At 50.3% G+C, this 60238-nt stretch overlaps 1 protein-coding gene across 2 annotated transcripts; it reads right to left on the bottom strand.

The window, feature by feature from the left end:
- Window positions 1–19621: 19621 nt before the first annotated feature.
- Window positions 19622–56412, bottom strand: TMEM229B (transmembrane protein 229B). Of its 2 annotated transcripts, XM_073800332.1 has the most exons (3): window positions 56202–56412; window positions 31237–31418; window positions 19622–20139 (listed from the first exon to the last, which is right to left on the bottom strand). In XM_073800332.1, the coding sequence occupies exons 2-3, from the start codon at window positions 31361–31363 to the stop codon at window positions 19622–19624; spliced, it is 645 nt and encodes a 214-aa protein (XP_073656433.1). In that variant the 5' UTR covers window positions 31364–31418; window positions 56202–56412. The 2 variants fall into 2 exon arrangements, with proteins under 2 accessions (XP_073656433.1, XP_019777837.1); XM_019922278.3 differs by lacking the exon at window positions 56202–56412 and having other exon boundaries at window positions 19622–20143; window positions 31237–31372.
- Window positions 56413–60238: the final 3826 nt, after the last annotated feature.

Genomic DNA, 60238 nt, shown 5'->3' with positions numbered 1-60238 from the left:
AAAGACCAAACGTGGTAAGAGGGTGGGAATTTTCAGCCCCACCTCCCAACCTCTGAGGAGGGGAGGGGGGCTGGAGATTGAGTTATAAAAACTCTGGAACAGCAAGATTTGGAGAACGTCCGGGCTGGTGAACACATCGAGGTGCTTGGTGGGTGGTGTGCCCTGAGAGGGCATGGAAGCTTCACCCCTGCATACTTGGCCCTGTGTATCTCCTCCATTCAGCTCTTCCTGAGTTGTATCTTTTACAATAACGTGGTCATTGTAAGTAGAGCCCTTTCCTGAGTTCTGAGTCATTCCAGTGAATTATAGAACTTGAGGGGAATCGTGGAAACCCCCAGATTTGTGGTTGGTCAGGTAGAAGTGAGGGTCATCTGGGGATTCTACTTGCAGCTAGCATCTAAAGCGAGGGAAATCTTGTGGGACTGAGTTCTTTAACTGGTGGGATCTGATACTAACTCTAGGTAGGTAGTATCAGAATTGAATTGAATTATTGGAAACCTAGTTGGTGATAGGGAATTGGAGAATTGATATGGAAAAACAACATGTATTTGGTGTTGGAAATACGTGGAATATACGGAAAAAAACCCATGTGGCGTCAGAAAGATAACCCATGCATACAGAAATGGTCATTCACAAGGAAACATCATCAATCTTGTTTAAAGGAGACAATTTGCAAAGCCGCTCATGCGGTTCACAGTTTGCTTATAGCTAACGCAAATTCCTTTTGGCTTTAGAGCCAAGCTTGTGAGAGACGTTCACAAAAAACAGGGCTTCTCAGGGAAAAACTAGATATTCTGTTCAATTTAATGGCAAAGTGGGAGGCCCAGATAGAAGAACTGGAATGCACAAGTTCCCGGGTCCATGTCCTCTCTGTCACTGGACTGGTACAAGAGGAGGGCTGCTGGGCCTTCATGACCTGGAAGCTCACCTGAGGCAGTTCCTTCTGGAAGGATATGGAAAGAAGCAGAGGGACCTAGGGTTCCAGTCTGGCTCTTCCACAGATGCCCTGCATGCCTTGGGCAAGTTGCTCCCATCTCGGGCTTCAGATTTTTCATCCGTAAAATGAGGGATACTGGGCTTGATGAATGCCTAGGTTTATCCAGCCTGAAGAGTGGGATTCCAGGGAGGGTGCCCCAGAGATTGCTGGAGGACACAGCAAAAGAGCGGGCATGGGGATTTTATCACATTGAATAACAATGAGTGTTGAGTAAAGGAATTTTTCAGAGAAGCAAACAGCCTCCAGATGACTCCTGGCCCGTCCCTGAGCCAGAAAATCAGAGAAACAGAGAGAGACTGGGTGCCGGTCAGCAGAGGCTGTGTGATTAGAAGGCCGTCCGGTTAATCACCCTACCCTCGGCGGTCCTGACTTCTCCCTCGTGTGTCCTTTCCCAGGATGGGCAGCACGGCACCACCTACTGCATTTTCAAGGGCCTGCTGCTCTGATGAACCATGAAGACCCCGAAAGCTCATTCAATATGCACGTGACATAGAGCAGGGAGGGAGAGCTGCTGTGCTGGAAGGTAGAAACAGGATTTAAAACTATGCCCCCGGGGCTTCCCTGGTGGCGCAGTGGTTGAGAGTCCGCCTGCCGATGCAGGGAACGCGGATTCGTGTCCCGGTCCAGGAGGATCCCACGTGCCGCGGAACGGCTGGGCCCGTGAGCCATGGCCGCTGAGCCTGCGCGCCCGGAGCCTGTGCTCCGCAACGGGAGACACCACAACAGTGAGAGGCCCGCGTACCGCAAAAAAAAAAAAAAAAAAAAAAAAAAACTATGCCCCTGGACTTGAAAGATGGGTTGAAGCTAATGAGATTATGTTTAATAAGGAGAAATGAGAAGACCAGGCTCGGATCCAAAAAAACCAACTAGATCAAGGGTTGGCAAACTACAGCCTGTGTGTGAAGTCCAGCCTGCAGCAGTTTTTGTAAAATTAGGTTGTATTGGAACACAGTCACATTCATTTGTTCACATGCTTTCACACTACAATGGCAGAGTTGAGGAGTTGCTCCGGGATCTTATGGTCCACAAAGTCTAAACCATTTGCTATCTATCTGTCTGATTCCTGAACCAGACAAGAAAGTTGAGAGGGGGAGATTCGAATTTATAGCAGCTCAAATGAAAAAGAGAAAGAGAGAGAGAAAATTAGTGTGTGATTATTTAGTCTGCATTAATAGTGTTGTAATGTTAAGACAAGGAACGTATTAGACAGATAGGTCTCCTTTAGCTGTAAGCGACCAAAAGTAATACAAAATTAGCTCAGCACAGGAGGACTGTATTGGAGGGAAGCTGTCAGAGGACCCTGACAGGTCTGAGCTATCAACTTGGCCCTGGGCCTCTATGTCAAGGAGGCTGGGTTGGGTCCAGTTGCCCCTTTCCCTGGTTTCAGGTGTGTATGAGCCTGTCAGCCATTGCACCAACGGAGCCCCTGATGGATGGACCAGGAGAGCAGGGAGGGGCAGCACCAGGGAAAACATCCTGGCATCCAAGTGAGATGGGGCATCTGCCAGAGGCTCCAAGCCCTGCGTGGGATGTTGCACAGGGACCACGCAGGTCCCCGGGATGCTGACTAGTTGAGTCCTTAACCACCTTCTCCTAGATTGAGCTGTTGCCTTCCTGCCCATCAGGGATGTATAAATAGATTTTACTTTTTCCCCCAAAAGTTACTTATGGATTTAGCTGCTCCTAATTTCGTGCCAGGTCGAGATGGTGTTCCTGTCTCTGTAGTGGTGGGTTAGAGGCTCAGAGCTGGGATGGGAAACTGCGGAGTAGAGAAGGTGCTGCTGAGTCAGATACGTACACGGGGCACTGCATCTGCCAGGCCTTGGCTGGGGCTCCCACGCTGCAGAGGGAGTGGCCTATGACCCAGGTTAAGAGATCAGTTGAGAGCATCAGGGGGACATGGGAGACAGCAAGAGTGGCTGTAATCATAGATCCTGGCTCTGCCACTTACCAGCTGACTGGCCTTCTGCAAATTAACCTCTCTGAGCCTCAGTTTTCTGATCTGCAAAATGGGGAAGAATCATACCTCCCTCTCAGGAGGATCTTTAAAAAGATTCCAGGGCTTCCCTGGTGGTGCAGTTGTTGAGAATCCGCCTGCCAGTGCAGGGGACGTGGGTTTGATCCCTGGTCCGGGAAGATCCTGCATGCCGCAGAGCAACTGAGCCCGCGAGCCACAGCTACTGAGCCCACGTGCCACAACTACTGAAGCCCGTGGGCCTAGAGCCCGTGCTCCGCAACAAGAGAAGCCACCACAATGAGAAGCCCGCACACTGCAACGAAGAGTAGCCCCCGCTCGCCGCAACCAGAGAAAAGCCCGCGCGCAGCAAGGAAGACCCAATGCAGCCAGAAACAATAAATAAATAAAACAAAATAATAGAATAAATAAATTTATTTTTTTTTAAAAAGCCAATTCCTCAGTTATACCAGCAAAGAGCAAGGGTTGGCTTGAGGGCAGCACGGGGTGGGGATAAGAGCCTGGCTTCCGGGCCAAAGTGCTTGCGTTCAGAGCCTGGCTGCTTGGCCCTGAGAGATGTATTTAACATCTCTGCTCTTCAGGTACCGAATCTGTAAAATAGACCTAGTCACGGTTAAATGCTTCATGCAATTGTTATGAGGATTTAAATGTTAAATGCCTGCAAAGAACTTAGAACAGTGCTCGGCATGTAATACTTGAGAGTCTGCTAAATACCCAGCGGCCGTTCTTGCTCATCCGTTTAAACCCATGCAACTTTACCTGGCGAAATTCCTTTCGCATCTCATAAGAAAATCCTCCTTGACACTGTCATCCCTCCTTCCTTTTAAGGATGGCACTGTATATCCTTTTTTCCTTCATGTGGTACTAACTGCACAGTTATCTTCTGACCTTTCTTTTTTCCAGCCTTCTGGCTCCCTTCCCATCCAGCACTAGGCAGAGACACCCCCATCCACACTCTTCTGTTAGCAACACAGGGCTTAGCTGGGGCTTCCTGAGTGTATAGAAATCCAAACACCTGTCCAGCACCACCATGACCTGAGGGCCCTCCATCCATTCATTTATCAAACGCTAAGGGGTCATCTATCACGTCCCTGGCACTGTACTAGGCACTGGTGGCACAGGATGAATAGCCAAGGTCTCTGCCCTCAAGGACCTCACAAATCGAGAGGCCAAAAATAAGAAAACAGATCATTAAAGTAGACTTTCGTAAGTTAAATGATGAGAGGAAGCCCTGGTCTCTTGGGAACACAAAGGAGGGGACTAACCTAGGCTGGCAGGTCAGGACCAGTGTCCTGGAGGAGGTGACGTCTCCTACAAAGGGCGCCTGCCCTGGCCCAGGGCCCCTATTGAGCACATCTGGATGCTGCTGGCCATCTGCTCTGCTCAGGCCTCGCCAAGGGGGTGACCCAGTTCCATCCTGACCTCCTCACTCCCTGGCTGTCCTCAGTTTCTCCTTCTTGCATGCTCCCACCCACCCCCAGCCCTTTCACGTGGCCTCCACTCTTCCTGGAGCATCCTCTGTCCCCACTCTGACTCCCAGTCAACGACTTTCTTCTTTTAGCTCGTGACTTACATGCAACTTTCTCCAGCAATCTTCCCCTGACCTCCCCGACTAGGTTAAACCCCCCACCCCTGGCCCATCATAGATGCTTGTAGAAGTTGGTACCCGTATTTTGTACCCCGAAATACACATTGTGTGACTGGGTAATTCCAATTTCTCCTACAGATCAAATATTGGGTTGGCCAAAAAGTTCGTTCAGGTTTTTGTAAGCTGGTATGAACACCCGAACGAACTTTTTGGCCAAGCCAATATAAGGTTGAATGAATAACTGAATGAATTAAAATGAATAAGGCAGGACAATGTGTATGTTAATTTTGAGAGACTGAAAATTACTGCTTCCTTTAAAGTAATTTATTTTTTATTTTATTTATTTATTTATTTATTTATTTTTTGTGGTACGTGGGCCTCTCACTGTTGTGGCCTCTCCGGTTGTGGAGCACAGGCTCCGGACGCGCAGGCTCAACGGCCACGGCTCACGGGCCCAGCCGCTCCGCGGCATGTGGGATCTTCTTGGACCGGGGCATGAACCCGTGTCCCCTGCATCGGCAGGTGGACTCTCAACAACTGCGCCACCAGGGAAGCCCTATTTTTTATTTTTTTTTATTTTTGGCTGCGTTGGGTCTTGGTTGCTGTGCGCGGGCTTTCTCTAGTTGTGGCGAGCGGGGGCTACTCTTCGTTGCAGTGTGCAGGCTTCTCATTGTCATGGCTTCTCTTTTTGCGTGCAGGCTTCAGTAGTTGTGGCACGTGGGCTCAGTAGTTGTGGCTCACAGGCTTAGTTGCTCTGCGACATGTGGGACCTTCCTGGACCAGGGCTCGAACCCCTGTACCTTGCATTGGCAGGCAGATTCTCAACCACTGCGCCACCAGAGAAGCCCTAAAGTAATTTATAATAATTACTTATTTATATTAGTTATCACTTATCACATATAACAAACATTGCAAAAGAGTTCATTTGTTTGTTCATTCATTCACAAATATTAATTCAGCACCTGCTTTGGGTCAGGCACGGTTCTCACACTGGGACGAGAAAGCAGTGAAAGGGTTAAACATGCGCCCTGCCCTCTGGACCCTACATTTGGATGGAGAAGACAGAGAATAAAGAGACAAACACACAAAGAAACCAGACTTCGGAAAGTGACTGGTTGTCACAACCCCACAGCTGCAGACCTTCACAGCTTGTCCTGTCCTTGAGGATATCACAATGAGAAAGATGACATTGACTCAAGAAATACAGGAAACCTTGGGAAGGTCAACCAGTTGTCCGGACTCGAGCCTCTTTGAACTCCTTAGCACAGGCCAGCCAGGAGTTGTGGGTACCAAATGTCCCAGGAGCAGCAGGCAGGCTGGGCTAGGAGATGATGGAACATCTGAGGCCCTGGCTGGTGGTGCATCAGGCATGGCTGCTCTCTGGTGGTGTCCTTCTCAGCTGGCCAGAGAGCCACTGTTGGCTGCTGACTCCTGTGGCCCGACATTCCCTTGCCTCAGCAGACAGGAGCGGGAAATGAGGGCGAAGCTGGCCAGTCCCTTGTGACAGAGTGCTGCAGCCTGAAACCCGAGGAGATGGGCTGAGGTCAGTGCTGGCCTCTGCTCCCCAACCACAGGTGAACTTCAGGCTTTGAATCTTTGCTGCCCTGAATGAGGGACTCCTTATAGTGGATACAGGGTGACAGAATCAGGATGGGAACTGCTCTGGGGAGGATGGATGTGGGGTTGAAGGTGGAGTGGCGTGAGTCTCCTCCACAGGCTCAGAGTTGATGGAATGACGTGCGGTTCTCTGCCCTTTATGGACTCATGATTACACCTGCCAATTCCCTCATTCACTCAACAAATGTTTATTGAGCTCCTACTATGTTCCAGACCCACACTGTATAGGTGCTTGGGATGCGGCAGTGAGCGAGATGTGGTCCCCAGCCTCCCCCAGATCATTTGGGCAACATTTTGTTCTTTTTGACACATTTGTCAGGACCTCAAGTTGTCCTCGTTACAATCCTGAGTCCCATGAGAACATTATTGTCATTCCCATTTGATGGATGGGCAAACAGAGGCAGAGAGAGGTTAAGTAATTTGCTTAAGGAGAAGGTAGGTAGAACCAGCAACCAGATCTTGCTTAATCCTTTTGCTGACCCCCCACCAAGGGGATTCAGGGAGGTGGTACTTTCTATTGATTTTTAATGATTTGTCCTGACCGTTAGAGTCTGAAAGTAAAACCTGATAAATTAGGGAAGGTTTCATGGCATACCTGACCTTGTTTTCCTCATTCACTGTTTCATTTTTAGCACCTTCCTCCTGAATGGAACCAAAGCCCTTGACAGGCAAGGGAATACATCAGAGACCTATTTAAAGTTCTTGCTTTCATCACTCACATCACACCCTGGTGCCCATCTTTACCAGGCCTGCTTAAAAGGCCTCACTGGCTGGACTCAAACCCATCTCGGTTTGAAGTTGAAAGGCCTCCTGGGTTACACATCAGCCTCTTAAGGGTCAGAGACACAGCTTATGCTTCTGTGCCCCCTCCCAGCACCAAAGAGCTCCCTGTTCCCCATGTAGGCGTTCAATAAACCCTAATTGATTAGTTGATTGGGAACAACAAATATATGGTGGAAGTGCCTGGAAATACAATCTCCCAAAGGCTACCAGCCAGCCAGGGGCTCAAGGCACAGGTGTTTTCAGATCAATGTGCTTGCTCATCCCCAAGGCAAAGTTTAAAGTGAGTGACTGAGCATTATTTTAGAACAGTGCAAAACTGGAAACATGCAAATACCCTGTTATAGGGGAATAGCTAAGCTAACTGAGTTATATTAAGATTCTGGAAGACTGTATAGTTTTAACAATGACACTACAACACAATACCATACAGAGAAATGTGTACCAAGCACCAAAATGGGAAAAGCGGAATATGTGAAGAGTGTAGAAATAGACACACATCCACTTAGAAAGACGAGAAGAAAACTTGACTATTTAGTAGCTTTTTTTTTTAAGTTCACTAAGCAAAGGGGATGATTGTAGCAGGGTGGTGTCTCTCACAGTGTGTGGTGTGATGGGAAGAGTCCCTGGGCCAGGTGACCAGATGACCCAGGGATCCTGGTGCTGCCAATTATAGACCACGTGCTCTTGTACAGCCCACTATCCTGAACCTTAGTTTGTAATCTGTCAAGTGAGAATGTTAATACTTGCCCTGCCTGTCTCACAAGGTAAGAATTTATTTACCCCACTTAGTATGATATTCATAGGTTTCCTATAGAAATAATAATGTGTTTGACTATGGGGTGCTGACTCATACCTGGTTCAGGAGTCACAAAATATACATCATATGAATGTTATTTTCTGAAATCCAGAAAGTCTTGCAAAATCCCATGGGTTTGGGGTAAGGAATCATGGACCTAGACATAATTTTATTTAACTTAACCTTCACAATAATCCTATAGAGTAGGTTTGATCATTCTCGCTTTACAAATGAGAAAACTAGTGTGTACAGAAGTTAATTTGCTTTCCTATTGATAATAAGTGGCCCAGTTCAGATTGGGAGCATTCAAAGCCCATGATTTTGGCCACCATGACCACATCAGCAGGAGTCCAGAGATGCTTGCTGGAGTGACATCTGCTTGCATTTTGACTTATGAGACTAACAAAGGAGAATATTTCTCCTAATACCTGATACTGATTGCATGCCAAGCACTTGACAAGCATTGTCTCATCTGATCTCCTCAACTCTGGGAGGTGTGGACTAATATTAACCCCGTGTCCAGATGGGAGACTGAAGCTTAGACAGTTTCCATAACACGCCCAAGTGAGTCAGGGACCTGGGATTCAAACTCAAGTCTAATGACTCCAAAGCCTGGAATGTTGCATCTTCTGTTGAACAATCAAGAATTTGCCAGGGGAACACAGAGTGTAGATGGCCACATTCTGGAAAGACTGAGAAAGGGGCTGGTTACAAATAGCGTTATAAATGTGGAACAATCTGGTCCTTCCATTTCCTGGTTCTATGCCTTCACTTCCCCCTCCCTTACCCTCATCCTGCCTCCTCGTGTACAACAAGGTTAGCTGGCATCTCAAGGACGTGAAATATAAGCTAGAATTGGGTCCCGAGTGCCTTTAGCAGACTCACAGAAAGGAAAATATATGGATAACTAGAAGGAATGCACGGATATGTGAGTCAGAAGGAGAAGGTGAGTCGTTTCTTAGGATGTTCAAGGCCTACACACAGGCCGAAATGATGAGATATTCCCACAAAAGGTGCCACCTGGTCCTGCTGGTCAGCAGGCCTGAGGCCCTGGGGGAACAGATAGAGTGAAAGTCAGCAAAATAACACCTAACATCATTTTGTTCTCATTTCTAAAGTGATTCAAGGAAGACACTTGTTCTTTAGTGTTGAAGAGGTCTAGACAAGGTTCTGCCTCCTGCTTTGACCCTTGGCTTTGGTTCAGCAGGACAGGTTGTCCCAGGGAGCAGCCCGTGGGCAAGCCAGGTAGGCAGTGGGCATTAGCTGTCCTTCACTGTCCACCCAGAGGTGGTTAGCAGACTGCCTGCTTCTAAAGGATTTAGAGAGCTTCAGTTTCCCCATCTGAAAATGGAGCTAATATTTGTTCAGAGCTCTATAGTTTTCCTGGAGACCCTACTGCAGAAAAGGACAGCTCCTAAATCAGATTACTTGGGAACTTCCCTGGTGACACAGTGGTTAAGGATCTGCCTGCCAATGAAGGGTACATGGGTTCGATCCCTGGTCCGGGAAGATCCCACATGCCACGGAGCAACTAAGCCAGTGCACCACAACTACTGAGGCAGTGCTCTAGAGCCCATGTGCTGCAACTACTGAGCCAGTGCTCTAGAGTTCGTGCGCCACAACTACTGGGCCAGTGATCTAGAGCCCGTGTGCTGCAACTACTGAGCCCACATGCTGCAACTACTGAAGCCCACGTGCCTAGAGCCCGTGCTCCGCAACAAGAAAAGCCACTGCAATGAGAAGCCCACGCACCGCAATGAAGAGTAGCCCCCGCCTGCCACAACTAGAGAAAGCCCGCACACAGCAAGGAAGACCAAATGCAGCACACACACACACACACACACAAAATCAGATTACTCCCAATTGGATCAGGTCTGAATCCTGGAATATACACAAATTTTTTTAAAATAGTACCACATACACATTTACATATGCATGCATTTTTAAAAAAAATATTTATGGGCTTCCCTGGTGGCACAGTGGCTGAGAATTCGCCTGCCGATGCAGGGGATGCGTGTTCGTGCCCCGATCTGGGAAGATCCCACATGCTGCGGAGCGGCTGGGCCTGTGAGCCATGGCCGCTGGGCCTGCGCGTCCGGAGCCTGTGCTCCGCAGCAGGAGAGGCCACAGCAGTGAGAGGCCTGCGAACTGCAAAAAAAAAAACAAAAAAAAAACCTTGCCAATCTTAAAATGTCACACAATTTTCCTTTACCATAAGAAACGTTCCAAAATTGTTGGTTTTCTGTGATGACAAGTGGTTATTGGCAAAGAAAAAAAAAATGTACTTATTTATTTGGCTGTGCCAGGTCTTAGTTACACCATGAGAGATCTTTTAGTTGTGGCCTGCATGCGGGATCTAGTTCCCTGATGAGGGATCAAACCCAGGCCCCCTGCATTGGGAGCACGGAGTCTTAACCACTGGACCACCAGGGAAGTCCCTATACACAAATTTTGAAAGGTCATGATTCGCACTTCTGGGTGCTTTACAGTTTATAAAGGAAGGGCCTAGTTTGGGGCATTCCCATGTTGGAGCTTCCTCAGCTTTCAACAGTCAACCTAAGGCTCCGCACAGGTGCAGGTGTGGCAAGCATAGACTGTAATGGGTGAGGTCTCCTAGAGGTGGGGTGCAGACTGGGTAGAGGGATTAGCTCAAGGCATGAGCAACATCTCATGAATTAGGAAGGAGGAGCATGAGGGCTAAAGATACGATCACAAGTGATGGCTGGATGCTTAAAAGAAGTCAGATATGTAGCAGGGATCTGGAGTGTCAACACACAGAAGTGAAAACACTGCTGCGCGGAGAGTGGGAGAAGGGTCGGTTAGGTTACAAGCAACGGAATCAACTGACTAACACAAACTAAGAAGGAATTCATCGGAAAATTGTGAGGGGCACCTCAGGGTGTCTAAGGAAAGGCCAAAGAACACTCTGAGAAAACAACAGGAACCCAAAGTCCTGTGGGGATCCACGTGGCAGGAATGATTTATTGGACAGTCCCTTTCGGCTTCGTTTTGATACTCAAATGAAAGAAAAAAGGGTTGATTGTCCTTCCTTGTCCTTCCTTGTCCTGGGAGAGGAGGACCCGCCAAGATCATGTCGAGGGGGAGAGGGGTCATTCTGCAAAGCAGGAACTGCATTGTATTGTATTTGGTAAGGATACTGTAAACGCCCACCAGCTAGGGTCACCAGTTTGCTCTGGTTTGCTAAGACTTTTCCCGTTTTGGCACAGGAAACCCCTGAGTCCCAGGCAAGCTGGGAGGGCTGGTCTCCCTACAACCGGTGATGGGCCAGAGCTGGCCAGTTAAAACTCCCTGAGGGCAAGGCCCACAGACTTTTAATAATAGGGGTGGCAAATAGTCCACTGTAAGATGTTTGCTGTGCTGAACTGGACTGTAATGCCCCCTCTGGTTGCTCCAGACCTTCAGCGTGGTTACTTTTACACTCAGCTTTGCCAGGAAGGCTAGGATATGCTCCCAGTGAATCAAACTAAACTAAGTGTGAACTAAATCCACTGAGCTAAATCTCAAAGGGGCTCAGTGTCTTATCAGAAGTCATACAGAGAGTAAGTGGCAGAGCCAGAGTTAGGCCTAAAGTCTGTCTGATTCAGTACTTATGCTGTTCCCCACCCTTGCCCTGCTCTGGGCTGCCCCAATCTGCCAGGGCCCTGAGACCCCAAAGGTCTGTGGGTGGGATGGGGGTTGGCTCACAGGTAGCTTCAGGACAGCTCTGCAGGCCCATCTCACAAAGGTTGAAGCGTAAGAGGTGGGGTGAGATGAGGTGAGATGGGTTGGATGTGTGGTGGAGTAGACACCCCTGGCCTGTGCATCCTGAGAGAAGGCTTGAGTCAGGGTGAGTGAGTCAAAGGATGGGTCCTCAGAGGCTGCTCAGAATGAGGAGAATGTGTGTGTTGTGTATGTGGTGTGTGTGTGTGTGTGTGTGTGAGAGAGAGAGAGAGAGAAGTTTAGTTTGTTAAGCCCTGCAGGACCCAGCCTGGAATAATCTACCCCAGGGCAGGAGTGCTTATATAACAGGTAGAGAGAAGGGTTTGCAGAAACCAAACACACCCACGTCTCAGTTATGCTGACCCCAATCCATGACCCCACGTCTAGGAGGGCAGGACAGATGCTAGGGCATGCGGGACCCCAGGCTCTACCTGCAGTCTCCCCTGCCGGGCCCCACCCCCAGAAAGGGATCCCTGGCCGGGGTTGGGCCAGGCCCCACGAGTCTCCTTCCTTGAGATCTCTCGCCTCCGTTTCTCTTCCCCCCGACCCAGGCCTCCAGAGCCCCACACACTGTGACGCTCGCCTGCCTCTCTCACCTCCACACTGTCCTCCTCACCCCCTTTCTCAACAAGCTCCAGCTGCACCAGCCTTTCATCTGTTCCTCAAGCTATCCAAACTCATTCTCACTTTTTGGCCTTTGCACCAGCTGTTTCTTCTGCTTGAAATACTCTTTCCCCATCTTCGCGTGGCTGGTCCTCCTCATTATCCGGATTCAACCTAAATATCACCTCTTCCCAAAGGCCTTTTAGGGCCACCCGATCTAAAGGTGCTCCCTATTCATTTGCACACCACTCTGTTAATGTATTACAGCCTGTTGTTTTCTTGTTTGTTTATATCTGTCTCTCCCTGACTTGGTTTACAAGACATTTCCTGATCTAGCCTGCCTTCCTGTGGACTCCATCCTTCACCCTGGGAGCTACTGCAGAACCACAGGGGCCCCTGCTCTTTCTCTGAGTTCCCAGTCTCTGCGTGTGCTGTCTTTTCTACCTGGAGTCCAGCACTTCACCCCCTCCTGGCTATCTGACACAGACATATTTCCTGACCCCTAAGTCTAGTTAATTCCTTTTCCCTAAATCAGCCCATCAGCGTTCTCTGCACCCCACAATTCAGGTGAAGCCATCAGGCAGGGAGGGCAAAGAGGAGTCTGCCTTGTTCACTGCTGTACACAGGCCCAGCACAGGACCTGGCGCTTAGTAGGATGAATGAACGAACGAAGGTCGGCTGCATGGACAGCACTGGAAGAACTTAGCTACTGCTGCTGGAAGCTGTCACGCTGAGAGTTTCCAGGGAGACAGCTTCCATCCTGAGTTTGCCTGAACTAAATCGAGAGCTGGGTCCAGAGAGAGCTCGAAGTAAACAGAGACCAACGATGCTGGCTATAATTGAGCTCATCCGTCTCTAGTTGGGCTAAGAGAAGGAGTAAGAGTGTTTCAGGAAGAGGAAAGGCCCAGAGGCAGTGAGCAGGGAGCTGCCAGGGAAACCACAAGTCATTCTCCCTGGATTGTGCAGGACTGAGGGGGAGGTGAAAAATGAAGCCAAACCACAAAGGGCTGTGTAAAGCCTTGCCGAGGTGGTGAACTTGATCTTAAAGTTAGTGGGAAATCACTAAAGAGTCTGGAGTAGGGAGTGAAGTAATCAGATCTGCATCTAAACAGAGAAACCATTGCAGCTACAGGACGTGTCTTGGGATGGAGAGCTCCAACCCCGACCTAAATCCTTGAGTTCTCTCCCAGGTTACCCCACACTGTACTTCTAGCTCTCCCTCTTAATGGAATCCCTAAATGGGTATAGGATGCAGGGCTTCAGAAGACATCTCCCTCCTTAACACCTGAGTGGCTCCCCAAAAGAGACAGCCACATCCAAATCCCTGGAACATGTGAATGTGACCTTATTTGGAAAAAGGGTCTTTGTAGATGTGATTAAGTCAAGGATCTTGAGATGAGATCAGCCTGGATTATCTAGATGGGCCCTAAATCCAATGATAAATGTCCTTAGAAGAGGCAAAAGAGGAGAAGACACAGACAGAAGGGGAAGAGGCCATGTGACCATCGAGGCAAAAACTGGAGTGATGCCACCACAGGCCTAGGAAGCCAAGACATGCCAACAGCCACCAGAATCTGGAAGAAGCGAAGAATGATGGTCCCCTAGAACCGCCAGAAGAAAGCCCTGCTGTCACCTTGATTTCAGACTTATGACTTCCAGCACCGTGAGAGAATAAATTTCTGTTGTCTTAAGCCAGCTAGCTTGTGGTAATTTGTTACAGCAGCCACAGGAAACTAATACATCCCCATGCTATAACTAGGAAGATTCAGCCTCAGGACCCTTCACCATCAGTGGACCCTTATGAACCAGAACACTTCCTTTCTGTTTAGAAGGTGTGACTGTAACAGAGGCAAGAAGCCAGGCTAGACCATCAGTGGATCCTTCTTCTTTGTACCGCTTGGCGTTGAAAGGACACCTTTGCCCACACCTAGAAAGCATATCACCAGAATGAAGCATTGGACAAATCAATGGAGCTGGGTCTTTGGCCAAGGTCCAAGGACTCTGAGAGTGAAGCTAGAATGCTGGCAGGGCTGTGTGGGGACTAATGGTTTGGGAAGAGCAGGGAGGGCGGTGAGTTGTTCTATGGTGGTGGGCACAGATATGGCAGGGAGGATTGTTGTTCAAACAGGATTCCCAACTCCAGTTTCCCAAAGGGGACTGTGGTGCTCTGGAACATTCAGCTTGGCTTTTAGGGTGGGCTTACTAGGGCTGACATACTGTGAGACTTCATTCACCAAGAGTTCCTTAAAGCACCCACTGTATGCTGGCTTTGTTCTGCACTCTACCCATCTAGGTATCTCCCAGAGCACAGTCAATGTCTACATTTCCAGACAGTGAGAAGCCAGCCCACCCCTGAAAGCATCAGTACTTGACCTTCAGGTTTGCACTACGTGTCTCTTCCCTGGGGAAGCCTTACGTATATCTGTGGATGAGTCAGTTTCCTCTGTTAGACTGAGGCTTCTCTTTTGGAGGCCTGATCAACATTGTACTGTACTGATATAACTATCTTCATGAAAGAACAGTCCACGCCTTTCTCCTGACTAGCTGTGAGCACCCCAGTAACCAGCCTGGTCCCTGGCTCACTGTAGGTGTCCAATAAGTAGTTGAAGAACTAACCAGATCAATTCTGAGGCCCATCTGAGTTTTCAAAAGGAGAACGATTTCACCTGGTAGTTTCAAACCCTCTGACAGCACGAACAGCTAGGGGCCCAGGCTTAATCTCAAGAGAAGGAAATAGGATCAAAGGTGAAAGGCCCGGGGAATAAATAAAGCTGCATGTGGGAGGTAGAGAAGATATCACCTCCAAACCCAGGGTTGCCAGAGGCCAAAATTTCACAACCCTCCCTCCGTGAGGAGGGATCCTTGTGCCAACTGGTTTAAGTCTTGGCCAAGATGGCATCCCATACTTCCTTTTTTATAACCCCGTCTCTCCTCCCAAAAACCTCCCCCTCCTGAACATTAATTTCACGTTGTGAATAGCATTTGGAGGGACTGGACTCTGACAACATCCAGAGTCTCATCAAAGTACAAAAGGACACGTGACTCATCACAAGTTCTCCCCAAAGGGTCTTTGGCTTACGTTTTAACAAAAGAGTGACATGGTAAATCGGGATTGTAGACTGGTTGCCACCAGACCTCCTCTGTAAAATAGGGAAATAACGGTGCTCACCACGGATGGGAGAAAAGTTGCGAATGAGGGCGAGCAATCAGTGCAGTGCCTGGCCGCAGTCGCAGGACTAGCAGCAGCAGGGACCACAGTTGTTCTTCTAACCTGTGGTGTGATGAGTCAGAAGGTCTCTTTGAATCGGGTGAGGGTGGGGCAGAGGAGGTGAGGAAGGAAAGTATCAAGAAAGAAAGGTACCCATTTAGTAGAGTACAGAAGGAGCTGGCCAATGAAGAAGGGTCTCAAGTCCCCCCCAAGGTCTCAAGCCTCCTTGTTTTGGGTCCTACCTCTTGCCTCTTGTCTGAAGCTCCATCAGGTAGACCCTGTTCCATTATGCTTGCCTCTTTCTTTTTATAAACACCTGCTCTAATGGACTAGCCTGATAGATTTGTTTATACTAACATGTAAATGACTGTTGGGGCTTTGCTCATTTGCATAAGGGGAAGGGCTTTCAGTTGAAATGAACACCATCGAGTGAGTGGGGGAGGCAGAGGGCTTTCTCAATGATTCAGAAAGCACAATGCCTATTCCATCTGGAAAACCAGCAGGTATTCTACAGTCTGGCTATGCCAGGGGGGCCAGGCCATTTTGGTTTTGGTTAAACTGGCTGAGCAAATTCTGAACCCTCCATCCTCTTCCTGGAAGCAGGAAAGTAGGCAGGACCATGGTGGGGGGAGAGGCGGACAAGGGATGCTAGACAGAACAGAGGTACACAGAGCAGGAAGGGATGACTCCCTCCAAATGTGCTTCTCGGGGAAAGCAGCACTGCCAGGGGGAGAGCAGAACTCTAAAAAGCATGACTTTCAAGGTAATGACAAGTAAGGGGTTCTAGCCTTCCAGCTCTTTGGGGTACCCTCAGACTCCTTCCATGGGCCCTCCCACCCCATGAGACATTGCAGGTCATGGCTGGCATTTTCAAGAGAAGCCCATATCATGGGAAGATGCAGTAACCCACAGTCAACCTGGATACTGCCTGGGCCTCCCCATCTGCCCTGCAGCCTGGTCCCCAAGTTAGGACTGGACCAGATTATGATGGGGAGTCGGGGGTCGGCTGGAGAATTCAGGTTACCAGAGGTGGTCAGCACAGAGATCGTGGAAAGGACTGGTGGAGAATGCCACCTGCCCTCCCCACAGCATGGCCCCATCCAGCATGCTTCAGGACAGTGTGATGCCAGAGTGTGAAGGGCCTGGCCTCCAGCAGCTCCTAGGAAAGGGGCTCCAAAACAGAAGAAACAGAGATGGGTCAGAGCCAGTCCTGGAACACAAACACCGGTATATTTTGTGTGCATGAACGTGAAAAGAAAGAGACAAAGAGACCGATGGAGACAGAGCAGGCAGTGGGTGCACAAACCAGGCATGTATCCTTCCGAAGAGGTGTCATAGCTGGGAGACAGTCCCACCCGCCTCAAAGCCCCTTTTGTAGAGCAGGGACCTGCCGCTCCTCCAGGCCTGGGGTGGCCTCAGAGTGGAAGGTGCTTTCCCTGCCTTAGCCGTAAGCCCTCCAGGCCTGAGCCTCCCAATTTTCTGCATCCCCTGTGGTGGTGTCTGCATAGCCCAGAGCTCTATAAATCCAGGTTCTCCTAACTGACCCACTCAGTGGCTGCCTCCCCAGGAGACCCATGCAGAAAGTGAGGGACCAGGACAAAAGGACTTCATGGGCACTCCCTAGGTATTATTGCTGTGAATAAGCATAGACCATTGTGACTCACTGGCATGGTGGGGGGGGGGGGGACACGGCACAAGGGACAGGATGCCTAGCAGATGTCAGAAGCGATTCAACCATGCAGGGCAGCACATGGCGATCTGTGACTCAGAGATGCTGCCATGTCCTGTGGAGAGAGGCCCAGGACACCAGAGGTTCATAAAAAGTGAGCAGATTCTCTGCTTTGCAGGGCTGGGATTACTCCAAACTTTGAGTCCTTGGGCACTATGGGATTGGGGCCCTGAAGACACACGGATCCTGTGGTCAAGCTCCAGGTCATCACCTCCCTTTGCTAGGGGCTCTGTCCCCTACGAGGGAGAATAGGAGCCTCAGGGCACCTGGATGAAGCAGAAGTACAGTGCTCTGCACATTGCCAGGCAGGCAGGTTTACTCGGGGACCTCTCGCACTTGGGAGTTTTTGTAGGGCCCAGAGAGATAGTGCCAGGGAACAGACAGGGCAACCTCTGGAGCGGCCAGACCCAGTGGGCCACCCAAGGGCTTGCCCTGGCAGAGAATCATGGAGGCCTTGGGCTGGGAGACATCAACAAGCTGACCACCAGATTCTGTCGTGGAGGGGAGAGCAAAGGTGAGTAGTGTGGTCTAAGGGGCTTAGAGGGGTAGTGGGGTCCAGGAGACCGAGATAATGTGGATCAAGGGGAAAAGACCGAGGAAACAATTACTGACAGAACCGGCAACCAGACACTATTCTTCCTCTGGAATCCCCTCCACCTGTAGATGGAAAGCAATTGACCCCCACTGGAAGGCTGAACCCCTAGAAGCCCCAAAGCCCTGGAATTGGGGCCACAGTAAAATCAAAGGTAGGGTTAACCCCTGCAGAATGTAGGTTGTGCCTAGACTGGAGGAGCCTGCCCAGGACATAGGGGCTGGGGATCGCCCTTCAAACTGTCCTGGACAGGGTCACTGCAGAACACAACCCTGCCAAAGGCAGAGTCTCCCAGCCTTTCTCCCAATCCAGGACACCGCCCCTGCCCACCCCCCGCATCCCCACCCTGGCCTGTGCCCTAGCTGGTGCTGTCTGCACAGTCTAGGTGGAGCAGTACAGCAAGAAGAGGAGATTCTCTCCACAGGTGGTATTATCACTTTTAATGTTCTATAAAAAGGGAAAGGCTGATTTCTACCTAAGGGTCATAGTGTGGTCAAGAAGAGACCATGTACCGTGGGAAAGGCTGTGTTCTGATGGACCCCTCCACTCAGGGAGGGGGCAGAGCTGGAAGTGGGCTGGAGTTAGGATTTCACCTGTCTACTTCCAGCAATGGACCTGTCACTGAGGAAGGCGGGGCAACCGAGAGGACAATGCCCATGAGCACGGCAGGGTTAATACTGTTTAAGGAGCAAGCTCAGTGGGTCAGCCTTTCTGGGAGGGCTGAGGACAGGGTAGCCCTGAGGAGGTTTTGCTGCAGGGCTGGGGCTATGGCAGAACCAGTACTGACCCATTCCCACTAAGGATGCTTCGAAGACCCTCCCAAAGCTGAAAGGCTCTCTCTTTCTCCCTCCCTCAGTCTCCATGACTCTCCACCACTGCATACATGCTCCTCTACCACCTAGAAAGCTAGACTGCCCCGGCTGGTTTGAAAATAAACCAGTCAGGTACCTTTACTGCCCAACTTCCCCCCTTCACACTGATTTGTCTCTAGGTCCCCACTGTGGATCCATGGGGCCCATGATGGCCTGACTCTGCGTTGGGGGTATCATTCGTTTTTAGCCACTGCAAGGAGGTGAGCACCAGGGGCCCTGCCACAATCCCCCAGACTGGGGCAGGTGGGGAGGCATAAGGGGGGACTTCTCAGGAATCGGGCCATTGACAATAGTGGAGGGAAGGCTGCAAGAGGGTGGGAGGGGTCTGCTCAGGGCTCTATCTCTGGCAGCTGCTGTGTTGCCTAGGGAGTTGTGGGTGGGGCAGGTGGGGTGCTTACATGGATAAAGGGGCTGCTAGTGGTAAAGGCTTTGAAAATAAGAGAAAAGGGGGAAATGCTGCCGAACACACAGGGATTGAAACCTCCAAAAGCCCAAGGTTGGTGGGAATCCAGCACCAGGGGGGGAGCCCCCGAAGGCCAAGGGATCAGCGTGGGACCCTGGGGGAGGGGAAAGGAGCCAAGGGAAGACCTCCCAGCCCTTGCAGACCAGCACTCCTGCCCAGCAGCCTCCTGGCTGCCCAGTCTCTTCTTAGGCTGCAGCTCAGCAGGCCCCTGGGGGAGGTATTGGTTGCAAGCAAGCACCTGAATATTGCCTAATGGAACCAGCTGAAGCCCAACTAAACCAGGTGAGAGGGAGGCAGGTGGCCCCCGCAACAGCCCAAAGCCTCCTCAGGCTTTGCCTCCCACCTTCTGCTCCACTCTGTGTCCCTTAGTCAGGACAGGGCCTGCTGCTTCCAAAGTCACCCACGTAGTCCCGTCCCTGTGTAGCCACAGGCCTCCCGCCCCTGAGCTGGGCTGAGATCCACAGACCCTACCCGAAGTGCCCCTGCCGCCTCCACACCCCGCCCCCAACGCCTGACCACGCCCCCAACGCCCGCCCACGGTGGCGGGGGGTGGGGCACGGGGGCTCCGTGGGCCCTACGGGGCAGGGCTTGTGCTGTACAGAGGGGGCAACCCTACCAGCTTGGTACCCTTGTCCACAGGATCCATGAGAGCCTCCCAGCCCACCCCCCTCCCCCAGCTCAGTCAGTCTTGACGTGGCCGTTGGCCAGGGCCAGGGGGCCGCTGGGCTCCCCGGGCTCGGCGTTCTTGTCAAAGCGGAGGCGGAGGGTGTTGCGGATGATGAACTGCTCCATGATGAGGGCCCCGCAGAACCAGGGCACGGCGTACTCCAGGGTGATGAGGCCCATGAAGTCAAAGTCGAACTGGGAGTAGTCCCAGGGGCAGGCGTTGAACTGGCGCAGGATGAAGCCGGTGGTGAACTCCCACAGGTAGGTCCAGAGCGTGTAGATGAGGCAGCGCACCAGCAGCGGGCAGCGGCCGCGCAGGCGCAGGTACATGCGCTCCACGATGAGGATGGACGTGCCGTAGATGAAGAGCGCCCACACGCTCGTGACCCCCGGGAACTTCCAGTTAAAGTTCACCACGAATTCCCAGGCCGCCGTGAACATCACCTCGCAGAAGTAGCCATGGATGGCGTACAGGTACCAGCGGGACAGCGCCGTCAGGGGCTCGGCGGAAGCCATGGCGCTGACTGGGGCTGGCTGTTAGGGACGCAAAGGAGACACAAGTGAGGGAGGAGGCCCAGACTTGCCCGCCCCAAGTCTCTGGAGTGACCAGGGCGGAGGGGATTTCAAACCTGCCTCTACCTTTCTCTTCTAGTTACTCATCATACTCCTAACCCTATTCCATGTTCATTACTTTATTTCATATTCCTTACCTGAGCCAGGGAGGCATGAGAAATAAAAGGAGGAAAACAAACAGCCCCACTGGCTTCCTCTGAGAAACGCTACTCAAGTGCTACTTGGAGAGAGCTGTCTACTACCCTCTCTATAATAACTTCTTAGGATGATTGGTAGTCAGTGGAAGAGTACCCCCATTTCCAGGCTACTTGCTAATTTTTCACTAGGCCCATCTACTGGGGTCCCCATCTCTTCCCCCACTTCTTCTCAAACTCAGGTGAGTTCCACATCACTCATACTTCAAGTGAGCTCTTTCTAAGCAGCCCGTCACATGTGTCTTTTATGTGCGTGTATGTGAACCTATACATAACATAAAAGTTACCATTTTAACTGTTTTAAAGTATACACTGAAGTGATATTAAGTACATTCTCATTGTTGTGCAGTCATCACCACCATCCATCTCCAAAATGTTTCCATCATCCCAAACTGAAACTCCGAACTCATGAAACACTATCTCCCCATCCCCTCTCCAGCCCGCGGCAACCACTATTCTATGAATTTGACAACTCTAGGTATCTCGTTTAAGTGGAGTCATGCAGTATTTGTCCTGTTGTGACCGGCTTATGTCACTGAGCCTAACGTCTGCATGGTTCATCCATGTTGTAGCATGTGTCAGAATTTTCTTCCCTTTTTAAGGCTAAATAATATTCTGTTGCGATCTACCTAGATATATTTTGTGTGTCAATTCATCCATTAATGGGTGTTTCCACCTTTTGGCTATTATGAATAATGCTGCTCTGAACATGGGTGTACAAATATCTGTTCGAGTCCCTGCTTTCAGTTCTTTAGGGTATTTACCCAGAAGTGGAATTGCTGGATCATATGGTAATTCTGTTTTTATTCTCTGAGGAGTGGCCTTGCTGTTTTCTACAGCAGCTGTACCATATTACATTCGCACCAGCAATGCACAAGGGTTCCAATGTCTCCATATCCTTGCCAGCACTTATTTTCTGGTTTCGTGACAATGGCCATTCTAATGGGTGTGAAGTGGTTGCTCATTGTGGTCGCATTTGTTTTTAACTGCTCCATTAAGTGGGGTTTTGGTGTTTAGTTTCGATACTGAGAGGAAACCAGTGGGCTGACAGAGGAGAGAGTCCTCTCCTTTACTTCTCATTCCCTTCCAATCCTCTCTTTTAAACCCCACTGGCCTTCAAGGCCCCATCATGCTTCTCCGAAGACTGGCCTGGCCCTCCACCAGCGACTGTGTGGACCACTCATTTGACCCTTTACTCAATGCCACCCCTAGTTCCTATCCAACCAGCCTGTGTACTCCTTGATGGCAGCAGCTGTCTCCCGGTCCTCTGTTCTGTGGCCTTGGTACAGTCCTCCCCTGAGCAGGTGTTCTCTAAATGACACGTCATTTATGTGGAGGGTGGGGCGGGAGAGTTCAGGGTTATATCAAGAACGGGCAGGCAGAGCAGGAGAACAGGAACCCCAGCTGCCAGTGGACTCCAGGCTGACAGCTCTGGCAGTCCTCTCTCCGAGGTGGCAGAAGGGACAGAGGTTAACAAGATGACATTTGCAGTCTGCCCACCTGTCTGGGAATCCCAGCCTTACGTTTCAGCTAAAGCAGACCTAGTCACAATAATGCCTACCCATGCACATTGCTTGGTGGTCTTCCAATCACTTTCATTCACATTTTGTCATTGGTTCTTACTAAATTAAGACTCGTGTGAAGGGCAGGTAGTTTGACTTCCATTTTTTAAGAGAGGTAGTTGAAGCTCAGAGAGAAGTCATTTGCCCCATATCCCAGGGCCACTGAATGGAAGACGTGAGACTAGAATCCGTATCTTTTGATTTCGACTTCAAAACTCATCATACTTCAGCCATCTCCTAGACATGCGTGCCTAATGTCACTCCCCTGCTCAAAAACATTCAATGGTTCCCCATTTGCTAATGAAACGCTGCAGTGTCGTTGGCCTGGCATTCAAGACTCTCCCTGATCTCACTCCAATCTACTTTTTCAGCCTAATTCTCACAGTCCAGCTCTCCGCGTCTTACCACCGTCCCATCTAATGTGTTTTATGTGCCTTTCTCCTCTTGCCTCCACAAGTACAAACCCAGCTTACAGGTTACCTTCAGAACAAAATCTTTTTCATCCTCCCAACCACAAATCCTTTCTTCCTCCCCTGAATATCCACAGCATGTACTCTGTCTCTCTTTGGTACAGATGATTTTGTTTCACTGTTGATGACTTTCAGTCCCCAGCCAAACAGCTTTCCTGTGTTCTACACCTATTTACCCCACTCCTTCCCGAACACCTCCACCTAAGTGTCACATAGGCACCTCATGTTCCTTTCCCAAATCAAACTCATTATCTTCTCTCCCAATATCTCCTATGACCCCCATCATTTGTTTTCTTTTTCTTTTGGAAATTAGAACACTTTGTGCAATGTTTTGGTCCACTCTTAGCTTCTTTTTTCTTTTTAAATTATGCAATTAAAGGAGCACCCAGCACACAACTCAACACAGAGAGTGTGGGAGGACCGGCCAGTGATAGGAGCCCAGGCCTCTGGCCTCAGGCTCGAGCTCCCCTCGCTGCTCCGGCCATGGCACCGAACAGCAGCCCCTCAGGGCCCGGGAGGGGGAAGGGGGAAGGCAGTTCCAGCCCCAGCAGCTTTCCCGTCCCTACTGGTGCCCGACTGTCAGCGTGTCTTGTCCCACACCTGTGGCCGGGAGGGGACCGCTTGTCCTCTGTCCAGCAGAAGGTGTGGTCACCTTCCCTTGCTGCGAAGCGAGTACGGAGGGCCTCCCACCGGAGTTGCCGCCTCAGGCCAGGTCACCCAGGTCCACCTCAGGGATCGTATGACCCCCATCTTTTTTTTTTTTTTTTTTAATGTTGCCTTCACAAAGGAGGTAAAGCCTGGGCTGTGTTTTGTTTTTTTTTTTAAAGAAGATGTTGGAGGTAGGAGTTTATTAATTTATTTATTTATTTTTGCTGTGTTGGGTCTTCGTTTCTGTGCAAGGGCTTTCTCTAGTTCTGGCAACTGGGGGCCACTCTTAATCGTGGTGCGCGGGCCTCTCACTATCGCGGCCTCTCTTGTTGTGGAGCACAGGCTCCAGACGCGCAGGCTCAGTAGTTGTGGCTCACGGGCCTAGTTGCTCCGCAGCATGTGGGATCCTCCCAGACCAGGGCTCCAACCCGTGTCCCCTGCATTAGCAGGCAGATTCTCAACCACTGCGCCACCAGGGAAGCCCTGACCCCCATCTTGATTAATGGTACCACCATGCACCCAGTTAGCAGAGAGAGGTCATTCTTGCTTCCTCTGCCACTTCCCCCCTTTAATCTGAACTCCCTGAAAGTAAGGACTTTGATTCAGCACTGCATCCCCAGGTGCCTAGAATAGTGCCTCGCACACAGTAAGCATTCAGTTCAAGAGTGAAGACATTCTTGGGACTTCCCTGGTGGTCCAGTGGTTGAGTCAGTCTTACTGTGCAGGGGACACTGGTTCGATCCGTGGTCGGGCAACTAAGCCCATACGCGCAATGAAGAGCCCGTGCACTGCAACGAAAGATGCTGTGCGTGTCACAACTGAGACCCGACGCAGCCAATAAATAAATATATACATTAAAAAAAAAAGAATGAAGACATTCCTATCACTCAGCAATTGCTACATAACAAATCATCCCCAAACTCAATGGCTTAAATAAACTCTCATTTATTATTACAACTCACGTGCCTATGGGTTGGCAGATCTTGGCTGGCCTCAGTCACAAGGCTGTGAGTCATCTGGGGGCTCTGTCCTATGCTTGGCTGGGATGGCTCTGCTCCACTTGCCTCTTGTCCTTCTTCTGGGCCTAGTGGACTAGCCCTGGCAAGGTCTTCTCATGGCAAGGGCGGAGGCCCAAGAGCGAGCAACCCCACTGCACCGGTGCTTTTCAATACTAGTTAAGTTGTTAAGTCACACCCACTAACATCTTGTTGGCCCAAGCAAGTCACATGGCAAAGCCACCAAGTCAGCCATTAACGCCTATCCTTTCTACCTCTTAAACATCTTTGAAATCCATCTCCTCCTCGTCATTCCTGTTTCTCATTCCTGCTCTAGTTCAAGCCCCATCATCTCTCACCTGGATGACTCTAATGGTCTCTTACTTAGCCAGTCTCCCAGCCTTGCATTGCTCCTTTCAGTTTACTCATCACTACTGTGAAAGCGTGTATAGAAACAGCAGTCTTTCTAAAATGCACATCCAGTGTTTCTCCCCACTTAAAGCCCATTAGTGGATCTCTAACATCTACAGAGTAAGGCTCAACCCCTAGGCATGACTGGCAAAGCCCATCGTGATCCACTTCTGCTTCGGAGCCTGCCCTCCCGATCTCTCCATTGCTGTTTTTGCTACTTGGGGTGCCCTTCCCCCAACCATGGCCTGCGAAGCCATAATCCTTCAAGATCCAGCTCTTCTGTGAAGACTTTCCTAAACACCTGCAACCCTGGAGCTGTCCACTGCCCTGTCCACCTCTGCACCCCGTTCACTGCTGTGATAACAGTTAGCGTTCAGCTTTGCCATGATTCCTCTGGAGGCCAGCACCAGTAGCCACCTGATGAATGTTTAATACAACATTAAGAGAAAAAAGCAGGATTCAGAGTGGAATGCTGAGTATGATTTTGAGTTTGCAAAGGCATACACACATGTAAATATACAAAAAATTTAGCCACAATCATCTCTAGATGGTGACATCATAAGTGATTTTTATTTCCATCTTTATACTTTTCTGTAGACTCTAAAATTTTTTTCTAACTAGTATGTATAATTTTAAAAAAATAATGGTATCTTAAAAACATCTGTTTTTGTTTGTTTGTTTGTTTTATTTTCTTTTTTTGGCCACGCAGCATGTGGGATCTTAGTTCCCCAACCAGGGATTGAACCCGCACCCCCTGCAGTGGAAGCACGGGGTCTCAACCACTGGACCACCAGGGAGGTCCCTTAAAACTATTTGTTGAATGACTATATATCAATCATCTTAGCACCTTGTCTATAGAAGATGCTCAGTAAATTTGCCAGACAAATGAACTTAAGGAAACCTGAAATTGTGTAAAATTAACACCCATTCTTCCCTCCTGAGCCATGCCCAACAACACACCATGACTCACAGGTGTGAATGGTGTGTAGGGTTAAGTGCAGGGGCTCCAGATGCTAACTGCCTGGGTTTGTGTTGTGGACGATAACACCCCCCACCTGTGGGATCTAGGGCACACTACCTGACCTCTCTGTCTCAGATTCCTTATAAGTGAAGTGAGAATAAGAGTAACCACCTCTGAGGGTTACAGTGAGGATGAACGAGCCAGGAGACATCCACTACTAGGGATACAGCAAATGCTCAAGAAAAGATGGCTTTCATTTCTGGCACAGAGCCAGGATTCCTGGTCAGCGTCTCCCTCCCACCTGTGGCAGGGTCCTTCTGCCCCTGTCCTCACTAGCAGCCGGGCAGCCTTCTGTGCCAAGCAAGTCAGGTCTTCACCTCCACCCAGAGCACTAACCCGGCAGCCAAGCTACCCGTGAAAACAGTAATCACACATACAGCCCATGGAACAAAAACTCCGCTGAGGAGAATCGAAGTGAGCTTCCGGCTCCCGTGTGGCTGAGGAGGTGTGATGAAAGGGGAGGGGTCTCAGAACCAGCCCTGTGAGGGCCTGGCTTTAAAAGACGCGTGAGTGAAAGGGCCAGCATTCCTGGCACAGTTTCTCAAGCTCTAGTTTTATGCTGAACTCCCAACAGGTTGCTAAGCTCTGCCCAGAACAGAGCTTGGGCTCCGGGGAAACACAGAGCAGCGAGGAGGGGTCCGCAGTCCGAGGTGGGTGGACAGTGGTGGCCTGGAGACCCCTCTGCCTCCTGCCCGACTCAGGGTCCTCTGAACGCAGGTCTGTCCACCTGACAGGCACCCGTAGCCCTGGCCCCTCTGTCCCCCAGGATCCGGAGAAGGGACTTCTTCAGATGTGCCCTTCAGCAGCCTCATGTACCTGGTGGAGTCATCGCTCTGGTCAGTCCCCTCCTTGATGCTGATTTTAAAACCCTACTCTCCTTGCCTCTTGGTCTGATCTTTTGGGGGAGGCCAAGAATGGTTTCCCAGTCGGTTACAGATCAGAGGCTCCAGCCACGCCCACACCCCCGGAGCAGGTGACTTGGAAGAGTTGGACGCCCAAACCCTATGGAGCAGAAGCAAGATTAAAGGAGTGGCTGTCAAAGGGAGAGAGGGCAAGTGCCGAACAGAAGAGAGGGTGTGGGGAGAGAGAACAGGGCGAGCCTGAGGCCTGGATTCTGGTTTTAGAATCTCTGTGCCTGGAAGAACACGGGTAGGTGGAGGGGAAGCATACCTAGGTGAGGTCAGGTCGTGTCTGAGGAGACCTGGACTGGTCCACGGAAGATGAATGGGGAAGAGCAGGCGGGAGCCAGGAGGCGGGGGTGAGGACAGGGGCGGGGACGTGAGACAGTGTCGTCAGGTGGGATGGCAGCTCACACTGTGATGGGACAGATGCTAAAATTAAAGGCAGGCATTGGCCTGGGTGGATTTTCAGAACTCCACTCCCCAAACCCACTTCTAATAGTCACCAGAGCTGTGCCTGAACTTTGAGCTAGGACAGGCTCCCCTCCCTCTGCTGGGCCCAACAGCCTCCATCCCTGCCTGGCCTCCCCCAACCTGAGCCCGTTGCCCCAGACCCTTCCAGTTCCTCCTTGTTCAGCCCTGGGATCGGAGCCCCGGGTCTACCTGCATCAAGGGGAACCAGCAGTTCACAGGATGTTGCTTCTTTCTCCTGGTGACAGACAACCATCCTGAGGACCATGACACAAAGATGGGACAGCCCAGGAATGAAAACTCAGGGTGGAGTAGAGAGGAGAGCGTGGGCAAGACTGAAGGCAGAGAAAAGAATCTGCAGAGCAGTGGATGGCTTCTCAAGCGGGATTTTAGGGAACAACACTCAAGTACAAGAGCCCTCATGTGTGATGACAGAGCCAGGCACACGGAGTCCCAGCAAAGGGCCAGAGCCCGAGGCGAGTCATCAGGACACGGCACTGCCCCGCCAAGGAGACAGGTGGGGGAGGGGGAGGGCTGGCTTTCAGAGCCCTGCTCCCTAGGAGTAGCTCACCTGCTGCTCTTGGAACCCGCCGGGCTATTCCTTAGGGTGACAGAGAGCAGAGTGAGCAGTTGAGAGGAGCGAAGAGAATGCCATCAAAGTCCAAGACAGGCTGGAGGCAAAACCGGATGGGATGATTGCTCTTGGTTTTGCCAAAACCCCCCATCTTGTAGCATCTTAACTTCCTGGAACAACACGACAACTCTGGGAATTTTTGTCCAGAGGAGCGTCTTGCTAGAAAATCAGGATTCCCCTTCCATGCAGACAGGCTGGGCAAGCCTTCCTCTTTCACCTCATTTACTTCCCAAATTTCACTCCCCATCCCTAGGCAACAAAACCATTACAGTTACTTAATACCACTGCTCTGGGGAGATGCACAGGCCTTCCAGGGGTCTCTGAGGACAAGGCATTGGGGACACAGCTTGAGCAACCCTGAGTGCAGTCTCCTGGTGGGGTAGTGGAATTAATGAGGGGTGGGCGGTCGCCCTTACCTCTGGGTGCCAGATGCAAGTTCTGAAACAGTCCTGAGCCTCCCCTGTGGTCATGAGGTTGAGGGGGAGGAAAACATGGGCTTGCTTCAGGGCCAGAAGGGAAGCAAGTGAGGGAAGATACCGGTGGTCACTGGCTTGCCCAAATACCATAGAGTTCCACCCTCTCTTGCTGTGGGCGTCCCCCCAGGAAAGCTCCCTGGGCTGGTCCTCCTGCCACTTCCCAAGTCACAGTAATAATCAGGCACTCTTCTCAGTACTTCCCATGTACTAACGCAGATAATCTTCAAGCCCATTTCACAGATGGGGAATTCGAGGCAGAGAAAGGCTAGAAAATTAGCCTAAGTTCTTACAGCTCCACGAGGCAGAACTGGGATTCGAACCCAGCTCCAGAGCCTTCACTCCCAGTCAGCACATCGCACTGTTCTTGAGGCTGACTACAGGCTCCTTTGAGGGCACTACCGTTTTCTGAGTTTCTGCTTGTGGAAGGCTGAGATGGTATATGGGGAGACAACAGGAAGCAAGAAGGATGTGAGCTTCTCGGTAGATCATCAGCGAAGCCCAGAACCGGTGTCAGAGCTCCTGAAGGCTCTCAGTCTATTCTGAGAGGCCAAGTTCTATTCTGAAGCCACGTTCTGGCAGCGTCCACACGAAGATCCTCCAGGGTCACGGCTGACCCTCACAAGACCATGGCAGCAGCCACCCCTTTGGACCTTACGGCACGTGCCATTCAAAGACCTCTCACCAGGACACACGTTACCCAGAGTCTCCCCGATGGCCAGCCTGCCCCAAAGCTGCCGGGAATCTCAGACGCCCCAGCCCTGCCACGGAAATGCCAGCCAAGAGCAGCGGCCAGCGTGCAGGCTGCCCAGAGAAGCCCTGTGCCTGCAGCAGCGACAGCAGCCGGAGTAGCAGAACCGTGCAGGGCAGCCGGCCGGGGAGGATTTCGGACAGCCTCAGATGCTGAGCAAATCCCAGCTGGCAGGTGCAGCGGGGGCAAGTGGGCTTGGGGAACGGAGTCAGCCTGGCACCGAGGCTTACCAGGGCTCAGGCAGCAAAGGGCAGCCTGCGGGTGGGGACTGCAGGACCCTTCCCAGACTTTACACGGCTGCCTCTCTGTTGTCATTCAGATCTCAGCTCAACCCACACCCCTCAGAGGAATCTCTGATCCAAAACAGCCTCCCCGTCACCCACATCATCCCATTTTAGTCTTAGCGCTTTCACTTTCCGATATTTCGCTACTTGTTCATTGTCTGTCTCCCCCAATTGGAGTGAAAGTTCCACAAGGGCAGGGCTCTGCCTTGTTCACTGCTGGGTAACTAGTGCTTAGAACAGTGCCTGGCAGTAAGACCCACTGATACCTGTGAATGAATGGATTGATGAATGAATGAATGAATGGGCCCAAACAGGCGCAGGCCCTTAAACACTGATGAGAGCAGGTATAAAGAGCTAAAGAGCTCAGCCTTTCTCTTCTCCTCTTTCTTAGGAAATATAGCCTTTAAATTTTTTTTATATCTAGCATTTTAAAATGTCTTTCTTTTTCCTGATTACAAAAGTGACATTTGCTCACAGTTGAAATTTAAACACTGCAGAAAGGAATGATATAGAAAGCAAGTCCCCAATCATCCCACATCTTAGAGAAAATCACTTTTAGTGGTATGTGGTATACTCATTGAGATTTAATTTAGTTTTAAAAGAAACAAATCCATGCATCATAGAAAGAAAAGGCATTCATAATTCCAGCAAACTAGCAGCCATTATCATTGCCCCTTTGCGATCTTTTCTCATGTGTTTATTTTACAAGTTACCATAATGTACTTATCCTGTAACCTGACACTTTCACTCATTACATCATAATCAATTTTTCCAAGTTGTCATATATCCTATGTTCTCCTTATTATAATGGCTGTGTAATATTCCACCAAGTGGAAATCTATAATTTACTTAACCTAGGTGTTCAACAAAGGGAGAACAACTGTTTCCCATTTCTACTCTGACAATGACACCACAAGAACATCTTTCTTATGCCTGTAACAAGAGAATTCAGCCCTTTTCTTTGCTGGAACTATTTCCTAAAGAAAGATTTCTTAATGAACAATTCTACAAGTGGTATCACTGAACAAAAGGGTAAAACTGTTTTAAGGCTGACGATGTAGGTTGTTCTGGGGAATTCTGTGTAATGCAGGAAATAGGTCTGAGTCACCGCGTTCCCACAGTGGCCTCCACGACCATCTCTCTACCCCCCACCCCACTCCCACAGTCCAGGCTCTCTCACACCACCCCGGCTATAAATCAACTCGGTAACACACTTCCTGAAAGACCCTCCAATCACAAACTGATTTTGCAAGCCTCGGTTGACTGAAAAATTGATTCTAGCCTTGAGTTTTAAACTCTCAACTAGCAGTGGAGTCAGGATCTATCTAAAGCTGAGAAATACCTGGTTACCCTTTCCCTCTCTGCAAACTCCTACATAGAAGCTAAGGCCTCTGGGCTCCCATGGACCAGTCCAACAGCTCCTAAACTTGTCCGAGTACCAACCCACCAGCGCTCCCTGCCCTGGTTTCCAGGGGAGCTCTCTGCCTGCCGGCCCCCAGTCCCACAGTGGGACTGTCTGTCCTCTTCAGACAGAACAGCCTTTAGGCCGGACAGCCTCTGGGGCTTGGGAGAGCAGCCAACTGTCATTTTTTTAAAGCATCATCAAGGAAAAGCCAGAGGCCGAGGCTGGAAAGAAAGGCTATGTGAGGACAGGTGAGACTCCCCAGCCAGGGGGCCCCTCGCCCTACATGCCGCTCCTCTGGACTGAGGAGGAGATATGGCTGAAACATGGCAGAAGCAGCAGAGAACTTGCTCCTCTTGACCCCCTGGTGGCCACGCTTATGGCAGCTAAGGCACCACAAAGCCTTCACCATCCAGTGCCCTGGATGCTCTACCCAAGGCCGCACAAACCACTCATGGCTTCTGGGCAGAGTCTGAGAGCCTAGGTGAGATCCAGTTCCCACTGCACAGAGGTGAAGCCCAGGGCCCAAAGCACCCATGAGCATACAGATAAGAAAGAGAACTGGGGAAGATGCCATCTCCTAAGTGCTGGGTGTCTCACATCACTCATGTCAGCCCACCTGGGTCTGACCCAGTTCTTAGAGGCCATGTGGCTATACAATGGCTCTAGCATGTGACACAGCCTGAAACTGCTGGAAAACCCCCTCCCATTCCAGGACCATAGCCCTGTGACAGGCCCTTGGACCGGAAGCAGGCTCAGGACTGGAATCTTCAGGCCTGTGCCCATGCTGCTGAGGCAGGAAGGGCCAGGGATCCCCTGGGAGCCAGTAACGTACTCACTTATCACACCCTTGAGTGCGCGGCTCCGAACAGACATCAGGATCACTGTCCAGGAGTGTCCCGGGTTAACCTTTGTCCCGGTGCCTGGCTGGGCCTCGGTGCCATTCTCAACAGTGTGGGCAAGCATCAGCCCCAGGGCTCAGCTGATCCTCGGCTAGTGGATGGGTGGCTTCCATTTGTCCCTGGAATTAAAGAGGAGGAGTTCATTAGCTTAAACTATCCCCAGCTCCGAGCCACCAGGCCAGCCAGAGAGGCGGCCTCGAGGCAAACACCACAGCTCCGGGCTCCAGGCTCAGCACCTGACACTCATCACACCCAGGCCATGGGGCGTCTCCTGGAGCCTGCCACCTCCTCTCTGCCATCCTGCTTGCCCAGGTCTGGTTAATCCGGAGATGAGAGCCTGGAACGGATCCCAGGCAGTTCACACGGGGGCTAATAGGACTCGGTGCTTCTTGTGCCACGAGTGAAGTGTGTGCACACTTGTAAATCTGAGCAGGGATATAATTTTAGAATCCAGCTCCATTCTCAATTTAGCTTCAAATTACACTCTCACCTTCCCCCTGTAGTGGGTACATCTGTTCTCAAGGGCGGTCAAGAACCTCACGGAAGACAGACGATGTAGAGCATTTGTTTTAGCCTTTGGGGAGCCAAGCACAACTGCACGTGCAAAAGCAAGCACACCAACAAAACGTGTGCTAAAACCCTCCGCCCGCAATCCCACTGCCTCCTATTTATTTCACTTTATTATTTTATTATTGTTGTCGAGACCCTTCCTATTAACATCGGTAATTGACTATAAGCTGATATAAATCTGACTTTATAATGCCCCTTGCCACATACATATTTTTAATAGAGCCCTAAGACTTGACCATCTGATAGAGACTTCGACATTTTTTTTGCTTTAATATGAAGGTGCTGAAGCTTCCCTGAAAATCCCTTGGATAAACTGTACCTTCTGCACGAGCCCAGGGACAGAGATCAGATCCAGCCCAGCCCTACAGAGGGACGGACCGGCTGCTCAGAAGCTGAGAATAGTGTGTGACCGGCGGAGGGAACTGCCCCCATCCCCCAGTGGACGACCAAGCAGGGTGGGCCACAGAGGCACCACCCTGCGCTGATGCCCATGGCCACCCTCCTCCCTCCCCCAACCCCCCAGGCTCTCTGAGCAGGGGTGACTCGGGCCTTTGCTCCCGAAGGTGACAACTTGCGAGGCAGCAGGGGAGCCAAGAGAAGTGAAAGTGCAGGGCTTGGGGACCTGAAATTCACTGTGTGCACCTGTGCTTGCAGGCAGGGAGGGCATGCACCCCCGGGTCTCTCCCCTGGGCCTCTGCACTGAGAGAAGTGAAGGACAGAGTGGGTGAAGTGCTGCGGGCTGCTGTGCTCTCCTGGCCTCTGTCCCTCCCCAGCTCCTCCACAAACAGGAGCCCTCAACCCTGCCCCACCCGTCCCCACCCCTCCCTTCTCCCAGCCTGCCGGGCCATGGGCAGGGATCACCCTGGAACATACCTATCAGGGGCATGTCCAGCGCGCCCTCCATCTCCAGCACCACCGTGACCCTGTGCCTGGGGAGTTCGATCCCCCCACGGGCACTTCCCCTTCTCTGGGCCCTAAGCAGGCCGCATTAACAGCACTAGTCAAAACCCAACAGAAACAGAAACCAAAGCCCACATCCTGGCAGCACAGCCTGCTGGTCGCCACGGTTAGCCCTGGGAGCCCGAGGCTGGTTAGGCTGCCGCCCTGGCAGATGAAGCGTGGCAGTCAGAACAGGCTCCCTCCTGGGGCCAGCCTCATGCTGGACACCTCCTGCTTCCTGGTCTGCAGGCTCTTCCCCCAGGGGAAGAGCTGGACGAGGAGGTGATGGGGTCCCACCTCTGCCTCCAAGTGCACAAGCTGTCCCCAGACCCCTCTGACACCCTCGGGCCCCTTAGACCGGGTCCCACGGTGTAGAGGGCATGAGGCTCCCTTGAGGACAGCATGACCTGAACCAGAAGTTTTTGGAGTACAGGAATGTGTGAAGAGCCCTTATACAACTAACATGTGGTAGTACTTGTACTTTTTCAAGTATATGACCTCTCATAATTCTCCCCAGACTCCTGCAGGGAAGGCAGGAATTATCCTACCTCCCCACCCCCACCCTGTCCCCAGCCCTGCTGCATTTTAAAGATGAAAACACTGAGCCTCAGGATATTAAGAGATTAGGCTAAATCCATACATTTGATTCAAACCCTGGTTCTCGGGCTCCAGAGTCGCCCCTCTTGCCGTATAGCATACCTTCAAAGTGCTTTCCATCCCAATCTCATTCTCAAGGCACACATCTGCATGCACTCATCCTTCATTCGGTGTAATCTACTTAGTCCATCCTGTAAGCAGCTTATTTGTAAACGTACAGCCAAGTCCGTCCAGCTTCTCCTTCAACATGTCCCAATGCCCCAGAAGCTTGAAGGGGCAGAGACTACCGTGCAATTTCAAGCCCTCTCTAACTGCCCTCCTCTGCAGCCCACCATACCCACTCCTCCTTTGAGACCCTGCCCCCTCTTCATTCCTTTGTGATGCCATCCTCCCACAGCCCCCCAGGTATTCCATCACTGATGTTCCCACAGGACTCTGAACAGCCTCCTACTGAAACATATTGCCCCATCTTAAAATGATTATGTGTCTGTTTCCCCCTCCACATGATGAATTCCTTGAGACCATGAAACTTCTGTTGGATGGAGGGACAAGCAAGGTAGACAAGGATCCAACTACATTACTGGGTGATTGCAACATCCAGTGTTATTAACCAAACATAATGATGTCTGGTGTTCTCTAATTTTTAGGCCACCATCATGGAAGGGTTCTCTCCCACAAAGCACCATAAATGTTGGTTTACAATGGGCAGGGCTGTCTCTGGAGACCAGGGAAGAAAGGAGGGTCCTCGCTATCCTTTCTCCCACCTCCAAGAGCCATCACCCAGGCTGAGAGGTGAGGATAGATGGGGTGAGTGCCTTGGGTCTGGACAGTACAGAAGACATGTCACATGAGGAGGGATGGGGCAGGAACAGAGTGTCCTAGGCAACCCGGGAGACACCGCAGGCTTTCATATGGGCAAGGAGCCAAGCTCAGGTTCAGGTCAGAGAATAACAGTGCCTATTCTGTTATTTCTACAATGTGCTGGCACTCTCCAAAGAAGCGTCCAGTTTCCATATATGTAGGATTCATTTCCCAAAGAGGTTTAACCAGCAGCTGCTGGCAGGAAATTCCCTCTGCATCATTCTCTCTCCTCCCCTATAACTATTTAAGGTAAGCTGGGCTTGCAGGATTGCATCTCTGCTTCTCTGACCGGAACCTCAAAATCAAATCTACCCCCATCCACCACCCTTCTCCATGGCCTGGAACCTAAGAGTGAAGCCAGGAAGTGGCAGGCAAACACTATCCCTTTTTCTCTCCTATTCTCCTCTTCCCCAAATCACCCCACCCAGGTGCCCATAGAGTAAAGAGAAGATGCCCCAGAGACCCATTGGGGAGCCCTCTGGTTTTTCAAATCCTCCCCAGTTCCTCCCTTTTGACCCAGAACAACTGCTTTTACTTGTCCTGTAGTAAGACCAGCCCTGAACACAAGTGGATTGGCAACTTCCCAAACCAAGGAGTGACCGTGCTCAGCTACAGATGCAATTGGAATGCCACCCCCACCCCCGACCAGGGGAAAGGCTGTATCTGGTCAGCTCCCCCTTGGGAGCAAGGAGACCCAGGCCCTGGGGCCTGGCTGGCATGCGGAAGAAAGGGTGTAGATAGGGGATGGACCCCCCCCCTCCCCTCCACTTGGCCATGTCCTTCCATTCCATGCCCCTCACTCTGGGCTTGGAATCTGGGTTACCCTGCCTGCTGGACATCTCATCACCCTCTCTTCTGTCTCACCTGTAGGCTACCCTGTCCTGACAACCTCCTCTTCTTCCTTCCTCCTCCCCATGCAGCCCACTCCACCTGACACACCCCTCCCAATGTCCCCCCCTGGAACCAACCCCGACCACCCACCCCCTACGCCTTAGAGGGTGGCCTCTGGCCCTGTGCTCCTTTCCTTTCCCTCCCATCCCACCCCCTGGCACTGTGTAGCTGCTGCTCACTGCCTGAAAGGCTGGACAGCTGCTGGGCTCTCTAATTAGCTGCCTGGCTGCCATCCCAGAGCAAGGCATGTGTTACTGTAAAGAGCTGCCTCACCTCCCCTTCATCAATAATCCCCTGTGCAGATCCCATCAGGCGGCAGCTGAGGGGCCCTGGAATCCTCATCACGTGAGACCAGCAAGGCTCCTTCTGTCAGCTGGACAGGAACAGGCAGCGGACTCACAGCCTCACCCGCAAAGTGACCGGGAATTTATCTGCTTTCTCCCTATGACGGCCCACATCCTTCGGGTGTCCCACAGGTGAATCCACCGCACCTGCCCCTTCATTGCCTCCCCGGTGGAGGCAGAAAGAAGCCCAGTTGGTCTTTCGGAGGACAAATCTGGAGCATCTCAACAGCGCGACTCCCAATGCCCTACTTTTCACAGCTTGCTACAGCCAAGCCACCCCCAGAGATTTCTAAACAGCCAGGGGACCCGGTCCCAGAAGTCCTGTGGAGGCTGGTTTGTTTATACGAGGGGTTGTATTCCAGCAAAGATTGACTACCTGGTGAAGGCCAGGCACTGTACCCTGTGTGAACAAGACAAGGTTCCTGCCCCCTTGGTGCTCACAGTTCTGTGGGGAGACAGACCATAAGTAAGCCAGCCAGCACATACTGTAATGTCTGGTATCAGGCCACGAAGGAGGGCAAAGGCCTGGAAGGGGACAGAAAGAAATTAGATGCAGGAGGGCGAGTCTTAAACTTCTCTAAGGATCTAGCATCAGGGCCTACATCAGAAAGACACAAAGAAGCTTAGCAAAGAGCTTTGGGAAAAGCATTCCAGGCAGGGGGAACAGTAAGTGAAACAAGCTAAACAAGTTTGAGAAACAGCCAGGCCAGAGAAGCTAAAGTTTGTGTAATTAGGGGTCAGACATTCTCTGCCCCTTATCGCAAGGGTCATCTGGTGATCCCTACAGGGCCAACTAGGTCAGGGCAAAGTGCCCAACTGCCAAATAAATGTAGCTAGTCAACTGAAGACTCTTCTTGCAGGCAGGGGCTGGAAACCGTGAATTCCTCATCAGCTGTTGCTTGGCAATTTTATTAACACATGAAGGGAAGGTGAAATCCTTTGACTCATGGCCTGGAATTTCCATCTGTTTCTGATCAAAAGAATTTAAGTAACTTCACCAGGTCCTCTCTAGCCTGGGTGTTTCACCTTAACAAGAAGGTAAATATTCCTTTTTACTCCAGGTAGTTTGTTGGATTTTCTGTCACTTACAATCAAGAAAATTCTAACTAGCACAGATGGTTTCTCCTCACCTGGAACACACCTAGCTGGCACGAGAGTCACGTATCTGAGCACCACCTACCCATCTCTGCTGCTGTGAAAACCAGTGGCTCTGCCCTTTGCAGACAGTAAGGGGCAGAATCTCAAATAAGAAAGTCGGATGCCTGGCGTGGTGGGTGAATCTCAGCGGGATGGCTATAGCTCTGGGGGCTCCAAATCACCCTCCTGGTCACTGATTTTGTCAGTTCCCCTTGACTTACCTGGTCCTTGCCAGCAACTAGCACACCTTGACTTCTGAAAACAGGACATGAGAAAACTAGTAGCCTAGAGATGAGGCCCAAGCCAAGATCAAGAAGTGCACAGAGAGAAATTTTTCTGAAAACTGCAGAACTGCACTACCCAGTTTGAGAGCCACTAGCTACATGGGACTCTTTCAAATTTAACTTTAAAAATGAATAAGATAAAAAAAGTCAGTTCCTTCGTCTCACTAGCCACATTTAAAGTGCTCAATAGCTACATGTGGCAAGTGTCTACCATACTGGACAGTGCAGATGTAGAACATTTCCATCATCACAGAAAGTTCCACTGGACATTGCTCTAGAACTTACCAAGGGTGACGAGAAGGCTGCCAAACACGCAGACCTGAAGCTGAGCTGAGCTGAGCTTCCTTGCTCTTGGAAATCCTCTTTCTTTTCTGAACAGACACCACTGCCCTCATTCTCTCCCTCAAGCCTAGTTAACCAAGGCTGCCATTGTGAGATGGGGGAGGATGAACCCTTGTTCCAAGAAAGTCACTGTCTACTGTCTGAAGAGTGACTTTTATCCAAGAGGCCAGGAGAGGGCTCTGGCCATGGGTAAAATGAGGCCAGCCTCTGAGTCTCTGGCTATAACTCAGTGTAGGGGGTGCTGCTTGGACTATTTAAAAAACTCCAAACCATTTATTGAGTACCCTCTATGTGCCAGGCAGGTGTCACACAGGTCATCTCATGAGTCCCCTCCATGAGCCCATGAAGCAGGCATTAACTCTGATTGACAGGAGGCAAGGGAAGCTCAGAGGTTAAATGACAGCTAGAAAATGGGAGGGCCAAGGGTTTCATCAGCACTTTCCCCCTGCTACACCATTCATGGGAGGTGCAGATGTGCAGACAGGAATTAGGGGACTTAATTTACCTATGGCAGTGGGCCACCTAGAGCTGCCCTTTTTTCTCAGGGCAGACAATCTCATGTAAGCTGTCCCTTCCAGCCTACTCAAGCCCACCCAGGGGCTTGGGAGAGCTGCCTTCCAAGGGTCTACCCATGAAGTCCTGGTTATTGAAAGACACCACATCAGAACAAAAGGAAGGCCACCAAAGGAAGTACAGAAGATAAACCCTGGAAGGGGGCAGGGATCAGACATGTAGCATTTCTCCTGGCCAAAGAGGAGAAGGGCATGATCAAATTTTTTGTTTTAGAAAGCCATCTGGACCACGAGTTCCTTACCTTTGCATCCTCATGTCCTGGATAAAATTTGACATACGGTAGGGACTCAAAATCCAAGTGTTGAATGGAGGGAAAGGCACGGGGGCAGGTCCTCCAAGAGCGAGGGGCCTGGCCAAGAGGAGCTTGAAGGGCAGGTGGGTTGGAGGGGAAGACCGAGAAATGAGTTGTTCTGGGGGCGCCGTGATGGGTGCTGTTTGCTCCATACATGACCCAATCTGACTGTCCCTTTTCTTTAAGTAATGGCCCAGAGGAAAGGCCAGCATACACCGGGCTGGGCACTGACTGCAGCAGGCCCCTCCACCGTGGGCCAGCAACCCTGGCCCCTCACTCAGCCTCTCGCCAGACAGCTTTATCTACTGTGGAAGTACCGAGCCTTGCAACACTCTCAAATATGGCTCCAAACAGCACTTAGGCAAGAGTAATTAAAGGGAATGTTATCTCAGTCAGGCTCTCATTAGGCACGTAATTAGACTGCTGAAAATAATTAACATTCCTTTTGACAAAGGAAGCAGAGGACCCATTACATTCACTAGGACGCCTCAGACCAGCCTGAGGAAGGCCGAGAAGAGAACTCATCACCTCCCAGGCCTGCACAGGACAGAGTCAGCATCCGGGAACCTAGACCAGGTGGCGAGTCCTGCCCTGGGCCAGGCTCCTGGGTGAGTGGACACAGATGGAAACGGACGCCTTCATGTATGTATTACAGATAACAATAACACACTCATACAGGCTCACAGAGAAAGAACTTGAAGGAAATGTATGACTATATCAAGATGGCAGGCCAGGGGCAAATGCCTAAATCCCCCAAGTCCTAGAAAATGACAGAAAAGACATTTTCTAAGAAGAATAAATCCATTACAGCACCAGAAAGCGAGGGAATTATATGGGCTCCCTGAAGATGGAAGCAAATGAGAATAAACAGATACAGAAACCACAACCCCCAAAATAAAATCATGGAATAATAATAATAATGACACTCATACAGGACATATATGTGCCAGACGCTGTTCTAAGCACATATTATCTCATCTAACCTTCACAAAAATCCTTTGAAATACAGATTATTATTTTCCCTGCTTTACAGATAAGACCCAGAGTTACACAACTTTCCCAAGGTCATAGTGCTAGTAAGTGCCAGGGCTAGGATTTGAACCCCAGCAGTGCGGCTGAGGATTCTACACTCAGTCAGAGGAGTGGCTCTGCAGGGTCCAAGGGTCCAAGAGATTAGGGGCCCAGGAGAGGCCCTGAGTGGTTGGTCATAGGATTTGGAGGAGCCAGGCAAGCGGGCTCCTGCCCCACCTCTCCACCCAGGCTCCTGCCGGGACATTAGGGTAGGGAGGCAAGGGGACACGTAGACGGCTCCTGCATCCCCAGCAGGCACATCCCACCCTCCTGTCCACAACCAGGGGCAGCTGGCTCTAGAGCGCGGAATCAGGTTTCACACAGAGGTGACTAAAAAACCTGAAAATACAAAGGGAGAAGAAACACAACCAAGACTTAGCAAACATTTGACAAAAACCAAAGCAACCAAAGAAGCACCGAATTAGAGAACAGAAGTTCCAGCTGGAAAACAAAATCAATAAAGTCACCAGAACGAAATGTTTTCCAAAGTATGATTAATATCCTCTGAGGGATAAGAGGGGCTACTGAGTCTATGAACCCAAACGAAGCTGTTGCCAGAAGGATGATGAAGATCTCAGAAATGACGGAAATACACCATGGTTAACCACTTATCTCTGGATGAAAGAATAGAGCGACTTCATTAAAATGTTTCTTTATATAGAAAAACTATTTTTCTAAACTTCCTATATCAAACATGTGTTACTTTCAGAATCGGGAAAGTTATTTTTTAAAATGCCTGGTGCGAGGTAGGTGCTCAGTGAGGGGGTAGATCCTACCCCCTACACCAACCCTTGGCCCCATCCAGACTGGTACATAACTTGCTGTCCCCCAATTTCTCCATCCATGCTCCTGTCTCCAGGTCTCTGTGCACACTGTTCCCCTCCTGGAATGCCCTTATCTATCGCTACTTACCCAGATTTGCCTGTCCTTTAAGGCCCAAAGATTACCCTTGTTAATGAAATGTCCCTTCATCGTACCTAACCCACTCTGATCCCTCCTCCCCCAAACTCCTAAGGGCACTTAATTCTCCAGGGTCATAGGACAGCTCTCACTGAGCTGAGAAGCTTTCGTAAGAACATTCTTATGTGTCAGTTGAATGAACGATGTGTCAGTTGAATGAACGATGAATTAGCTTCCGATCCTGGTGGGAGTAGAAAGAGGAAAACTATTGTGGAAATGTGGTTTCTCAGCAGGGCTGGGCACAGCACAGCAAGGTCCTCCCACGTGGGTGATGCCCTCGAAAGTGGGTCACCTGGTCGCAGATAGCTTGACCTCCCATGCCTTGCCTGGGATCCAGAAATACCTGCAAACCCAGGGTGGATGACTGGTAAATCTCGGGGCAAAATGTGGATAAGGAGTAAGACATTTATATGGTCTTAGGTTGTCTCCCCACAGATTGCTTATTAGTAGCGAGGAAAAATCAGTAAATGCACAGTGAAGAGATCGGACACCTTGACGAAGTGATCCAACTTAACATCACACGTAAGGGGCGAATGGACATCCGGTGCCTCTGGATGTAATACAATGAAAAAGATACAACATCACTCATGTGTATGCTAGCCAGGAGGGTATAACTCAGTCTAAATGTGAGGCAACAGCAGAGAAATCCAAAAGGAAGAACATTCTATTTTTTTTAAAGGGGGAGGAGGAGGCGGCTATATTCTTAAAAATGTCAATGTCATGAAAGACAAAGAAAGGCTGAGGAACTGTTCTGGATGAAAAGACTAAAGAGACATAACAACTAAATGCAGTGCTGGATCCTGGACTGGAGAGGAAATAAATGCTGTAAAGGACGTTATTAAGTCAATCAACAAAACTGTAAGATAACCAGCAGATTAGATAAAAGTATCATATCAAAGTTCAATTTACTGAAGGTTCTGTGAAACAATATCCTTATTCTTAGTAATCCACACTGAAATATCCAGAGAGAAAGGGCCATGATGTAGGCAACTTACTCTAAAAAGGTTCAGGAAAGGACCTCCCTGGTGGTGCAGTGGTTGAGAATCCACCTGCCAATGCAGGGGACATGGGTTCGAGCCCTGGTCCGGGAAGATCCCACATGCCATGGAGCAGCTAAGCTCGAGAGCCACAACTACTGAGCCTGCGCTCTAGAGTCCGAGAGCCACACTACTGAGCCTGAGTGCCACAACTACTGAGCCCACATGCCTAGAGCCCGTGCTCCACAACAAGAGAAGCCACCTCAATGAGAAGCCTGCGCTCCACAACGAAGAGTAGCCCCCACTCGCCGCAACTAGAGAAAGCCCATGCGCAGCAACGAAGACCCAACGCAGTCAAAAATAAATAAATTTAAAAAAAAAAAAGGTTCAGGAAAAAGAGGGTGAAAGAGGGAGAGAGAGAAAACATAAATGATAAAGCAAATGAGGCAAAATGTTAAAAAATACTGGATCTGGATAAAGAGTATATGCGTGTTCTGTACTATTCTGGCAACTTTTCTGTAAGTTTGAAATTACTTCCAAATAAAAAGTTTGGAGAGGGACTTCCCTGGCGGTCCAGTGGTTGGGACTTTTTGCCTTCCAATGCAGTGGGTGTGGTTTGATCCCTGGTTGGGGAGCTAAGATCTCACATGCCTCGTGGCCAAAAAAACAAAACATAAAACAGAAGTAATATTGTAACAAATTCAATAAGGACTTAAAACAAAAAGTTTGGAGAAAAAAACAACAACAAAGGGGTCCCTTCCATTAGACAGGGTGGGGTGGGGTGGAGCAGACATGGAGGGTGAATCCAGGGAGGACATTTGTCCTCACGTGTCTACACCAGCCCCAAAATTCCAGCCCTGTCACAATGTCCCTCACAGACACATTTCCTCTCCAATGGGGCCCTCCCCTTTTCTTACTTCTCCACCTATTTACTCCTTCCTCTACCCAAGATCAGCAATCTTCCAGGAGGCCGCCCTATCAGTACCACAGGACAGAACTGGTTAACCTTTTGGATCTATTCTTATATGTAGTTAATATTTTCTGGAGATGTTCTGACACCTGTTTTGTCCACAAGCCCATACTAACGAGTCAGGTTATATTTTTTAAGCCACAGCCTTCTAGGTGTTTCATGGTATTTCATTCCCCCCCCCCCCCCCGCAAATGTGTGGTTAGTCCTATTCATTCTGTCTGACTTTAGGCCTTTAGACCACGTTCATCCCTTCTGAGATCTCATGCAGGCTTTCTAGGGTAGATGCTCTGTTTCCCACACCCCACCACCATCACCACCACCTAACTCCAGAGTAAACCCCCAGCCCTCCCCTCCCCTCCCCACACACAAGCACAGCCTCCCTCCCCAGGTACTATGAGGAGGGGTAGCCACTTTAAATAATGCACCTCTTTAAACAAGAGGCAGCTGATGGAGTCTCTTTAAGCAGCCTCACTGCAGGAAAGGGAATCGAGCAAACCATCTCATTGCACAACTCCATTTATTTATTAATTCAGAAATACTTATATGCATCTTTTATGTACAGACTACTCAATGCTAAGTGGGTTGGAGTATGAAAGCTGAAGCACGACAGTGGAAATTCTACTGTAGCGTCAAATAGCAGAAGCCTACAAATAATAGCCTCCATTCCGACAGTGCCTTTTACTTAAATGAACCTACTTCAAGTTTATCTCATTATTCATGCATTCCTTCACACGTTCCTTAAACAATTACCCAGGATCTATGTCATGCCACCAGGTACACGCAAAGACCCAAGAGGCCAAGGGCCAAGCTCGGGCCACAGGTGGCTGACATTCTAAGTGATCCTGGATTGGCCCACTAGACACACACTGAGGGCACCAGCCACGACGGGACACCAGAGGAAGTTATTCTAAAGAAGAGAAAATGAGTGAGAATCAGAAAGAAGCTACTGTGGCTTCAGCGCACAAATAAATGTTGTTGTTTCTAAGTACATGATTTTATATTATAATTTAGAATTATATTAACTTATTTTTAATTACCTAGGGGACCCTAAGCCTGTCAGTGCTGAGAGCCTCTAAAGATATTAATCCAGCCAAACAGTAAGTAGGGGTCGCAATCCTAAATGCCAACAAGGGTCAGCAGCCACCTCAACTTAGCGAAGACTCCGGAGCTATTAAGAAAGCAGGACTGGGCTTCCCTGGCGGCGCAGTGGTTGAGAGTCTGCCTGCCGATGCAGGGGACACGGGTCCGTGCCCCGGTCCGGGAAGATCCCACATGCCGCGGAGCGGCTGGGCCGGTGAGCCATGGCCGCTGAGCCTGCGCGTCCGGAGCCTGTGCTCCGCAACGGGAGAGGCCACAACAGTGAGAGGCCCGCGTATCGCAAAAAAAAAAAAAAAAAAAAAAGAAAGAAAGAAAGCAGGACTGACAGGAGAGATTTATTGTGGGTGGGGGAGGAGAGGGAGAGAGAGAGAGGGAGTGGGGGAGAGAGGGGGGGAGAGACAGAGAGAGAATGGCATCCATACTTCTGACGTGGGCAATAGCGGGCTCATTCCCTGAGAGAAGAGGATGCCGGCAAAGATGTGCATCGGAGGTGACCCACAATGAACTGCATTTCAGATGCTCGAAGTGTGAGATGCCCACAGGACTCTAGGCTGGAGGCAGGTCTGGGACCCCCGCTGGATGGAGCAGCAGAGAGGAGGACCCTCTGGGGAGAAGGTGCAAGGGGTGACATCTGGGGCTGGCAGAGGAGGAGGTACTGTGAAGGGGCCTGTGGAAAGGCCAGGGAGGGAGGAGGACACCAGGAAGGGGCCCCGCCAGGGAAGCGGGGGCAGGAGAGTGTCAGGGGTCACAGTCAACGGCAGAGGCAAGCCAGACAGGGACCGAGGAGGTTTAGCAGAAAGAGGTCCCTGGGGACCATTTAAGAAGGAGGTGTGACTGCAGAGGGAGGTGACTGAGACAGTGTGGACAGATGACTCTTCTGAGAAATTTACTTGTGAAGGAAAGGAGAGAGAAAATCTGCTGGAGATGTAGAGATGGGGGCAGGGGGAGGCATCCCTTCTCCCTTTCTCCTTCCTTCTTTCCCAGATAAGAGAGACCTAAGGATGTTTCAAGGCCAAGAAAAAAATAAAAAACACACACAGCGACGGAGAGCTTGTGGCTGGGACATACGTTGTGGGGCACATATAGATGCTCTGGGCTGTCCTGAGGTCATGGGGAGAGCACAGCAAGCCACAATCCCAAAGGCCAAGGACACGTGTGTCATTATAATCCCTTTACAGCGGCTTCCCTGGTGGTGCAGTGGTTGAGAGTCCGCCTGCCGATGCAGGGGACACGGGTTTGTGCCCTGGTCCGGGAGGATCCCACATGCCGCGGAGCGGCTGGGCCCGTGAGCCATGGCCACTGAGCCTGCGCGTCCGGAGCCTGTGCTCCACAATGGGAGAGGCCACAACAGTGAGAGGCCCGCGTACCGCAAAAAAAAATAAAATAATAAAATAAAATAAAATAATAATAATAATCCCTTTACAGAGAGGAGACCCAGGTAGCCAGAGTTAAGGTCATACAAGTACTAAGGTGCTGTGGCCCAGACCCAGAACACAGATCTCCCAGTTCCTGGTCCTGGTCCTTCTTCCAGACCAGTTGTTCTCAATGGGGCCACCCCTGGGATGGCGGGGGTAAGGGCCTTCCGTCAGCACCATGGTGGGTGGGGAGTACCACAGGTACTTATTAGTGGGGACCTGGAATGCCAGACGCCCTGCAGTTCCCACAACAACCCACAAAAGAACCCCCCCACACACGTAACTTTAGAACATTCCACTAGGCATTCACAGAGGTGAAAAGCCCATTCATAATTATCGGCATCTAGAACAAAACTCCCTTTCTGAAATAAACAGAGGATTTTTGCATGGTTTTAACATACACTGACTTGTCCAGGAATGCCACTGGAGTGCAAGTCGAGGGGATACTGTACTGTGTGGAACTTTACCAAGAGTGGTCCACCAGCTGGGAAAAAGCCTCAGCGTCACCTCTCCTGGTATTTGAGTCACCCACACAACACACCTGTATCTTGTGGGTATTTGTAGCTGTTACATTCTCAGTGATTCTATGTACAGGTTCAAGCATCTGACTCCTTCCTTCTGTTTTCTGTTGTCGTGCCCAAACAATTACATACTGGAATATGTGATATTGTATTATAATTAACTTTTCCTTTATTTCTCTTAATACAGTTTAGGCATATGGACTTTTTTTTAATTTACGTATACAGGTATGTCATATTATCTATGAATTTTATTCGGGGTAATTAGGAGGCATTACAAATAATTGTTCTAATAAAAAGGGGCACCATCCCAGATTGTGGGATGCAAGGGAAACTGCAGTGCTGAGGGCAATGGAGGGGTGAGTAGAATCAGGGTGGCTTCACACGATCAATCCCACAGAGTAAATTCAATGGTCTTTCACAGATATGGACATGAAGTTCCTGAACGATGGGTACACGACGTGGTCAACCCATGGGGCTTAAGACAACTATTCAGTTGGGGACCTTTGGGAAATTTCATCTCCATGATTAATTTAAATTATACTATACCTCAGCATTTTCCAGCACGTAATGACAATAGGTAGAAGACCACACGTCATCTGCAGGGCCCAGGGAAATGACAAATGCTTGAATATCTGGATGTGTTTAGAAGAAGTCAGAGAACTAGGTGCCAGGCTTGGTCTGGGGAATATCTTCTTAATGCATGAGAAGATGAGTAAACAGTATGTAATAGGTTAAAAAGGCAGGCCAGAAATACTTAGGGCTCCGAATCTGAGAGGGGCTGGTTATTTAATGGGAGGGGAAAGGTGGCCTAAATTCCCACAGGCATGCCCGTCACTGCCACATAGGGATGAAAGGTTAAAAAAAACGTGTCCTTCAATCAAGATGGGATAGCTAACTGATTCATGTGTCCTCCCCATCTGAGGACACCTGGGGACTGGGAAAAAGGGAACAGCACAGCCTGCTGGCTTGGATGCTAATGGGAGACCTGGAAACAGGGCTTTCTGAGCCTGGCTCTTCCACTAACCCTCACAACTCTATTACCTCTCCTCTTGGTTTCCTCATCAAAAAAAATGAAGAAAACACAATAGAACACTTTAGATTCCACCACTGTACATTCTTCTGTTGTTCTCATGTTCTTCCAGGAACACTTGTGTGTGTGTGTGTGTGTGTGTGTGTGTGTATCTTTTTTTTTTCTGTTTTTAATTTTAAAATGTTAGGTTGAAGCAGCCGTAGGGATTAACAAGCAGATTGACTCTCAAATGAGTTACTGCATTCCTTCCCAGAAGGAAGTAGAGGAACCTGGCTCACTTGGGCTCTGAAGAAACACCCAGATGTAGGACATGCATCTAGGAATGAGTTTACAAGTCCCTCTGCAGAGCTGACTCAGCCAGGGGGCCAACAGGGCCCTTCCCCCCACCCCCAATCCCAGGATTAAAGTGACGTACATGCACCCAGCAGTCACTCCCACCCTGAGGACACATCAGTTCATCCCTGAGATGCCACAGCAGCAACAGGGAAGCCTTCTTGGTTTAGGAGTCAAGCAGGGCTGGGACTAGGGTGAGGGAGAAGTCACACTTGCCTCAGCACAAAACTTAAGGAGGTGCCAAGAAAGACTTACTAATCAAGATAAATTATATCACAATGCAATATTTTAAAAAAACAGATTGGAAAGCCAAGGCGTGGGCTATCATACTGGAACCAGGGCCAAGATTAGAGCAAGGCCAAGGAGGCGAGGTCACGTGAGGGTCTGTGATGTTAGCACAGTCCCGCATCCCAAGGACCTATCCACCACTTACTGCCAATAGCATCTCTGAAGAAATACCGCACAGAACCACAATCTCTGGTCCCAAACCCTTGGCATTCAGAATTGTTTAGATTTTTTTTTAAAGGTAACGTAGAGCACATCCAGTAGATTACATAATCCCCACAGCAGGGTCTGGGGGCAGCACCCCCAAACACATGCACATTTCTGCAGCCAGATCTATGAATATTCACACTCTGCCTAGTAAAGAGACTGCCGGTGGCCTCATGTTCGTCCAGGTCAGGATTTGTCATCACACGAGTTAAAGAAAAGCCTTTTGGTTTTAGAATGTTTTGAATTTTGAAACTGCAGATAAAAAAGTGTGGCCCTGAATAGCATTACATTACGTCTCTTAAAGAAAAAAGGCGGCAGATTGGACCCAAAACTTTTGTTACAAACTTGTACAGAAAAGAGAGCTGCAACGGTCCTCAGCAGTGATCACCCAGAGGAAGGCGATTTCTAAAAGTCAGTCAAGCCCAGAGCAAACTTAAAGCATTTCCCACCAGCCAACCAACCAACTGACATTGTTAAATACTGTGTGTGTGTAAAAGCCTGTACAGAGTCCTGGGCTGTACTGAGACATACTAGACACGGGTCCAGCCCTCAAGAGCTGAAAAGTTAGAGGAGACTGGAAGGTGACCAAAAATCATTGAATATTGGAATCTGAAAAGGGCTAATCCACACCCACACTTTAAAAATGATGAAACCGAAGTTCAGAGAGGGTGAAGGCCTTGCACGAGTTAGAAACAGGAAGTGAGTGGCACAGAGAGATCAGACTCAGGTGTGCTAAACCTGCTCTTCACTGCTCTCTGCAGGAAAGCACATAATAATTGCCAATTTAGTGAGGAAATGAAAAGAGTTGTAAAAGATCCCAGCGGAAGTGGTTTTGGTCAAACACACCTTTGCAGCAAAGATGGGTTCCGACTTCCACAAGGACTGTAATTTGGGGAGGCAGCAAAGCAGGGGAGGGACCTCCTGGCAGGGAAATAATGAGGTATGGGGCGGGGCGGGCGGGTGCATGGCGGGTGAGTTGGGCATGTGGATTAGGTTCTGGTGAAGGGCACAGAACGAGCAGTTAGAAAAGCAGGTAAAGGCAATGCATAGAGAGCTTAAATGCCAGAGTGAAGAACTTACAATTATGTCCTAAGGCCGCATTTCCCAATCATTTGGGTTCTGCCTTCATGATTTATGGCTGCCCACAACCCTCTAGGAAGAGGCAGAGCATGGCTATTTAAATGAGCCCACTCTGGGGTCAGATTCTTTCCATCTGAATCCGGGCTCTGATGCCAACTGTGTGAGCTTGGACAAGCTGCTTAATCTCTCTTTGCCTCAGTTTACTCATTTGTAAAACAGAAATAAAGAAGTACCTCCCTTGTAAGAGTTACATGAAAGAGTGTTTACTGTCCTGAAAACAGTACCTGGCATTCATTTTAAGTATTCAATAAATGTTAGTTGTTGTTAATTTAAGTTAAATTTGTAGTTATATAGGTACTGTAGCCTTATCCTAAGCTATAATATCCATGAAATCCTGGGCTTCTTGTGACAGCTGTGGTTTTGATGATACGTAACAAGAGGGTCCATCAAAAGTGTTAACTAAGGCAGTGAATACAACAGGTAGGACGCTCCCAAGCTGGTAAGAGGGCCTCCAAAAGAACCACCCAGGAAATCTGATATCTGACCTTGCAACTGAAAGGACAGGGTGGACTGGCCTCTGACTATACCTGAGACACACAAGGTGTGAGACAAAAGCTGGCCATCTGCTGTGGGCGGAGCCAAGGGAGCCGGCTGAGCTGGGGGATGGGCCTGCATTCCCAGGTTCACTGCGCCAGAGGATGTGTGATTGTCTCCTTGGGCTAAAGTGGGCCACAAGCAAGTGAGGGCTGGCAAGAGATCAGAGCAGGTCTTGTCCAGGAGGGCCACTCGGACAGACAGAAGGACCTTAGCCGGAAGGGGCTGGAGGTGAATCGCGGATTTTAGGGGCTGAGGAGAGAACAGTGATCTAGAATAGTGGATAATTTGCTCTTTTCAAGACAACCAGGAGTAAATGGTCCCAGCAAATGTGGGGGAAGAGTGTCTGAGAAACCCATGAACGTGGCCACAAGAAGAGACTCAGCATTAAGTACCTGCCAAGCCCAGGAAGCTGGGAGCTGGCAGACAACAGTGCTGGCCAAGTAAGCCCTTTCCTGTCCCTCTCAGGCCAGTGACAAAGGACTGGATGTATTAAGTACTGAATTGAGACCGTTTGTGACTTAAAGTGACCACAGGACCTCCTACCGCCTAAGAATGACCCAGAAAGTTATGGGGCCTGATTGAGTTTTCCTCCCACGGCAGGGAAACAATTAATCCCACTAAATCAACATAAAGGTCCAGCAGGAGACACAATTAAGTCGTGTTAGTGAGTTAAGTCATCCCAATGAGTCATGTTTCTTTACATTCATTAGAAACATAGCTATTAAAATGAAATGTTTGTCCCTTTGCCAACTAAAATCATCTCTCAATATTCCCAGTGGTATGGTAACCACCATTAGAAATCACTGCTATAGGGCAATAAGGAACTCAGGAATAAAGCAAGGCAGGTAGGGACAGAAAAGATGGGTTTGGTGGGTTCAATGGGAACTCATTTGCTCCCCAACCTTGAATACGATGAAATTAAAACAGAAGACGTACCGATGGAGAACAGAATCCTTGGACAAATGGCTTGCGCAAAGGGAAATCAAGGCGGCCCAATTTCACGAGTTCCTAGGCTGAGCTCATAGTATGATCTTGCTCTTTTAAGTGGAGCTAGGGCAGCAGGGGGAGATACGTTCTCATTGACTCTGAGTCAGTCGGAAGGCATCAGTCAAAGTCCTCCGGTCCCGGAGCCCTGGAGGATCCTGGACTGAACCAGGCCCTGGCATCAGCCACATGTAAGTGCAGACTCTAAGACATACACCAGGCACAACTTCCCTGCTGCCTTCACTTGGGGAAAGCGGAAGGACGGGGGCGGGATAAAGTTGAAGTTTTAAGACAAGATACAAGGGGTGTACCTCATCATTTAGGAGATGGCGTGTATAAGGGTGAACAGACGCCACCTCTCGGCTGCCCCCTTTAAACAAACGAGGAATGATCCAACCTAGTCCCCCTTCCCAAGAAGGGACTTGCTCCAACTGTATCTTAGTCCCCTCACTTCCAATTTGGCTTCTTTCTCCTTCAACCCCACCTCTGCTCTCCCAGCTGTGACTTCCTCCAACTCCAGACCAGCTGAGTTATCGTTTGAGAAAAAACCAAATTATCCAGATTCTACTAGATGACCCAAGCATGATGGCTGCAGGAGGTGTTAGAGAATATCTCTTCCAACATTCTCATTCTACAGACAAGGAAACGAACTCATGTCACATGAGCTGAGACAAGAACCAAACAAAGTCCCCAGACCCCAGCACAACGCTCCATTATACACCGTCATGGTAACTCTCAAAGGAGGTCAGCTCCCCTCCCGCAGGCCACCACCTCAATCTTCATTCCTCTTCCACAAACACGTCACAGTGGTAGGAAAGCCCCAGAATTAACTTGCCTAGAACAAACAAGGATAAAAGAGTTGAGGACCATCCCGATGAACTGGCCGGTCACCTTTGAATGGAGTAATCAGCGGCCACAAGTACTTCCTCAGAAGAACAGGATGGTCCAATGCTTACCGTACTTTGCAGAGTATACCTGGGACCAGGAGTCATAATCAGGGTCTCCACAGCTGGACCATAATGACGGGCAGGGGAAGGAAGGCCCAGAAACTAGGTTGGAGGACGAGGCCTGGAGTCAAGAATCTGCTAAGACGAACTACTATGACTAGTGGAAGGAGGGTGACAGAAGGCAAAATGCTGCCCAGACAGCCTATCAAGCAAGAGAAAAATCTGGCATCCAGATGAAATGGGGTTTATGAGACATATCCCTATGCCAAGCAGAAGTCTGGTCCTCTTACAGCAAATCCCAGGCCATCTGGTCTGCTTCCCCAGTGCAGGGTACCGACCCCTCTCTTCCCAAACATTCGTCAGGATATTGTTTTTCAAAGAAGAATCTCAATTTTCATCTCCTTTTAAGTAGCTGTGTTTAATCCACACCAGCTCTCCTTCCTATACTTTAACTAACACCACCTCCACTTTACTTCCTCCCCAGCGTTTGTTCCACCATGCTATCCAAGGCTACTGAACACAGTAGCATCAGACAGATCTCAGTTTAAATCCCAATTTGGACTCTTGCTAGCTGTGTGACATGGGCAGTGACTTTATTCTTTATCGAGTGCTTAGCCCAATGCCTGGCATATAGTAAGTATTCAATAAACAGTGGCTGTCGTCATTATTATTGCTATGTTCACTGAAGCCAGCTGAAGTTCCCTGTGTGGAATTAAATCCCAGAGGGCTGACATGGGCTGTCCAAGGTCACACGAGTGAGTCAGGGAGGGATCCCGGATTTCCTAATTCCGGAAGCCTTCGCCAACCATCAGCTCCTGCACAAACGACAGCATTGCCCAACAGCCTAGAAATCTGGGTCTCTGATCATATCCAAGTACCACAGCTGATGATGTAATAGGTACTCGCCATGTGCTGGAAACTGGGCAGGCTATATGAAAGCTTTAAGGCATCTACAGATCAGCATAGGAAGGTCATCTCCTTGTTTGTGGCAGGCGAAAACACATTTACAAAATGAAAGTCTGGAGCCGCTGCTTCTGTTTCCCACTGGTGACAATATTTCTCGTCCATATTTGCTTTCAGAAGGTAGATGAAAGTACGACCACTGACCTGGCTGCCTTATTCCTGGCTTTAGAAAGGCTTTTTTGATCGGGAATGAGGCAGGGTATGGGTCCTAGGGACTGAAGACTAAATGGAGTCTGGCCAAGGACAGCTATGGAAAAGAAGATGGGGGCTGGCAGTGGTCCCCACCGTTGCTCCAAAGAACTCCAGAACTCCAGAAAAGAATCCTCTCTTTGTGGCCCTTCAATCTCCTTCTTGGCTGGCATCCCTAGCTCGGAGCTGGTGTCAAGGCCTTAGGAAAACTCAGGGTAAGTGACCTTTCTGATGAAAACGGACCATTCCAGAAACTCACGTGACAGGAGTGCCTCTTAAAAACTGAAAGGAGGGCTTCCCTGGTGGCGCAGTGGCTGAGAGTCAGCCTGCTGATGCAGGGGACACGGGTTCGTGCCCTGGTCTGGGAAGATCCCACATGCCACGGAGCGGCTGGGCCCGTGAGCCATGGCCGCTGAGCCTGCGCGTCCGTAGCCTGTGCTCCACAGCGGGAGAGGCCACAGCGGTGAGAGGCCCGCGTACCGCAAAAAAAAAAAAAAAAAAATTGAAAGGAAACAACAAATGAATGAACCAGCTAGAAGGCCTTCGTCATTCAAGTCCAACTACGAAAGCAGTCAGAAATGGCTAATCCAGTGTGTCCTGAATGCAGGGCTTCTGACGTGGAAAGGAATGGCAGAAAGAGCCCTCTCCAATTACGCCCCCGATTTATTAGATCTCCCTATGGTAAGTTAGGATTTAACAATGCAAGTCTTACTTTGTTTTAACTGCCATGCTTCCAGAGTGAGCAGCAAAAAGGAGCGATCTGAGGACCCAAGTCCTGCCCATGTAGACTGTCTGCCCTAATTCCAAGGATGCTGTCCCTCTATAACACCAGCCACAGTGAGAGCCAAGAGCCCTCAAAGGGTATCAAACTCCCTGTTGGGGAGCAAGCAGAGTAAAGAACAATGGGGAGCTGGATGTTCAGAAACAGGAATTGGCAATGACTTTGGTTACTCCTCGAGTTGCCAGACTTGATGGTGACCGACCCCAAAGGCAGAAGCACCAACATCCGGGGAGGGTGGAAAGTTACCTTTCAGAACCATCCTCTAAGGGACCAGGGGGCCAATGGCACTCACTCTGTGACCTCGGTCCCACCAGATCTATACATAAAGGAACTGATGTTAAAATGAACATTGAGGATAGCCTTAGGGCGAAGCAGAGTGGGAGTTCACACCTGCAGGATGGATGTGAGCAAAGGGAAGGGAGCAGATTCTCTTTTTCATCTGGGAATGGGACAGAGAATGGGATAGATTCCTTATTCAGCCTCAGTTCTATCTATGGCTGTGAGTTTTAAGGGTGAAAACCCCTTCCTTCTCCTTGAATCACAGCAGCATGACACATCCCACAGCTCAAAGTCTGAGGCAAATGTACATTTGAAATCAAACACATAGGTACCTAAATTCTATCAGTGCATCTTTATCTCATGATGAAAAAGTGTAACCAGTGGATCTCCTCCGGTACTTAACGGTAAACATTCTTAAATCCCAGGAAAGGAAAACTTCCCCAACACAGACATTCACACACACCACAGCCAGTGTGCTAACTCTTAGTGTGACTCAGTTTCCCTCCATGGAAGCCACAGTCAAAAGTACCACCTCCCAGCCCTTCCCCAGAAATCAGCTTAGAGTTTACTTTTCAAATACAAAGCCTCTGACTTCTGAGAGGTGGTGATGGAGGAAGCAGAACACCTGGTCAGTAAGGCTGAGTTTCTTCTTGCTCAGAGCATCAGTATCCCTTCCGACATTCCCTCCTTAGCCAGGTGTTGCCACAAAGGGAGCTGAGAGTTTGACAAGTCAGAAATTATCCACACCTTAAAAGGAATGTTCCTGGAACAAAAAGTAAAAATAAAAAACTAACCCAAACCACCTTGTCTGTAAATTGGGGGTGGGGGAGGAGTGCGGAGGAAAGTAAAGAGATACAAATTTGAAAACAGTCAGGCTGTGCCAGGGTTAGATTTCCCTTCCCTCAAGGACAGCCAGATCTGATACGGCTGCTGATAAGGTCAAGCGGCTTCACTTTACTGCCCTTACCCAGGTCTCAATTTATAACATCAGCGTCCCCAACATCATCAGAGACCCTTCTGAGAGCTTGGAGGGTGACTGTCACCGACATCCAGGCTGGACACCATCTACCAGAAAAAACCCTACTAGGAAGTAACCTGAAGGTATCCAGAGAGCAGAGGCAGACAGAAAAGCACTTGCTGCCCGCAAGCGCCTTTCTGATTAAAAACTTACACTTTTAAAACCAACACTGAGCTTTCCCTATCACAAATGCTGTAATGTAGCCCTTTCCTGCAAAATGACACCTTTCCCTTTAGAAACAGTATGTGAATCTGATACAAGTGAAATTAAACACAGTATAAGGCTCCCTAACTCATTTAACATCTTTCATTCAAGAACCCAGGGCACTTAAGTCACTTTATAAATGTAAAAACTCATGCCTCATCACTTTAAAAGGGGGAGTCGGAGGGAGTATCATTTTCCCATCTATGGTCAGTACATTTGAGTAACAGTCCATGGAAAAGCCCCTCTCTCACCACTGGAGGTGGGGAGGTCAGGCCTCTATACCATTATCCTCAGCTCAGAATAGCTTGGGGATTAACCCAAAGGGGAACTGAGCCATAATCAACCCTGCCCATTTAGAGGGGAAAGGGCCCTAGAAGTGGGGCGGGTGGTGCTCTCCGGTCTAGCACCTGCATCTGACTTCAGCCACAAGGTCCAGGGCCATATAGAGCTATAGCTCAGGGGACTTCATTTTTTCCTGCTATCCTTTACTGCTCCCTCCCTCCTGTACCTTTAAGTGACCAAAGTCAACACTAAATCAGCTTGTAATTTCCCTCCAAGGATGAGATAAATAAGTTGGCCCACTCTCTACTGTCTCCCCAGTTACTCAACTCTGTCCCCAAATATAAAGCCTAGGGGAGAAAGGCCAAGCCTCATCTCAGCCCATCCCTCCATTCCTCTAGGGTGTCCTGGGAGGCCCACCTCTGGCCCAACCACTCACAGCATTAGTTCAGTCACCAGGAGCAGACAGGAGAGTCACCCAGCAGTTCAACACCCGCCACCCCCCCCCCCCCCCACAATCCAGTGCCTTCTGTCTCCACAGGCAAGCAGATGTAGCACTGCCTTGCAACCAGGGGGAAAATCCGACTCTCAAAGGGCTGTCTTTTCTAAGAGGAAGAAAGGCAATAGGCAGTCCTGCCACAGGATAGAAGCCGGTGGTCACACGCAAGCCAGATCAGAGCTGGAGGCACCTTGTTCTTGGAGACACAAGGTCGGGGACTGGGGACCTGGAAACTGGCCCATTTGTTTTCTAGAGAGAAAGACACTGTATCCCCCATCCCTGCCCCGGGAAGGCTCTTCAGCCCTCCCCTTGACCCCTCTTCCTGGTTACAGCAAAGAGAAAAACCCAGGCCCCCTGATGACCCAAGTCTGAAGGCCAGAATAACAGCTCCTTTGCTACTGGGTGCTGAGAACGCAGGAGAATTGGTGAGCTGAGCCCCCAAGGTTATGCTGGCACAGCTCCCCAGGGTCCTGCTCTTTTCCTCCTGGGAGGGCTCGAAGTGGCGTCAGAACAACCTGCCACCCTAAGCTCTGTACCTGAGGCAAACAAACAAACATACCCCCCAAGGAAACTGTGGAGAAAGAGGGAGACACAGTCCAGGGCAGGAAGGGAAGGGGATCAGTTTCTGACTGGGCACAGGAAGAGGGAAAGGAAGACACCTGGGAAAGAGGCCAATATCGCCTTCCCCTTGCTGTAATGGTCCCCATCCCAGCCCCGCATCTCCCACAGAGGACCGGAATCAGGGTGGGCAGATGGAGAGCTGGCAGCCAGGGGGCTGGGAAGGGGAGGACGCCTAGGTGTGCAGTCCACCATCACCTAGTTTTTCTATGCACCCTGGAGAGAGGGTTCATCTTGGCACGGTTCCCTCCCCTTCAGAAAAGTCCTCAGCCTCAAACTCAGGAGGGTCCGTGGTTCCCACTCCCAAGCCTCTCTAGCTTCCACCCAGCCTGACGCCCCCTCCGCTCCCCTGAGGCGGCCTAGGGGATGCTCTCCGCCCGGAGGAAGAGGGGATGTCAACCTTCCGCTGCCGGAGATCCCCGGCTGACCCCTTCCCCTCGCATCTCCCCAAGCCCCCTTTGTTTCAGGCGGTGAAAGTTGCCAGCGTGCACCCCCTTCCCCAACACGCCCCCCTGTGTGCCCATCCCCCTCAGGGAATCCAAGCCTGGGCGCACCATCTAATTTGCGGCTCGCTCTCGAGCCGGGGCACCGCTTCGAAACCGAAAGCAAAGAGGAAGCGGGATCCGGCAGCGTCCCCAGCCCGGTCGCCTGGTCTTCCCCATCACCGCACCATCGCTCGCGCCCCCCCGCACTCGGCGCTGCCCGCCCCGCGCGGCCACCTCTCCCGGCGGCGGAAAGGCCTCTCTGCGGGCATCGGGGGCACCTACCGGTGCGGGGCCGGGGCCGGGGCCGCGAGCAGGGGCAGGGCAGGGCCGGCCGCCTGCCGGGCGCAGGTGCGGCCGGGAGCGCTGTCTCCCCTGCTCGCTCCCGCTCCTCCTCCCGCGCCGGTGCTCGGGGCGCTCTCCTGCGCCGCCTGCTCCCCGCCCCCAAGCCCGGCGCTCGGGCTCCCCCCGCGCCGAGTTGCCGGCCCTGCCTCCCCCACGCCGCCGGTTCTCCCGCGCGGCGCCTAGTCCCGCATTGTGTGTCGGCCGCCGCCGCGGCGGTGCGGAGGTCGGGGGGCTGTTGTCGCCGCTGCCCGGGCAGAACGGAGCCGCCGGCGGCGGCGGCGGCGGCGGCGGCGGCGGCGGCGGCGGCGGCGGCGGCGGCGGCGGCGGCGGCACTCACCCATAGTACGGATGCGGTGCAAACTGCACATGCTCGCGTCTGACAAGCGCTCTGCCTCCGGCCCCGCTTAACTCCTTGCTCGCCCGCTTCCCCGCTCCCCCGCCGGGTCCGCTGCCCGGCCGACCGCACCGCCTCGCGCCGCCGTGAGTCGGCGGCGCCCCGGGCGCCTGGAAGCGCGCCCTCGGTCCGGGCCGCGGCGCAGGTGGCTGCAGTGCAGAGCTCCTCGGCCCTCCCAGCTTCTGCCACCGCGCCTGCGTTTGAGGTGTCTGCAGGAGCCCCGAGGAGAGGACCAGCCGGGACCCCTCAGCTCCCAGCTTGTAGGAGTTGTGTGGACTGCGTGTACAATGTCCACTGTGGGTAGCCTGTAGGTCCCAGCTACCTGAGGGCCACGGTCAACATGGTATTGCAGACCCACTATATGCCAGCATAATGTTCCGTGCCGTCCATTCATTGAAACGGGCCTGCAAGATGAGTTTTATTATCCCCATTTTCAAGATGGAAGAACTGAGCCCTGTGGAAGTTACGGAATCTACCTAAGGCAGAGCCTGAACGTCCAAGGCCCACAGTTTGGTTTATACCACAAAGATTAAACATAAGATTTTCCTTCTGAAGTCAATCTCGATTCTTCTATTGGAAGGTGGAAAATAATGGATGTCATCTAGAAAACCTGGAGATTTTGGTATGTGGAACTGTGAGAAATCAGTGGCAGAGGGCCCTGCCTTGAGACAGGCCCCTCAGGCGGGTCCTGGGTCCTGCAGAAAGGCTGCGCAGGGAGTAGGAAGGCAATGCAACCCCAATCCCTACACCAAGCCTGGGTTTGGCCCTGGGCTCTGCAGCCCAGAGGGAAGGACATTTTTACAACTTCTAATGCCCCCTGAAGGTATCTTTTTGTAAATAATCCATCCAGGGGGGTGCTCTTTTCTAATTCTCACACAGACCATATGTGTGCCAAGGCCTGATCTGTGAGGTCTGATGGCTGCTTCCCTCCTAGCCCTCACCCCCTTTTTGTCACATGCCACAGTGACAGAGAGCTCTCAGAGGTCCAAGGCAGCACAGAGTCTTCTAAGAAAAGGAACCTGAGGTTCATCCAGCTGGCCTTGCCCCACTCTGGATGAGAAGCTGAGCTGCTGTCCTCCAGTCCGAACCTAATCTGATCCTAAGTCTTGGGTTTCTCAAACCCACAGAGGAAGTGCACAGCCATGCGGTGCCAGTGACAAGAGCTCTTGGCTTCTCTGAGTTAGTTTCCTCCTCTAAGATGGAGATAATCTCGCCTATTTCATAAGTATATTGTGATGACCCAACAGCAATGTATGTAGAGTCCTCAGTACAGTAGGCCTTCAATAACAGGAAAGTGTTTTCTGCTGGGGGTAAAGCAGGGATGGGGAGAAGCGACCAGAGCTACAGTGAAGCATGTGGGCTGTCCTAGAACACTGTCAGAGAGGCAGGAGACAGCCCCCTCCCAGAAACACCTTGGCAAGAAGAGGCTTCAGTAAGTCTGGCAGCAAAGCCCACCTGCTGCAGAGGGACCTCCCTGGCGCCCCCTTGCCTCGGAGGACCAGTTCTGCTCTGGTTCTCAATCTGTGGCTGGCCGCTGATCCTACTCCCTTCTGGCTGGGGGAGGCAGCATTGCTCAGAGGAAAGCACAGCGGTCTGTTAAGGCAGAAGATCTGAATTTGGGATGACTTATCCATTAGGTACTTTGCAGTGCCTAGCACCCACAATATTTTGGGGGCCAGCAAAAATGTTTGAATTTCTTTTGAAATCAGAGGCAAAAAATAAACTTTGAGGTCAAAGAAAATGTTTTCCTCTATAATTTTAGTATAGAAGCCATAGTATATAGAAGCCAAGGTGCCAGTTACAGAATCTGAAGAAGGAAGAGTTGGGAACTAAGGCACAAGAGTTGGCATCAGTCACTCTCTCCTGTAACCAGCTCTCCTATGGACTTAACTCCATCATCTGGGTCTTCCTCATTCCCAAATTAGGAATCATTTCTTCCTAATAAAAATTTATATAATGCCTTACAATGGACATATCTTCTCTCTTTGGGTAAGGCAGCTGTTTTTAATCCCCATTCTATAAACGAGGAAATCAAGGCTCAGAGAGATTATATATGGTCAAGGTTATATTGCTAGTAAAGGCAGAATGCAGTTCAAACTTAGGTCTTCTGGCACCCCATCCAAGGTCCTTTCCATCTGCACCTAGAAGATTTCAAATAAGATCAGGTGTGTACAGGACAGAGCTGTCTGTTGCAGAAGCAGACCTAAAAATAGCATCTGTAGCAGCAAGTGAGTCCCCTGGCTTTTCACCCAAAGAATGCTGAGACAAGCATGCGGTGTTCTGGGAATGGGTTGGGGCGGGGTGGCCCTGGGTGAAGGTAGGCACCATGATAGTGGTTCCAGTGATTCAAGTATAGATTCAAGGTGGAGGGCCATGGGGCAAAGCAAGCCCCACCGCACTAACACGCGCCAAAGGATGCCAGCCCTTTGACTTCTTGTCTTATCAGAGCAACTTGGATCTGAGTTCAGACCCCACATCCCAGCCAGATGTCTTAAGGCCGTTTATTTAAGCTTTCTGAGCCTATTTCCTCATCTGCAAAATGGAAATGGCGATAAAACTCAACCCCATGGCGGTTGCAAGCACAAACGAGATGATGCGTGTTAGGACCATAGCACAGTGCCAGGAACACATACGTAGTTTGAATTCCCTGCCACCACAGGCAACTAATGGTCTTTCTCTTCACCATCTTCTTTCTGTTCTACCACTAGGCAGGGAAAAAGACAGTCTTTCAAGTGTCTTTGTGTTTCTAAAGTGCCTTGAATATGTTAGGTTCTTAACCATATTTTCTGAAAGACAGGCAGAACTTTTCTGCCCTTCTACAAAGCAAACCTTCCATAAAAGCCGTAGCTCTTGTCCACCATAAGTAGTTTTCTCAATGACTTTCAAGGGGCACCAGAAAAACACTTCTGTATGCTCATTAGAGAGGACTGGTTCTTTGGGGGTTGCCCTCTGACTACAAGTCAGGAGAGATGTTGCTTCAGAGGGTGATTTCAGTGGAGGGACTGGGCCAGCAGCCAGAGCAGAAAGGACCAGGAAGGAGGGAGCTGGAGCATGGAAGTTGGAGGCCGAGAGAGAACTATGTATAGTCTGTCCCAGATGCTGTGATAAGAAAGAGAGGAGTGAGGTAGGGGCCGAGGAAGCATTGAAGTCAAAGGCGATCTTGAGCTTGGAATTATTTGGACCGGCTTAACAGGAAAATAAGTTGGGTGAGAAAGAACTGGGGGAACCCCCAGGGAACCAGTCCTCCAGAAGAGGCATACAGAAATATTTCTGTTCCCTTTGAAACAGAAAGGAAAGAAACTTTCCCTTGAAAGTCATCATGAAAATTACTTATGGTGGACAAGTGCTTCTGCTTTCTAGATGGTGTGCTTAGTGGAAGGGCAGAAAATTTCTTGTCTTCCAGAAGATATGGTCTTGGCAGTAAGAGAGGAGGTCAAGGTAATCTGCTGGAGTTTGAAAATGGGTGGGTGGGGGGCGAAGGAATCTCTTTGTAAAAGCCTTTTCTTGAAATAGGAAGGAAAGAGGCATCAAGAGGCTGAGGAGTATGAACCTGCACCATTTAGGATTCTTTGGCTGCAAGCAA

This window comes from Tursiops truncatus, chromosome 2 (genome assembly GCF_011762595.2).
Source record: "Tursiops truncatus isolate mTurTru1 chromosome 2, mTurTru1.mat.Y, whole genome shotgun sequence".
NCBI lineage: Eukaryota > Metazoa > Chordata > Mammalia > Artiodactyla > Delphinidae > Tursiops > Tursiops truncatus.
The sequence above is the reverse complement of the archived record's forward strand: the minus strand, read 5'-3'. Positions and strand labels throughout refer to the sequence as shown.

Coding starts and splice junctions, on each gene's coding strand:
- TMEM229B (XM_073800332.1), bottom strand. CDS start 31,363: ATGCTTGCCCACACTGTTGAGAATGGCACCGAGGCCCAGCCAGGCACC. Junction 20,140..31,236: donor CGCACTCAAGGGTGTGATAA/GTGAGTACGTTA, acceptor CCTAACAGCCAG/CCCCAGTCAGCGCCATGGCT.